The 72089-nt window shown below is 48.7% G+C and overlaps 1 pseudogene; it reads left to right on the forward strand.

The window, feature by feature from the left end:
• The first annotated feature begins 2159 nt into the window (after positions 1–2159).
• LOC142297207 (inactive hydroxysteroid dehydrogenase-like protein 1) lies at positions 2160–24265 on the forward strand (annotated as a pseudogene).
• The last annotated feature ends 47824 nt before the right edge of the window (positions 24266–72089 follow it).

The raw sequence follows: 72089 nt of genomic DNA on the forward strand, positions 1-72089 counted from the left end.
TTTATAGCAGGACAGCAAAGCCCAGCACAGCGTTTGCACGGACCTGCCTTGCAGCTATGGCTATGAACGCCTGGAAATCAGCCCTGAAAAGGGCTGAAATAACCAGTAGTCCCTAATACCTAAAGCGCTGTGTAGATTGCACTGTATCTCTATAGCACATACAGCAGCAGCAGCGGGAGCGGTGACTGTCACTCACACACAGCAGAGAGATAATGGCGGCGATGGGGAAAATGGCCGTGTCTTATAAGGCAAGGACATGTGACATGCACAGCCTATGCCACATGCCCTTGCTTGTCTGGCAAAAATCCACTGTGCAGTGTGTGTCTCTGTGATTTGCTGACAGCCTGGCCTGCCCCAGTGTACGCGCGGTTAGGGAAAAAAAAATGGTGATCGGCATTCTCTCAGCACTCAGCAGCAGCACTGATCTAAACCCGTCCCCCTAGCACACTATACGCTGAATTTTGATAATAGCGTGATTCACAGTGACTCACACTATTACAGTGAAAAGCCAGCTAATAACTAGCTAGGCTTTTTGTTGATCGAACCGTTCTCGAACGTTACTCGAACTGTCGAGCTTTTAGCAAAAAGCTCGAGTTTGTCGAATGTCTCAAACACCCCCCATAAATCACTCGAACATGAAATTGGCAAACCTCGAGCATTAGTAGAGATGAGCGATGTTCAAGGCTCGAGGTTCAATTTCATGTTCGAGTGTGTTCTGCCTCCGCATTCAATTTACCTTTATCATTTGCCATAAACTGATGTTTCATTTACAGAGTTCTACCATGGCTCCTAGAGTTATACTTTGGCTCCCTCTTGTGACCAAACTTAGTAGAACAGCTCTGTAATAAATGTTTCTTTCTCCTCCTCCTTGCAATGCATTTTGGGAGAAGGTCTCATTTCCTGCAGGCTCATAAGCAAAGCCAGTCTCCATTTTACATCCCCTTGTGTAAGCATTGCTGGTAAGCACTCCCATGTTTATTGCAATCTTAAACTCAGGACTTTTGCTGTGTTTAGTTAGCTGCCTCTCTAAGTTAGGATTAAGCTGTTTGTAATCCATATGTATATTGTGCAGGTATCTGCATCTGTTATGCATAAATGTACCCTGTCATATTTGCATGTACTGATTTGTACACATATCTGTTGTTCCAGTTTCACCATCAATCAGTCAATCTGAATATATTTACCTACGTTTAATAAATGCACAGACTTCAAGCAACAGTCTAATTATTGAACTACAGTGAATAAGATTTATCTGCCTGTCAAACTGCATACGCTCAGGCTACATGTAGGGAGGACAGAACAGTGAAACAGCGGCTATGCAGTTAGTGGGATTCAAGACAAAGGCTACACAGAGACTCAGTACAGCTATAGCAATCTCCGCACAGCCAAGCAGCACCCTTAAAGGCAACATGTCCTACAAATCCTCACACAAAACGAGATCCGTAGCTTCTATCTCCTCAAAGACGTCTATCAGCAGCGCTGTCGCCATTGCCTGCGTAAAAGCTGAAGCCGCCAAAATGAGAGCAACCTTCGCTGACAAAGAGGTTCAGCTGAAAGTAGAGAAAGCCGAACAAGAGGGAAGGGCACAAATTGAGAAAGCACGCCTAGACGCCACTCTAGAAAAACTAGCAGCAGAAAAGGAAGCTGCAGCTGCTCTAGCTGAAGCAGAGTGCCTAGATGCCACGCAAAATCCCGATCTGCAAAAACAAGACAGCATACTGAGCCTGAAGTTCATACCACAAGATGCATCACAACGCACATCTCAGTATGTCAACAAACTTCCTGACTCAAACTGTGACGCCGAACCAGTATCAACACGAGAGCATATCTCAGATGAAACAAACAGGATTCAACATGAGGCACGACCCCAAGACAGATATAAACTATCTCCAGTATACCCCGCTGATAATCGGGTCATAACAGACTTTGCTAAGTTCTTTACGTGACGGGATCTGGTCACTAAGGGGCTCTTAAAATTTAATGACCAAGCTGAAGGATACAGGGCCTGGAAAGCTTCCTTCCAAAATATCACTACAGACTTGGGGTTGCTAAACAGGGAAGAAATAGACCTCTTAGTCAAATATCTGGGAGAAGAGTCAGGCAAACACGCAGCAAGGAACAGAGGCATTAATATAAATCATCCTGAGGTTGGCCTCAAAATGATCTGGAACAGACTGGATGAGTGTTACGGCTCAGCAGAAGCAATAGAAAAAGCCTTATTCAAAAGAATCGACGACTTCCCCAAAATATCTAACAAAGGTCTCCAGAAACTCAGAGAACTAAGCGACCTGCTAATGGAAGTCCAAGTTGCTAAATGTGAAGAGAACCTACAGGAACTTGCGTTCCTCGACACAGCCAGAGGTGTTAACCCTATAGTCCAAAAATTGCCCTACAATCTACAGGAGAGGTGGCTCACACATGGTTCCACGTACAAATACAAACACGGTGTTCCATTCCCGCTCTTCTCTGTTTTTGTAGCATTTGTACACCAGCAAACAAAGATCAGGAATGATCCCAGCTTAGACTTTACGGAACCGAACAATTGTAACAAAGGTAGATGATGCACAAAAAAAGAACATGCTTGAATGGATCTCAAGTGCTCCAACAAGTGGCCTCTCCTCCACCTCAACTTCAACATCCAAAAAACAACAGTCCTCAGAGTTGTTAACCCAATCGCACTTGCTTTCTCCCAGCTCTCAAGTCTCCACCCGCCCTGCAGAGTATGGTGTAACAGAGATGGCTGAGTCTGCAGAGCTGTTCAGTCACACTATAGGCTGGGAATCAGAGGTCTGCTCCCAAGCTACAGTGAGTACAGACCAGGAAATTGTCTGCAGTGATGCCCAGAAGCTTTGTGAGTCAGATTCAGGCCCTGATGACCACGTTTCTGAGCATAATGTAGACCCTCATTCCCAAACTGTAACACCTGTTGGTGGAGACAATGAGGAACATACTGATGACGATGAGACGCAGATACCTGATTGGGATGACAACTTCACTATTCAGTCAGGGCAGGAAGAGGTTAGGTCTGAGGGCAAGGGGAGTGCAAACACAATGCTTGATGATAAAGTTCTAGATCCCACTTACTGTCAACCCTTAGTCAGGCACTCGAGTAGGTCACCAGAGGCTGTGGAGGAGGATGCGACTGACGACGAAGTTACCTTGCGCCTTCGTGGACAGAGTCGGAGTACTGGAAGCACGTCAACAACTGCATCCTCAGCCACAACTCTGCCTCTGAGCACAAGTCGGGGTGGCTCTGCAGGTCACATGGGCTCTAAGCCTTGCCTAGCCTGGTCCTTTTTTGACATCACAAAGGCTCTCCCAAATCATGTGATCTGTAAGATTTGTCGCCAATCTATAAGTAGAGGCCAAAACTTCACTAGTTTGAAAACTTCTTCCATGAATCGTCACATGAATAACATGCATAAGTCCCTTGTTGCCTCCCTCCAGGGGCTGATGTCCACACCAGGTGGGGTGGAGTCAGGCGGTTGGCCCCACCCACTGAGGAGTTCACAGTCCTGGAAGCGGGAAAAGGAAGTCAGTCAGTCAGTCAGTAGGAGTCAGGGGAAGAGTGAAGTAGTAGTGGAGGAGCAGACTGACCGTGTCCGGGTACATGTCCCGGGCACTAGAGCAAGGTTGGCAGACGGTGGTGGCCGTCTGCAGGAGAGGCAGATCAACACGGAACCATATGACCGGGGACGGGCGGTGGCCCGCCGGTAATGAACCGGGGAGCGAAGTGAAGCCAGCACAAACCGGCAGGGCCTGCGGACCCCGACCAGGCTTGGAGTCGCCGTTACCGTTAAATAGGTCAAATCCGTCAGTGACCGGAACCCCAGGGGTTTCCTAACAGCCAGGACCCGATTGAAGGCAACCGTCTAAACAGCAAAAGGGAAATACAGCTACCGCCACAGCTAGAGTTCCCAGGGCCAGAGCCTGCGGGCAAAAGGGCTCCTCCGGCACAAATACACGCTGGGGAGCGGGTTACCGGTGGGAAGCCATCGGGACCGAACATACACAAAAGGTGCAGGGAAAGGCAGCCATCACCAACCGTCCGGGAGAAACCACAGCAGCCGGCTGCGGGACCCTTCCATCCAGCCGTTTGGTTTACCAGAGACTTTGCATCTATTTGTGGCTGAGTGAGTACTACCGTGCCATCCGGCACCGCGCTGTGCAGTCCAAGCGACCCTGCACCTGGTCAACCCTGCCTCCCCGTCACCTCACTGGGCCTCGGGACCACCAACCCCCTACCCACGGAGGGGAGAGAAACATCCCAGCTGCTCCCTGCCATCGCTCCCGGGATCCCCGTCAATAGCAGCGGTGGTGCTCGACCTCACCACAACCCGTGGGTGGCGTCACGGACCAAATCCCCAAACCAAACTACCCCCTTTCACTCACGGGCGAGGAGCGCCGCTCGAGTCCACGGATCCGGCCCACCGCTCGAGCCACCGAGCAGCAGCAGCGCCGGACCCGAGCGTGGTGAGCGTAGCGCCCCGCCGCCCGCGACACATATTGTACTTGACAGGTTCACAAACTTCTTCCTGTACCACTGCTTGATGAAGTTGTCTTCCAGAAACTGGCAGGAGGTCTGGGAGTTGAGCTTCACTCCATCCTCAACCCAAAAAGGTCCCACAAGTTCATCCTTGATGTGATGATACCATCCTGTACCAATACCTCATCTCGACCTTGCTGGCGCCTGAGTCGGAGTGCAGCTCTCTTCCCTTTACTGATCCAGCCTCTGGCTCATCCATCTGGCCCATCAAGAGTCACTCTCATTTCATCAGTCCATAAAACCTTTGAAAAATCAGTTTTAAGATATTTCTTGGCCCAGTCTTGACATTTTATCTTATGTTTCTTCTTCAAAGGTGGTCGTTTTTCAGCCTTCCTTACCTTGGCCATGTCCTTGAGTATGGCACATCTTGTGCTTTTTGATACTCTAGTAATGTTGCAGCTCTGAAATTTGGCCAAACTGGTGGCAAATGGTTTCTTGGCGGCTTCACGATTGATTTTCCTCAATTCTTGGGCAGTTATTTTGCTCCTTTTTTGCCCAACATGCTTCTTGCGACCCTGTTGGGTATTTTCCATGAAACACTTGATTGTTCGGTGATCACGCTTCAAAGGTTTGGCAATGTCAAGACTGCTGCAACCCTCTACAAGACATCTCACAATCGTGGACTTTTCAGAGCCCGTCAAATCTCTCTTCTGACCCATTTTGCCAAATGAAAGACAGTTGCCCAATAATTAAGCACACCTTATATAGGGTGTTGATGTTGTTGCGCCCCTGACCTGGTCAGGCACCACTGAGTACTGCTCCCATGCTGGGTGAGTGCAAACAGGTAATCCAAAAGGCTGAAAGAGGGTGTGTACGCACAGACACATAGCAACCAGGTCTCACACATCATTGCGGGGACCCCTTGGCAAACCCAGGAGGGGGCATGCCTCCACATCCAATCAAGGGGTGCGGTAGAGAGGCTGGGAGCAAGGGTGGCAGTGGCAGTCAGGAAAGGGAGCTGGAGGTAGCCAGTCTGAAGTGGAGATGCAAGAGAGCGGACACACTAGTCAGACCCTGCACGTGTAGTGGCCATTGGCGGGGGAGAACGATCACCAGAAGTTGGACAGAAAGACGCTGAGAAAGTCAACTGGTCATGTACGGAGACTTCTGGCTAGGCACGCACGGGGAACAGGTCCCTAGAGTCAGAGATCCATTTAGTGGTCTGCTAAACCTGCTGGTGGGGTGGACAACAAGTCCCCCACCAACCAAAACAGAGTCCGAGCATCAGCAGCAACGAGGGGGTCCATAAGGAGGATCGAGCCTGGAGCCATCTTCCTTGGTCCACGCTGCCAGCAAACAGGCCAGAAAGGGGAGAAAAGGCAGTTGCGACTTCCCTGGATGAATCCCACGGTACTTTAAGTCAGAGGTTGTCCGAAACAAGAAGTGCTAAGAAGGCGAGCTAATGGTCACCCTGATTCCAGCCTGAAAGATACCTGGTTCCACCTGGTTCATCTCAGTATCGCCCGGGTTGCCTCACTATACCACCAGAAAGTGAGTAAACAAATTGAAAGACATTTCTGACTGTAACTGAGTTATTCTGCGACCTGTGGTTCTACACACACCCGAGCCCCTGGGGCCAGCCTCACTCACGGGAAGCCACACCATCCAGACTGCAGACACCATCAGCCCCAGAAGCTCATTAAACCTGCAGTGGCGGTCACCCATAACCCTGACCGCAAAACCGTGAGTGGCGTCACGACTCCTATACATACTGACATACCTGTCGCCAGCAGAAATACCAAGTGAAGACCCCCGTGGCATCCCTGAAGGTGAAGTGGCATCCCTGGGGCGGATGCTACTGGTGGGCGACTCAATGTCATTACACCACACCCCTCCTTATTACAGAGATGCACATCACCTGATTTACTTAATTGGTAGTTGACTCTCAAGCCTATACAGCTTGGAGTAGGACAACATGTATAAAAAGTATCATTTGATCAAAATACTCATTTGCCTAATAATTCTGCACACAGTGTAATACAGTGATTGCTTATATCTTTAATTCATTGATAGTCTTGTGGCTATACACATATTGCTATACATTTGCTTCTAGCCATATTATTCTTCTTTGGCTGCTAGGTAGCATTGTTTTTAATGCCTTATTTATGTCATAAGAGTTATGTGATTGCTTTTATATGTTTTTAACTATTTGCACATGGTTTGTAATTTCCTGAATAGTGTTCTGCATTTTTTTTTAACATACAGGCCTTATTTTTCTCCATTATACTGGGTTGTTTGAGCTATTTGTGCACATTTCCCTTTTTTCTCTTATTTGAATTGGATGGCTTGTTACCGACGCCTGGTGAGAAATTCATGTCAATAACACCGGTAGAAATACATTTGCTTAGAAAATTAGTGAAGCGGAAGCATTCAATACTTATTTCATCCGCTGTACATTGCATGATTTATCCTTTATAATATTTTAGTAATAGCTAATTCGGGTTCCGTCCCCAATGGTGCTGCCTGGTGATCCGTGACCTTCCTCCTAGCACTATGTTCACTTCTCTGTTGCTCCCGGTAGTATGGAACTAGTCGGGTCCCGCTCCCCAGCATGGCTAACTGTGGGAGCTTGCTCTCAGGGTTCACGCTTGGGATTTCCTGGACCGTTTTTGTGGAAAGTCCCATCCCCCTCGTTGCGCTAGTACCCCGATTTTGGAGCGGGTGGAGAGCGGATCTTGAAGGCTCCGTTCTCATCGAGTAAATTGTCAGGTTACCTTAAGCTACTCCCTGACCTAGGGTCACGTACCCCGTCGTGCCCTGGTCCCAGCCCGGTGATGGTGCAAGGCCGCCGGCTGTCGTCCTCTACAGTACCGTGCCCCTTGCCACGATCCCCTGCAACTGGGGGTCCAGCTCCTTCTAGGCCCAGACCATCGTCTACTACCTAGATGTTCCAAGAAGCCCGGCTCCTAACCTCCTCTCTCCTTCACTTCCAACACTTCACTCTCCTGCTCCTACTACTCCACTACTCCTGACACTCCTGACACTGCTGAACTCCCCTTAACCAACCCCCCAAGTGGGCGACGCTATTCCACTCAGGCCGTCCACTGGTGTGTCTGGTGGGTGTGGTGCAGAGTGTAGCTAGGATTTTAATTAGCTGATGTAGGCAACATCATGTAGTTGGGGACCCATGACCAAGAAGGATGTGGATATTGCACAGGAGGGCAGATTGTACAATACCCTGTGACGACCTGATAGTCCAGGGGCGTCACATTCCCCCTTGGTTAAACGTAGCTCGTCCTCGAGCTACAGGACATCAGAGGTTTTATTTTTATTTTTTTTCAGAACTGCAAAAGTGATAAAAGGAACATTTTTATTTACAAGATATGTCCCACATTAGGGAGGCTGGGTACTTGAACGTTACTTAACTTTAGAGTTCGTTATCTCAACAGTTGAACGCTACCAGTTTGGTTAGTAGCGGGGAATCAACCTGCTCCATTGCAGCCTCTTCCTGTGACAGTCCAGCCCCATATCCCGTTAACCCGCCACCCAAACAACCTGACCCGCTGCATACCTATTGTGGGTCCGTGACCAGGTTAAGGTCCCGGGTGTTGTAAAAGACGACGCTGGTGGGCACAGGAGGTGCAACTATTTACAAGAACACAAGTCTGTGTTGGTCACAACCTTTCCTATGACCATGTTCCATGTTTACTACTACAAAATATTAGTGCATAAATAAAACGAAGTCTATGCACCGGGGTACACACTATAAAAATCTTCTCGTTAATCAGATAACTTTTCTATTTTCATTTAAACCTTGTTGTTTAAACACTTATCTTCTAACATTTTCTCTATATGAAAAATAACAAACTTTAGAATATAATAAAAAGGAAACACAGATACCTAACACGCTATAATAACATTCACATATTACTGGTACCATTAGCATTCTTCCCTGTACCTTCGTGGGGGCTGACTGAAGTTAGCCTGGGTCGACCTTCTCAGTTCTAGGCCCTCATCCCCCTCTTGTGACATGGCCAGATCGCCTACAGGTTCCTTGCCCTCAATGCTAGGTGTAGCTGGTAGGACTCTACGTGTGCGTGGCAAGGGTACAGATGCTATTCTAGATGTTGAAGTGGGTGCAGTGTCAGTAAGCCTTTCCTGTTCTGGTTCTTCCACAGGTTGTGGGAATGTTAACACAGGGACTATTCTCCATTCTGCATAGGCCAATCTTCCGGAAAGTCCCCTAGAATAGTACGGATCATTCTCTTCCTTCCTTCCGCCACTTGAGGTTGGGGTTGAGGCTTATCTGCTACTCGTAAGGGCTCTGGACATCTTTTTAGATGGTTTTGGGAGACAGTAGCTGTGGTCCTTCCCTGGTCATTGCTGATCAGGCAGGTCTTCTGGTTGTCGAAGTTGGATGGTTGTACCACATATGGCTCCTTTTCCCATTGATCATCCAATTTGTGTAGATTTCTCTTCCTTTTCAGCACGATCTCGCCTGGTGAGAAAGGGGTTGCTTTCGCCTGCTTGTTAAAGTTCCTCTCTTGCCGTTCTCTGGTTTGATTCAGACTGTCTTCAACGCACTTCTGAATCTGTCTGTACTGGATCTGGCGACGTGAGTCCCAATCCGCTCCAGGCAAGTAAGTTTCAGGCAACTCAACCTCCATCTATAAGTCTACTGGAAGTCTTCCAGGTCTGGCTCTCATCAGGTAGGCCGGGGTACATTTGGTGGATCTCACCGGAATGTTGTTATAAATGTGCACCAGATCTAATAGCTTTTCAGGCCACTGGTTCCGCTCTTCAAGGGGAAGAGTTTTCAGCAGATTGATCACCAGATGGTTCATCTTTTTGCACATCCCATTCGTTTGTGCATGATAGGGTGTAGTGCGTATCTTCTTGCACCCGTACAGATTACAGAACTCCTGGAAGATTTCGGCCTCAAACGCTGGACCTTGATCAGTAAGGACTCGATCGGAATACCCATGCGGCCTACAGAAGTGCGCTTAAAATGCCTTGGCCGCTGTGCTGGCAGTTAAATCTTTAACGAGTACCACCACCAAGAACCGAGAGTAGTGGTCGACCATCGTAAGCGTATACGTATATCCATTCCTGCTGGGGGTCAACTTGACATGATCCAGGGCCACAATCTCGAAGGGATGTTTCGTAACTATAGGCTGGAGTGGTACTCTCTGACTGGTGCCATCCTGCCTTCTCAAGGCACAGGGACCGCAATTCCTACACCAGGCCTCTATGGAGTCTCTCATCCCAATCCAATAGAAGCGACTTCTCAGCAACATCTCCAGCTTCTTCTATCCAAAGTGCCCAGCTCCATCATGGTCTGCTTCTAGCACCACCGAAACATACGCCTGAGGTATCATGATCTGGCAGATTCTTTCATGGGTCTTGGGGTTGGTTAAGCTTCTGCAAAAGTTGCCTTGGTGGAGATAAAGCCGACTTCGGTCCTGCCACAGTTTTCTGGCTTCTTCTGGGGCGCCTGGTTCAAGGCGGGCACCAGGTCTGGCCAGCAGTGCCTTAACTAATCTTATCGCAGGGTCCCCATCCTGGCCTTCCTGCCAACCGTGATGGGGAAATGGATCACAGGTCATTTCTTGTTGATGGGCATATGGCTGAGGCCGCTCCCCAGGAGTGGGCTGATGGAATGCAGGCAATTCAATCTCTTCCAGGTCATCTTCGTCTCTTCCACCATCAAACAGATGGGGCATCCTGGACAGCCCATCAGCGTTAGTGTTCTTATGGCCAGCCCGGTATTTTATGATAAAATCATAATTTGCTAACCTTGCAACCCATCGCTGTTCCAAGGCTCCCAGCTTCGCCATATCCAGGTGACTCAACTGGTTATTGTCAGTGTACATGGTAAACTTCGCAGCAGCAAGGTAGTGCTTAAACCTTTCCATCACAGCCCAAACAAGTGCCAGGAACTCCAGCTTGAAAGAACTATAGTTCTCCGGATTCCTCTCCGTGGGCCTTAGCTTCTGGCTAGCATAGGCTATCACCTTCTCCTTGCCCTTCTGCACCTGTGACAGGACGGCTCCAAGCCCCACATTACTAGCATCCGTATACAGTATAAATGGGAGTCCGTAGTCGGGATATGCCAGAATTTCATCCCCTGTCAGGACAGACTTCATCTGCTCAAAAGATTCCTCTTGTTCTTTGCTCCATTGGATCGGAGTGCTCAAGGACTTGCCATGCACAGTTTGTCGCACCAGAAGGTCTTGCAAGGGGGCCGCCATGTGCGTGTACCCCTTGACAAACCTCCGATAGTACCCCATAAGGCCCAGGAACTGCCGCACCTATCTGAAGGTTTTGGGCCTTGGCCAGTTCTGGATAGCTGTCATTTTCTCTGGATCCAAGGCCACACCTTCAGCACTGACAACATGCCCCAGGACTACAGATGCCCGCTGCCGTCCGGTCAGGGCGTACATATCAAGGACGTTACATATCTTCCTCTTGAATCCCTGTAGCGCATCTGTGTGGCGCCAGGCAGATAGGGCAGGGTTATCGGCACTATGGGCGCAACCGCCACAGGTCCCGGTGCCGCCGCTCCTGTGGCCGGAGCAGCATCTTCCGCACCGGCGTTACCCTGGTCCGGTGGAGGCAGCGCCGCCACACTTCTATCGTCTGGTGCAGACATTCTCGCACTCCCCCTTGGTTTTCACTCAGCACACTCTTCGATGCTGTGGCCCTCTGGGAACTTCCGGTTTTGGGCTCACTCTCAGAACGAAGGGCGGGGCTTCGTCTTCATGCGCTTTTGTTGAGAAGACAGCGTTTTGGCGCCAAAAGATGGCGGAAGATGGCGAAATTGGCGGGAAACGGGATTTTGACTCGCGGTTCGACTTCTAAGGCACACGTCACCCAGGTAAGTAGGTGCTGCTCGTATACTGTTCGTGATGGCAGGAATTTGAGGTGTGCCGCCCCCGTGTCAGCAGCCAGGATGCTCGGATCCGGACCTGTGGTGGCTCGAGGGGTGTCCGAACCCGGGGGTCGTACGGCCACTCAAATGAAGGGGGTATTTACAGGGGATTTTGTTAAAGTTTGTGACGCCACCCGTGGTATATGGTAATGTAGAGTACCACCGCTGCAGTTGGGAGTACCCGGGGTGATGTAGTGTGGCAGCCAGGTGTTGGAACCCTCCACGGGTAGGGGGAATGCCTCAGGACTCGGTTATGGTGTTCGTGGAGTGCCAATTTATTGCGAAAGGGGTCACTTTCGTATTCACTCAGTCCAGTAAGCTGACACCGACAACTGGATAAACCAAAGTTCTGAATACCGCTGCCGCTGAGGGAAGCTAGTTCGGGTCCCGTCCCCAATGGTGCTGCCTGGTGATCCGTGAACTTCCTCCTGGCACTAAGTTCACTTCTCTGTTGGTCCCGGTAGTATGGAACTAGTCGGGTCACGCTCCCCAGTATGGCTAACTGTGGGAGCTTGCTCTCAGGGTTCACGCTTGGGATTTCCTGGGCTGTTTTAGTGGAAAGTCCCATCCCCCTCGTTATGCTAGTACCCCGATTTTGGAGCGGGTGGAGAGCGGATCTTGAAGGCTCTGTTCTCGTCGGGTAAATTGTCAGGTTGCCTGAAGATACTCTGACCTAGGGTCCACGTACCCTGTTGTGCCCTGGTCCCAGCCCGCTGATGGTGCAAGGCCGCCGGCTGTCCTCCTCGACAGTTCCGTGCCCTTGCCCGAACCCCTGCGACCGGGGGTCCAGCTCCTACTAGGCCCAGACCACCGTCTGCTACCTAGATGTTCCAAGGAGCCCGGCTCCTGCCTCCTCGCTCCTTCACTTCCAACACTTCACTCTCCTACTCCCACGATCCCCTGCGACCGGGGGTCCAGCTCCTTTTAGGCCCAGACCACTGTCTGCTACTTAGATGTTCCAAGGTGCCTACCTCCTGCCTCCTTTCTCCTTCACTTCCAACACTTCACTCTCCTACTCCTACTACTCCACTACTCCTGACACTCCTGACACTCCTGACCTTCCTTTAACCAACCCCCCAAGTGGGCGACCCTATTCCACTCAGGCCATCCACTGGTGTGTCTGGTTGGTGTGGTGCAGAGTGTACCTAGGATTTTAATTAGCTGATGTAAGCAACACCATGTAGTTGGGGACCCATAACCAAGAAGGATGTGGATATTGCATGGGAGGACAGATTGTACAATACCCTGTGACGACCTGATAGTCCAGAGGCATCACATAAGTCTCCTTGTACTGGCATATCAGTCATGTCATTTTCCTTACCCCTTAGACCTCAGTCTGAAGCTTCTGCTCCAGCCAAATTTGATCTCTTGCTTTGCACTGAGGATGTGCAACACCCGAAACATGTGTCTGCAAATAAAGATTCTGGTTAGGCTTTTATCCCAAGTGATGTCAAAAGGTTATACTGACTTTTAGGATTGATGTTGCCAGTTGGTTGCCCTTCAGTTCCATTCTTCTTCCTCTCTGATGAGGCAATTTGTATAGATACTCATAAGTCACCCATAAACAGAATCACCTTGTAATAAAGGATTCCTTAAATAGTATTGATTTTTTAGTCCCTAACTGATTCTAGTCACTAAAAATCTCACTGTAGAGAAAGAGAAATGTGAGAAGGATGCAGTCTGGCTTTGTAAGCAGAGGGGGGTTGGCTAAATAGTTTTCTTTGTATTTTTCTTCTAGGTTCCACCAATTGCATTGGTAAAGCATATGCAGAAGAGATGGCATGAACATCCTACTGATCTGCAGCAACAGAGCTCAGGTACACAGTGTTTCCGAGGCCCTCAGCGGAACTTACGGAGGTAATACTAATTTTATTGATGCTGATTTCAGCCTGGGTCATGAGGTGTATCCTTTCATCAGGGAAATGTTGAGGAATTTGGATGTTGGTATTTTAGTGAATAATGCTGGAGTTTTCAACGAGTATCCAGAAAGGGTTGTTGAAATTCCTGAAGATAAAATTTGTGAAATCATTCATTTCAACATAGCTGCGGCTGTAATGATGGCTCACATGGTGCTTCCGGGAATGGTACAGAAGCGAGGAGCCATCGTCAATGTGATATCGGGCATCTGGTGGCAAAAGGGACTCCCAGACAGCGGCCTCTAAGGTTAGTGTTGTCCAATGTATCCAGACCTCCCAACCGTCCCGGATTCTGCGGGACTGCCACGATTTTAGAGGTCTGTCCGGCACTCCCGCGGCTCACAGCTGATGTCCCGGCTCCTCCCCTCAGTGCAGTGAATAAATTAAATTATCATCGGCTCTGGATTATCGGGGGCAGCCGGGACTTGAACCTGTGAACACTCATTGTTCCATAGGCAGCAGCTTTACCACTGAGCCACTGCCCGTATTGTAGGGATGGAGGGATAGAGGGAGGGATGGATGGATGAAAGGAGGGAGGGAGGGATGGATGGAGGGATGGATGGAGGGAGGGGTGGAGGGAGGGGTGGAGGGAGGGGTGGAGGGGGGGATGGATGGATGATAGATTAGATAGATGGATGGATGGAGGATAGACTAGATGGATGGGTGGAGGATAGATTAGATAGATGGATAGAAGAGAGAGGATAGAAGGATAGATGATGAAGTATAGAGGATAGATTAGATAGAAGGATAGAAGATAGAGGATGAAGGATAGAGGATAGATTCGATAGAAGGATAGAAGAAAGAGGATAGAGGATATATGATAGACTAGATAGAAGGATAGAGGATGAAGGATAGATGATAGATTAGATAGAAGGGGGAGATAGAGGATAGATTAGATAGAAGAATAGAAGATAGAGGATGAAGGATAGAGGACAGATTAGATAGAAGGATAGAGGATGAAGGATAGAGGATAGATTCGATAGAAGGATAGGAGATAGAGGATAGAGGATAGATTATATAGAAGGATAGAGGATAGATTAGATAGGGTAGAGGATAGATTAGATAGAAGGATAGAAGATAGATTAGATAGAAGGATAAAGGATGAAGGATAGAGGATAGATTAGATAGAAGATAGAAGATAGATTAGATAGAAGGATAGAGGATAGATTGGATAGATTAGATAGAAGGATAGAGGATGAAGGATAGAGGATAGATTAGATAGAAGGATAGAGAATAGAGGATAGATTAGATAGAAGGATAGAGGATAGAGGATAGATTAAATAGAAGGATAGAGGATAGATTAGATAGAAGGATAGAGGATGAAGGATAGAGGATAGATTAGATAGGATAGAGGATAGATTAGATAGAAGGATAGAGGATAGAGGATAGATTAGAAGGATAGAGGATAGATTAGATAGAAGGATAGATGTTAGATAGAGGATAGATAAATAGAGGATAGATGGATAGAGGCTAGATAGAGGATGAAGGATAGAGGATAGATTAGATAGAAGGATAGAGGATAGATAGATAGAGGATAGATGGATAGAGGATAGATAGAGGATAGAGGATAGATAGATGATAGATAGAGGATAGATAGATTGAGGATAGATGGATAGAGGGATAGCTAGATAAATACTGCATCTCTTTGTAGGTGAAGGAAAGAGTCAGATTCATTTCTTCCCATAAAACTATTATAAAGAAATGAGGAAAAAAAATACAAATAAATTATTATTTTTTCATCACCTTGGATTCAAACCAGCAACGTTCAAAACTTGTGTCCAGCAGCCTCCTAGCTGCTCAAGCTGTTGAGCCACTAGGATTGATGATGTCAGAGGGAGGATTTTACATAAATGAACCTACAATGCAGCCTCTTACACAGCAGATTACACAGGACACAGCTCCATTGGACACAGCAGGGTCTCTATCTGCTGTGTTCTAGAGAGAGAGGAAAAGAGGATTTTTTTTTCTTCTAATAAAATTGCTAAAAATAATAAAAGAAATGGAATAATGTAATTTTATTGCACTTTTTTATAAAATAATAAACGTCACAAATCAGCAAATAACATGGACATATTTGGTGTCCCTGTAATCGTAACGACCCGAACAACGCAGCAATCAGATTATTTATGGGGATCGGTAAATGGCGGAAAAAAAAGGCGCAATTTATTATTTTCTTTAGAAAAACCCATAAAAAATGTAATAAAAATGTACCACTGAGGCCGTGTTCACACGAAGCGTAAATGTTTTTCTCTGCAGATGTCCGCACCATGAGTGCAATAACAATCTCCTCTGATTATTGTGTTTTGCGGTGTTTTTTATGCATTGTCCCTTTATTTGATACGTATTGTGCAGATATGAATCCTGAAGCTTATAAAGAAAAAAACACCAAATCCGCACAGTTTAGCGGTGTCTTTAGAGGCACCAGGAGCGGAGATTTCATGACGTCTCATCCATTTGCTTGGACATTTAGTCCGTGTTCACATGTAGTGTAAATGCTGCATTTTTTTCCTGCTGTTTTTTTGCACATTTATTCCGCTGTGTTTAATTGTCCAAGTAAAGTGGATTCCACATAAAGACGCCGGTGAACGCTGCGGTTTTGATGCTTTTTTTTTCTCTGGAGGTTTCAATGTGGAGCTGAAAAAAACCCAGGAAAAAGCTTCTCAGTACAATAAAAACACTAAAAAACGCAGATTCAGATCTGAACCAAAAACACATTAATCAATGGAGAAAAGGCAGAAAAAATGCAGCAGAAATGGAAAAACCAGAGAAGATTGTTATTGTGTAGTTTGGTGCAGACAGCGGCAGCCACAAAAAACACCGTATTTATGCAGCGTGTGAACACGGCCTTATAGGCACAAATAAGCAACATGTCATATAGTGACACATAGAAATATAAGAACATTCTGGCTGCTATGACTATTAACGAACAGTCCAGGGCATCTGCTGAATGACCCTGACTGCCAAATGGGTGTGGCTAGGGGTGTGGTTAGGGGCGTGGTCAAAATTTGCCGCGGCACACTGCGTGCATCGCATAGTTTCTCCCTCTTTCCTTTCTTCAAAAGTTGGGAGGTATGTGTATCTCTACAGTATAATGGCCGTCACTTTAGCGCCTGCTGACAGTCCTGTGCCTGCCATGATAGTCCTCATGTGAAGCTGCGCCTGTGGCTGGGTTCATAAGAAAACATCATTTTAAGCACGGACTGCAATACAGTAGTAAATAGAAGTGATCAGCAAGAAAAGGTTCATGTCCCCTGATGGGACTAAATAAAGCAATCACAACAAATAAAAAAATATAAAAAAGAGTTTAAAAATCTAACAAATACATCTTTTGATTAAAAAAAAGCATATTTGGTATTACTGTGCCCATAAGAGTCTGATCTAAATAAATGTAAATAAATGTAAATGTTGTAAAAAAAATATTTTAAATTTTTTTAGGGCATTGTTTGATAAAATTAGTGGTGATTATTTTTCACTGTAACTAGGGCACCCATAGTGTGCTATAGCTGGTGTGACGCCCTGGACCCCCAGGGGTCACAGGTCACTACACACACCACATACACCCCCACCCCAGTAAGGTACCATCAGTCAACAAAGACCTGATTGCCTCCCTCAGAGTCAGACAGGCACACCAGGTGGGCGGAGTCAGGTGGATAGACTCGCCCCCCGAGGAGTCTGCTGGCCTGAGGCAGGAAATACAAGCAGATGGAGATTAAGTTTGGAGAGAGGAGTACAGTTCTGCGTGGGGCCTGGGTTGGAGCCTAGGACCCCCGATCAGTCAGGCAGGCAGACGGTAGTGGCCACCTGCAGGAAGCTGGGAATATGACCGGTGGAACCGTAAGCGACCGGGACAGGGTAGTGGCCCGCCGGAAGCGAACCGGGAAGCCAACTAGATACTGGAGCACCAGGCAGGGTACTCAGACCCCGAACTAGGCTATAAGCCACCACCATAGTGAAATCAACTGATTGCGGTCTGGACCTCAAGGATTCATTCCCACCTAAGTCCCGATTGAAGGCAACAGCCCAACCCGTCCAGATAGTGCCACCGCCAAAGGCTAGAGATCCAAAGGGCCAGCGTCTGCCCAGGCACAGGAGTCAAGATTCACATACAGGTGCAGGAGAAAGGCGGACATTACCAACCTAACAGGAAGAGCTGCAGCCAGCTGCGGGCCCCGTTCATCACCCCGTTTGGTTTACCAGCGCCTCCAGTGTCTTGTACCAGAGTGAGTACACCAGTGCCCTCAGGCACCGCACCGCGCTGCACCGCAACACTGCGCCCTGCACCCCGACCCTCGCCAACCGGGCCCCGAGACCAACATCCCCTACCCGCAGAGGGGTCAACACCTAGCTGCGCCACTACACCGCTCCCGGGAGTCCCTGGAACTTCACCGCAGTGGTGGTGTTCACAATCACCACAACCCGTGGGTGGCATCACGAACTATCATCCCAAAACCAAATACCCACATCCCCCGCGGGTAGCGCCAATGCCCCTTGCAGAGCGACGTGATCCCCGGGTCCGTGAGAGGCTCGAGCCACCACCCGTAGAATGCGAGCACAGATCCGAGCGGCTCGGTGGCCGCAGCCGAGGCCGCGGGGCGGTACACATCGACTCTTCTGGCGTCACGAACAGGATAGAACCAGTCTACTTACCGGAAGAAGTGCGCCTTGTGGTTCCCGTCAGCGGCGTCCCGCTGAAAAATCTGAAGATCCGCCATCTTGGGCGTGAAAGTTTCCCGCTCGAGTCGTCTTCCCTGAGCAGTGAAGGCGCGAAAGTGAAGCCCCGCCCCCAAAGAGAGAAGTGCTGTAGAAAAACCAGGGGGGGGGGGGCAGGCGAAGAGCTGGCCTCATGTGATCACGGGGATAAGAAGCAGGGACGCCAGGACTCTGCATCCATCTTGTTCCTGGAACCCGAGCACTCTGCAAGATGTCCAACCCGTCCGGCAACCCTGAAATCCCGCAGCCCGCGCCAGGAACAGCAGCGTGGGTGGAAGCCCGGACAGCGCAGATGTGCTGCCGTCTACAGGCCCAAGTCCGGTTCTTCATGGAAAGGTGGGTGGCCGAAATGGAGGAAGTAGCTGTGGCCGTGCGGAAACGCGAGGTTGAGGCAGTGTTAGAGGAGCGGGTAAGCGACCCACGTCCCTGTGTCCCTGAAGGACCAGCCGCTGCGGCTGAGGGGCTCGGCCTGCTCCCGCTCATCTTGCTGCTTCCCCTGCTGCCTGTATCGGCTGCCACCGCCCCGGCAACCGGCCCGCTGCCCCCGACACCGGCCGCGGAGATCATCCCATCCGCCCATGAGGACGAGCCTGCAGACGCCGCCCGTGGACGGCCCTTCGTACCACACGCACCGATCCCGTTGCCGTGGAAGATTCCCCGGGAGGTGCCGCCGCCGGTCCCGGAAGTGACCGCGCTCAAGGTGGTCCCGGCCCCGGCAGTCCGCCCGGCCAGGGAAAAGATGGACACTGACCGGAAGGAGGCCCAGAAGGTAACGCTGGCCGCTCCCAAGTTCCAGGCCTCGGCTGAGGCAGCGGGAGGTTGTCGCTGTGAGGCAGCAAGACAGGCCGCGACACAGTGGGGCTCCCCAACACCGATGGTGCCGGTCGTGGCCAGCACCGGGGAGCGCCGACTGGGCCCGACCCCCGTACAGAGGGAGCATGCAGATGCTCCATACTGGGAGCAGCAGCTGAACCAGACGGGCCGGGAGATTGAGGCCCGTGAGAAGCAGAAGGCCGCAGTACTGGCCCGCACCATCCGGGAAAAGGAAAATCTCCGGAATGCAACCAACCGGGTGCGGGGCCAGACCTATGAGGGCCAGGTCCGGCAGTTTTGCCCCCGACGTGGATGGGGGTTTATTTTCGAACCAGGCCTGGAGGCCGAAATCTTCTTCTCCCGGCGGGACGTCTACCATCATCTTCCCCTGGGTCACCCGGATCGTGACCTGAAGGCCGGTGAGCTTGTCACCTACACACGCCACTGTGGGGAGAGGGGTTGGTTCACCCTTGATGTAAGGAGGAGGGCGAGCCGCAGAATTCCTTGGCGGCCCCAGTCCCCTCCCCACCATACAGCCCTGATGTGGAGCTGGAGGAGTACGAGGAAGGTGACCTCAAGTAATGCAGCGGACTCCCGTTGTCAAAATTGACAGTCCCCGTTAGGACCAACAGTGTTTTTGTGGTAGCCCGTTGGTTACTGAAGTGCCCGTCCCTGTTGGGACTGATGTTGTCCCCTTTTTTCCCCAAGACAAGGCTGAGAACTAGCAAGCCACCCAATAACTATTGGGCTTGTAAATATTGCCCAACTGCCCTTCCCGCATCTGCCAGTCTCCGGAGAGGCTGGTTGGAGGAGGGATCCGCAGCAGAGCAGGCTGGGGTCCGGTCACCATCAGAACCGGTGACCATCCTCAGGGTCAGGGGTCCCCTTGGACGTGGGGCCTCTAAGTGACTGCCGGGTGCGAAGCACCATACCCGTTCCTGCTTGGGTAGCCTGGCCAGGTTCCAGTTTCTGGACTGGGGAAAAAGGGTGCTGCCCATTTCTTAGGGGCAGCATCAAGGTGCAGGTTGCTTGGGTGGGAAAGCGGAAGGACATGGACCCGTTCCTGGTTATTAATAAAAATGTTCCCATTTGCAACAGTTTAAGTAATGTGCCTCCCGTAAGGGAAGAAATGAAAAAAATGCTTGTTTGAATGATTTTCAATTGTTTATATCTTTTACAGAAAAAATAAATAAAAAACGGTGATGGACGGGCAGCCCGCAGACGGTATGCATTAAACCAAGGGGGAATGTGAGACCCTGGACCCCCAGGGGTCACAGGTCACTACACACACCACCTACACCCCCACCCCAGTAAGGTACCATCAGTCAACAAAGACCTGATTGCCTCCCTCAGAGTCAGACAGGCACACCAGGTGGGCAGAGTCAGGCGGATAGACACGCCCCCCGAGGAGTCTGCTGGCCTGAGGCAGGAAATACAAGCAGATGGAGATTAAGTTTGGAGAGAGGAGTACAGTTCTGCATGGGGCCTGGGTTGGAGCCTAGGACCCCCGATCAGTCAGGCAGGCAGACGGTAGTGGCCACCTGCAGGAGACCGGGAATACGACCGGTGGAACCGTAAGGGACAGGGACAGGGCAGTGGCCCGCCGGAACTGAACCGGGGCGCCAACTGAATACCGGAGCACCAGGCCGGGTACTCAGACCCTGAACTAGGCTATAAGCCACCACCATAGTCAAATCAACTGATTGCGGTGTGGACCTCAGGGGTTCATTCCCACCTAAGTCCCGACTGAAGGCAACAGTCCAACCCGTCCGGATAGTGCCACCGCCAAAGGCTAGAGATCCAAAGGGCCAGCGTCTGCGGGCAAACGAGCTCCTATGACAGTTATACGCCGGGGAACGGACTACCAGTGCTCAGGCACAGGAGTCAAGATTCACATACAGGTGCAGGAGCAAGGCGGACATTACCAACCTAAAAGGAAAAGCTGCAGCCGTCTGTGAGCCCCGTTCATCACCCCGTTTGGTTTACCAGCGCCTCCAGTGTCTTGTATCAGAGTGAGTACACCAGTGCCCTCAGGCACCGCACCGCGCTGCACCGCAACACTGCGCCCTGCACCCCGGCCCTCGCCAACTGGGCCCCGGGACCAACATCCCCTACTCACGGAGGGGTCAACACCTAGCTGCGCCACTACACCGCTCCCAGGAGTCCCCGTAACTTCACCGCAGCGGTGGTGTCCACAATCACCACAACCCGTGGGTGGCGTCACGAACTATCATCCCAAAACCAAATACCCGCATCCCCCGCGCGTAGCGCCAACCCCCCTTGCAGAGCGACATGACCCCTGGGTCCGTGAGAGGCTCGAGCTACCACCCGTAGAACGCGAGCACGGATCCGAGCGGCTCGGCGGCCGCAGCCAAGGCCGCGGGGCGAAACACTTGTTTTAGGGAAATCCACCCCCTCTGACAGTCAGAGATCTGATCTGGAAATGGTAAAGCAGCAACATCATTTCTCAGTGCAGACCTAGAACCTTCTCCGCCCACAGCCAAAAGGCAGTGGTTGGTCATATGCAGAAAATTTGGCATTTAAGCTGTTTTTCTCTTAATGCATCTAAAATAAAAATAAATACATTTGTGACTGCTGTGTTTACATATCTCCATGGTAACAGACTACAAACAACTTATTTGTAGTCTGCCCTGCTCAATATGCAGCAGCTCTTCTCCACGACAAGTGTCAAGTAGATCAGCGCGCCACATAGGGCCATACACTTGTCAGATTGTACTAGCCCCTAACCATTGTTTAATTCTATCCTGGTGCACATAACTGTTTCATGACTGTGGTGCCATTTTTGATATTGAATCCTTTACGTCTTAGGCTAGGGCCCCACTTTGCGTTTCCACCTGCGTTTTTGGTGCTTTTTAGGTCCGTTTTGAGAAGCTTTTTCATGCCAAAAGGCATGCGTTTTGATTTTCCAGCAAAGTCTATGGAAAATGGGGATTTCTAGACCCCACTTTGCGTTTTAAAACGCTGCATTTAATTTGCATATTTTGTGGCAAAAACCATGCGTTCAAAGAAGCAACATGTCAATTCTACGTTGCCATTTTGGGTGCGTTTTGCTAACATTGATGTCTATGAGAAATTGCAAAAACCAAGATTCCAGCAAATTCCTTCATTTTACCTGCTTTTCCAGTACAGAAAACATGTGTTTTGGACTTCAAAATAAAGATTTCATATGTCCCTTTACAAACACACATAGTCCGACAATTAAAAATAAGATTTTTAATAAATTATTGGAATTTTTCCATTAAATATCATATTACCGCTATAATTTCATTAAATGAATCTATTTTCATTATTTTTCAAAAATATATAGATTTGTTTATTTTTTTCCAATTTTTTCATTGAGTTTGACTATTTAAACTTTATTTAGCAGTGTCATGATGTTCAAAAAGCAGGTAAAAAGCGCTGAAAACGCATCTAAAACACGGTAAATACGCATGCGTTTTCAGCGCTAAATTTCTGAAAAAGGCAACTTTGGTCAAATCAATTAAGCCCAACACGTGCGTTTAGAACTGCAAGTAGGAGAACGCAAAGTGGGGCCCTAGCCTAAATGTTGTGCTTTCCTCCATCCAGGCATATGTGGAAACCTTCAGCCGACAGCTGGCTTCTGAGGTCTGTCCAGTGGAATATTTATGCAGTGCTTAACTCCTTTTTGTGTGGGAGGCAGACATGCATCTTCTTATGGACACTTACCAATGTTTGCTCCATCTCCTGAAGTTTATACTCCCCATGCTGTGAGAACATTGGGGTTCTCCACTAGGACCACAGGATACTGGGCTCACTCATTACAGGTAGGGTGTGATTATACATAGCTAGAATACCAGTACATACTGTTTTTCTTACATTTACAGTATTGTAAGAAGTGTTATTTCACTTTTCTGAAAACAATATGTTTAAAAAACAAAGATATTATATAGTTATACTGAAAACCCCGGCCTAAAGAGTGGAAACAGTAGAATGTGATGCCTTTACTTTTGGAAATAAATATAATTACTATAGAAAGCCAAATATATGTAGACATCTTTGGCACATGTGCAGTAAAGAAAAAAAAAAATGACAATGCTCAGAGCAACACGATTTTTGCAGCACAATTTTTAGGCAATTTTATAATTGAGCAACTACAGTGCTGTTATGCAATCCGTGAGTTTAATAAACCTGAATATTTAAGAAAGTAATTGTGACGCCATGGCCTATCAGGTCGTCACAGGGTATTGTGCAATCTGCCCTTCTCTACAACATCCACCTCTTCCTTGGTTACGGGTCCGCAACTATGGTGTTGCCAAAACCAGCTAATCAAAATCCTAGGAACACTCTGCACCACACCCACCAGACACACCAGTGGACGGACTGAGTGCAATAGGGTCGCCCACTTGGGGGGTTGGTAAGGGGAGGTCAGGAGTGTCATGAGTAGGCCAGTGTAGTGTTGGAGGTGAAGGAGAGAGGAGGTCAGAAGCTGGGCTCCTTGGAAGTAACTAGGTAGCAGACGGTGGTCTGGGCCTAGTAGGAGCTGGAACCTCAGTCGTAGGAGATCGTGACAAGGTGCACGGAACTGTTGAGGAGGACAGCCAGCGGCCTTGTACCATCACCGGGCTGGTACCAGGGCACGATGGAGTACGTGGACTCAAGGTCAGGGAGTAGCTTCAGGCAACCTGACAATTCACCCGACGAGAACGGAGCCTTCAAGATCCGCTCTCCACCCGCTCTAAAATTGGGGTACTAGCGCAATGAGGGGGATAGGACTTTCCACCCAAACGGTCCAGGAAATCCCAAGCGTGAACCCTGAGAGCAAGCTCCCACAGGTAGCCACACTGGGGAGCGGGACCCGATTAGTTTTACGCTACCGGGGCCAACTAAGAAGTAGACTAAGTACCAAGGGAAAGGCCACAGATCATCAGGCAACATCATCGGGGATGGCACCCAAACGAGCTCCCCTCGGCGGCAGCGGTGTCCAGAACTTTGGTTTACCAAGTTGTCGGTGTCAGCTTTATGGACTGAGTGAGTGCTCGATTGACCCTTTCACCCTCAACGGCACTCCCAGAATCCCTTCACTGAGGCCCAAGGCATCCCCCTACCCGTTGAGGGGTTAAAACACCTAGCTGCCCACTCCATCGCCCCCGGGTACTCCCAGCTGCAGCGGTGGTACTCACACATCATGGGTGGCGTCACGAACTTCAAATACACCATCCCCTGTAAATACCCCCTTTATTTGAGTGGCCGCACGACCCCCAGGTCCGGACGCCCCTCGAGCCACTGCGGATCCAGATCCGAGCAGCCCGTCTGCTGACGTGGGGGCGGCACATAATATTCTGTATTTTCTTAAGAGAATTTCTCTGTGTGCAGAATTATCACGCAACTAAAAGAGAAACTGTTAGTCCTCCCTCCCACTCGCAATAAAACATCAGATTGCAATAGTGTTAAACAATTGGACATAGTCTATTTGCTATTTTTTTCTCATGCCGCCTCATTTGGCAGCGAGTCGCTCATCACACGCACCCATATACATGTATGGGTGCATGTGAAACATTGCACTGCACTCGGATATCATCCGAGTGCAGTGCGATATACGCATAGACAGGCCAAGGAGGAGATGGACAAATTCCGCTCTCTTTCTTCTCCACAGCTGTGATCTCATTGCTAGAACGCAGCAGAGTCTGAGCCGAGGGTCATTAGCATATCACATCTGATGATCTTGCATATGAAGTTATACCCAAATGGAGCTGAGGCCTGAGGCTTGACTCACACGAGCATATGGCATCCGATGCGATAGCATCGGATGCGATATGCTAATGACCCCCGACTCGGGCTCTGCTGCAAGCATGAGCCGAGTGTCATGCGACTGTGACCTGATCCTGCAATTGGGTCACAGCTGCAAAGCTGAGGGCAGGTGCTGCGGAGGAGAGGGAGGGGTTAATCCCCCCATCTTTTCCATTGTCAGCCTGTGCGTATATCGCACTGCACTGGGATAACATCTGAGTGCAGTCCGATGTTTCTCTCGCATCCATTCACTTGAATGGGTGCGAGTGATACGGCTGTAGCAGAAAATCGCACATGCTGCTACTTTTCTCACATCCAGATTCTGGATGCGAGAAAAGCTGACCAACTGCTCTCCATGACGAGCATTGGTCAGAGTGCAATGTGAGATTTTTTCGCATTGCACTCATCCGATTTTCACACTCGTGTGAGCTCAACCTAAGAGTGATAATAATAATCAAAATATACAAAACTACATTTCTGCCGTCAAAAATATCAGTCACCAATATAGCCGCACATCTTTTCAATATCTGTCATAAGCTCCATTCATGGAGTCTGTAGGTTTCATCATCTGTTGACAATCAACTTTTTGGGCCTCACCAACCACAGACACTGATCAGAGAGGTGACTGTTTTCCTTCACCTTAGATCTCCTAGTTAACCCCTTCACCACCAATTTTTTTTCATTTTCGTTTTTTCAGTCCCCTTCTTCCAAGAGCCATAATGTTTTTATTTTTCCATCAATATAGCCATATGAGGCTTGTTTTTTGTGGGACGAGTTGTACTTTTGAATGACACCATTCATTCTGCCCCATATTGTACTGGAAAACGGGAAAAAAAACATGTGCCGTGAAATTGCAAAAAAAAGTGCAATTTCATGATTGGTTTTTGGACGTTTTAGTTACCATGTTCAAAACTAACCTGGTACCTTATTCTCCAGGTCAGTACAAGTTCGTACATACCAAACATGTATAATTTTACCTTTATGTAAGTTGTAAAGAAAAAATGAGCCGAGATTGGCTGCCGCTCCTATGCTATGGAGCCTTGTTCTGAGCCTCGTTCTGAGCCTGCATAGCCTTTGATCTATGTAATTGTAGTTTTTTTCTATTTATTTATTGTCCTATAAGCTCCACAGGGTGCAATTATATTATGTCTGTCGCTCTGTCTGTCTATTTCTAGATATGATTTACCTCTATAGATCTGAGAGAAAAAAAAGAGTCTCTCTTCTCCAATGATTAATATAAAAGCTCTTTGTTGGCATATCAATTCAAAGGAATATACATATTAAAACAATTTAAAAAGAAATAATATGGGAATGTGTAGGATGCAAAAAACAGACCCAGGACATTTTCTGATTCAAGCCGTAACATTGGTTATATAAATAACATTTAAATAATGCATGGTAGTGTGTACAGGGTCAATAGGTGTATTGCAAATATAAAAATGGCTATTTTTGAGTACATACATTATGCTATACTATAACATACTGTTGATTCAGACAAACAAAGTGTTCATTGCTACAAAAACCTTGTGTATCCTTAGGGGTACTTCTCACATAGCGAGATCGCTGCTGAGTCATGGTTTTTGTGATGCACCAGTGACCTCATTAGCGATCTCGCTGTGTGTGACACTGAGCAGCAATCTGGCCCCTGCTGTGAAATCGCTGCTCGTTACACACAGTGCTGGTTCAATTTTTGGATGTTGCTCTTCCGCTGTGAAGCACACATCGCTGTGTTTGACAGCGAGAGAGCAACGATCTGAATGTGCAGGGAGCCAGCGTCTGGAAGCTGCGGACACTGGTAACCATGGTACACATCGGGTAACTAAGAGAAGCGCTTAGCTTGGTTACCCGATATTTTCCTTGGTTACCAGCGTCCGCCGCTCTCAGGCTGCCAGTGCCGGTTCCCTGCACACGTAGCCAGAGTGCACATCGGGTAAATAAGCAAAGCGGTTTGCTTATTCACCCGATGTGTACTCTGGCTACGAGTGCAGGGAGCCAGCGCTAAGCGGTGTGCGCTGGTAACCAAGGTAAATATCGGGTAACCAAGCAAAGTATTTTGCTTAGTTACCCGATATTTACCTTAGTTACAAAGCGCCGCATCGCTTCCACGCGTCGCTGGGGGCTGGGGGCTGGTCGCTGGTGAGATCTGCCTGATTGACAGCTCACCAGCGACCATGCAGCGATGCACCAGCGATCCTGACCAGTACGTCGTTTAGTGAGACAGTACCCTTAATGTTTTTGTGTGTTTGCTTTATGTACACAAGACAAAACAATGACTGATCTTGGGGAGAGCAGCCAGAAAAAACACGGCCGGCAGCCAGCGAAGCGCTCAACACAGTGAAATCCTAAGTGCATTGCCCCCTGGGAAATATGCAAATCAAAACGGTCCGTGGAGCCACTGTTAGAAGTCTCAACACGGAAAATAGCCAGATATGCCTCCGAGAAGGACCTAGCCAAGGAGTGGCTCTTTTTCAGAGACCACCATAACCACCATATTAAGTGGCCCTTTTAGTCAAAGTCCAGCTCTTGACGAGTTTAAAGATATGACCAGGGATATACCAAGGCCAGGTATCCATCCACCTAGGATTTTACTGTAGACCAATTCACAAAAAAAGGGATCAGAAACAGTCTGTAAAATAAATAATCTTTATTGTAATATATATATTAAAATTAAAAGGTGAGGTGCAATAATAGAAAAGGTACCAGAGCAGCAAAAAGCTATATAAATGCCGATTACAAGGAAGCCTACAGAAAAAAAAACAAAATACAAGTACATAAGTAAATCCCACATAGATATATATATATATATATAAGCATAATAGCATATGAATCACTGTAATAAGGGGTGAAACACTGTGGCAGGCATAAGCTAGTCCAAACGGCACTTACTTACTGCTGGAATGGTGCCAAGTCCCATCCAAAGTGCGTTTCAGCGATAGTCTTCATCAGGGGGGCCTTGGCCAGAATCCTACTCCACACTGATGAGGGGCAATACTCCAAAACAGCTGTCTGTTGATGGATACCTGGCCTTGGTATATCACTGGTCATATCTTTAAACTCATCAAGAGCTGGATATTGACTAAAAGGGCCACTTAATATGGTGGTTTTGGTGGTCTCCTAAAAAAAGCCACTCCTTGGCTAGGTCCTTCTCGGAGGGATATCTGGCTATTTTCCGTGTCGAAACTACTAACAGAGGCTCCACGGAACCTTTTTGATATTCATATTTCCCAGGGGGCAGTGCACCTAGTATTTCACTGTGTTGAGCGCCTTCGCTGGCTGCCGGCAGTGTTTTCTCTGGCTGGTCTCCGCGAGATCAGTGATTGTTTTGTCTTGCTGGTCTACTAGGCATTGCTCCCACCTGGCAAAAATCCTACTCCACACTGATGAGGGGCAATACCCCAAAACAGCTGTCTGTAGATGGATACCTGGCCTTGGTATATCCCTGGTCATATTTTTTAAACTTGTCAAGCGCTGGATATTGATTAAAAGGGCCACTTAATATGCTGGTTATGGTGGTCTCCTAAAAAGAGCCACTCCTTGGCTAGGTCCTTCTCGGAGGGATATCTGGCCATTTTCCGTGTCGAAACTCCTAACAGAGGCTCCATGGACCTTTTTGATTTGCTTTATATACACAGACAGACAATATATCCATTGTACAGAAACTTTGTAATTTACCTAGCTCAAATATCTGATGTGTATTCTTAGGAGATTTGAATTGTGTGGATTTATTGCCCCATTATCTGATGTGTGTTCTAGCTCTGATTCATCTACGCCCAAAGATTGGCCATTGGAAGGCATGTATCAATAAGACTACAACACATTAACTCTAAGGCTTGTAATTTTTATGCAAGCCTCTATTTAAGATCAGATGAAATATAGCAAAGACAGAAGCTCATGTACCCGCACCGAGATGTCCAGTCAGAGTTGGAATTTCCAGGAGTTCTGTCTATGTCATGCTTCTCTGACTTCCAGACAGATGATGTTCAAAAGCTTCTTGGTGATGTAAGTATTTCACTGTACTTAACTTTTGTATGTTGAATATACAAAAGTGTTCGCAATATCATACTTTTCCTTTAAGTTTGTATTTCATATTAACCTTTATAATAACATTACTTAATTGCCTTCTTTAAAGCCGTATCTGAACCATAGTGTAGCGCCCCTGAGACTGGGTGCTACAGGGTATTGTATTTTATATATGTATTCTTATGTATCTTATAATATCCATCCAGACAGGCAGAAGTTAACTTGGTTAGTTTCGTTTTTGCTCAAACAGCCTCACACACACTGGCAGGAAGGAGTTAAAAAGCTTTTGGCTATGTTCACACTAGAAAAATGATTTTTCTTAAGAAATTTCTTAAGAAATTTCACAAGAGTGAAGGATTAGTGCACCTGCGTTAAAAAACGCACCAAAAACGCACCTGCGTTTTTGCCGCGTTTTTGGTGCGTTTTTGGTGCGTTTTTACCGCTGGTTGCTCCCTGTGTTATTGTGCCAATTATCTATGGCAAATAACGCAGTTAGCTGCAGAAAAGAAGTGACATGCTCATTCTTTTTCTTAAGAAAATCTACTGAAAGAAGGAAAAAACGCAGTGTGCGCACAGCTAATTTTTTTTGCCATAGGTTTGGCTGGGGAATGTCTGCAGAAGGTTACAAGAATATCTCAAGAAATTTCTGATGCAAAAACGGACCAAAAACGCAGGTAAAAAACGCAGTGTGTGAACACAGCCTTTCAGCACGTAGTTGAGCCTGCATGACTCATCTCCTAATGCGCAGGTGCTTCACACAGGCCAGTTCCCATGACAACCTGATGGGAGGGGGGACCTGAATGTGAAGTGCAGAGCAGACTGAGGTTTTAGTCAGAACGCCTTGGGACAGCAGAGAGAGTGGAAGTACACATTTGCAGCTCCCCATGAGGGCTCTCCCTCTCAGGGAGGCAGACAGAGGAACCACCAAGTCCAGAGCGGTTCATACACACTTTCCTTAACTGGGTCTGGGCGAGTGGATGGCTGAGGACCCCTAAGCTGAGAGAGCAGACAGCACCAGTTAGGAGGCTCCTGGTCCATTAGCTGGCAGAGCCCTGGAATGGGAGAGGTGGCTAGCCGGGATGAAGTACAGAGCCCTGCAGCTTCGGGTGGCAGAGTAATGGGTCCCAAGAGTTCCAGTCAGAGGAGGGGACCACCACATGAGCGCACAGGGGTAGAAGGCCCACAGGCTGCTCTGTAGGACTTAACCTCTGCCCTGCCTGGGAATGAATGGAGTCATTGCAGAATATGAAAGAACTGTGAGTCAACAAGATCTGAAACCTGCAACCGAGTGACTCTGACTCTGTTTTTTGTCGCCTTGTGATCTGGCGATTCCCAGTTCCCCATTCTCCCTTCCGGGGGCTGCTCCACCTGTGGGGAGCGATATCATCCTGGCTGCACCCCAACATCTTCCCCGGCGAGGTACCCTGCAGCAGCGGCCTTATCCCTGGCTGCACTCCACAGGTGGCGTAGTCAACATCATCCGTTCCACTCCTGGAGGAGGAAAGGTCGGAGGAAGGGTCCGCAGCAGAGGAGGCCGGGACCCCAGTCACCACCATAACCGGTGACTACCTCTCCAGGACAATCCTTGCAAGCCCCCCCTTTTACTGTGTACCACAGGGCCACGGGACCGGGTCAGGCCACGACTTCTACAAACCACTGGCCTGGCGACGGGTAAACAAGGTACGGAGGTAAGCTCCTATCTTGAGCTCCGTGGGGTGTCACAGTAGTACTAAATAATTTGGCAAAACATTTGGCGTAGTCGGCAGGATACGCAGAAGGCTTTGAAGTTATTTTTGATACAATGTGATATTGCATAAAACATGCATCTTTTTAAGAAAAAAGTGGTTGTGAGTGAATGCATTGAGATTTCAGGTTGGGAACAGACGCCCTATGATATTTTGCAACCAAGTGGTCACACAGTGTTGGTTTGAGTGAACCATAAGACAAATGTTTGAAAAATGTTGAACCTGTTGATGTGGTTGAATGCTTGCAGAAAGTACAAGTGGAAAAAAGTAAAAAACTGGGCGCTGATGTGACACCCTGGGCAAGCCAGGGGTCACAGGTCATCACACCACCACACCCTACATCCCAGTTAGGAACACCAAAGCTACTCAAATCCTTGTTGCCTTCCTCCAGGGGCTGACGTTCACACCAGGGGGTGGGCCAGGCGGTTGGCTCCGCCCACCGAGGAGTACACAGCCCTGGAGGCGGGAGGAACCAGGCAGTGCAGTTCAGGGAAGTGAAATAGAAGGAAGTGGTAAAGGAGCTAAGTGGAAGTGAAGTAGGAGTGGAGCAAAGAAGAAAAGGAACAAAAGGGAGCGTAGAAAGGCCTGAAGTGAGTCCAGCTAAGTGCAGAACAGGTCAGCAAGGTCAGCAACAGCGGTGATCGTCTGGAGGGGGACTGCTCGGAGGTTGCTGGAAGGACCGCGGTCGAGTAGTGGCCCGGCGGTCTGGAGCAGTATACGAAGGACAGTCAGCACCAGGGCAGGGGCCTCTCGGACCCCGGCAAGGCTAGGAGTCGCCATAATTTGCCGAATCCGTCAGTGAAGGGGACGTCGATCCCCCAACAACCAAGTCCCGACTGAAGGCAAAAGTCCAACCATTAAGGAGGAACACCGCCACCGCCAGGGCACCAGTTCCTCAGGGCCAGCGTCTGCGGGCAAAGTAGGGCTCCTCCGGCCCATATCCAAGCCGGGGTGCGGGTTACCGGTGGGAACCCATCGCTATCAACTTAGAAACATCGGGTGCAGGTCAGAGGGACATCACCGTTACCTGCTGGGAGAGCAAGTGCAGACGTCCGTGGGAACCGTCTTTCCAGCCGTGTGGTTTACCGTAAAACTGTGTCAACGTCTCAGGCTGAGTGAGTACCACAGTGCCGCAAGGCACAGCGCTGCCCCCGCGTCCCTGCGCCCACCAGGCCCTGCACCTCCCTCACCATCACTGGGCCCCGGGATCACCAACCCCTACCCACGGAGGGGCAACACAACACCTGGCTGCTCCGCATCACCACTCCCGGGATCCCCATATTGAGCAGTGGTGGTGCTACAAATCACCACAACCGTGGGTGGCGTCACGGACAATAAACAACCCCCACACCCAAAAACAACCCCCTCTCACTCACGGGCGAGGAGCGCCGCTAGAGTCCCCGGGATCCGGCCCACCGCTTGAGCCACCGAGCAGCAGCAGGGCGCAGCAGCCGCGGCAGCCGGACCCGAGCAGCAGTGGGAGAGCGCGGCGTCCCCTCCTCCGCCCGCGACAACTTGGCATCACGAACAGGATCTTACCGCTCTGCCGTTGGGTAGAGGTGCGCCTTGTGACCGTCGGAGGTATCTGGCTGAAAATTTCCAGAAGTCGCCATCTTTGGCGCGAAAAGTTCCCGCTCGAGCGTCTTCTCGAGTAGCAGAGGCGCGAAGGCCAAAACTCCGCCCCAATAGAGGAGTGGCCAAAAAGAAGCTAAGGGGGACGCGATGGCGGCTGGCGGCATGTAACCGCAGCTATAAAAGCAGAGACGCCAGGACTCTGCAGCAATATCGGGTTCCTGGAAGACACGATTGCCGAGATGTCCGCTCCAGTCAATAACAGCGAGACCCCCGCGCCCGGCACGGCGACGTGGTTGAGGGACCGGACCGTCCCGCTGAGTAATCGTCTGCAGGCCCATATGCAACTCCTCCTGGAGGAGTGGGAGATCGACATGGCGGATGTGGTGGCTGCTATGTGGAGACGCGAGGCAGAAGAGGATTTGGAGGAGCGGGTAAGCGACCCACGCCCCTGTATTCCTGAGGGATCGGCCATTGGAGCTGAGGGGCCCGGCCGGCTTCCGCTCACCCTGCCTCTCTCCCTGCTACCCGTGATGGCTACTGCCGCTCCGCCATTAGGCCCACTACCTACCCAATTGGTAGCGATACCCTGCCCAGCCGCTCCGGCGGACCAGCCGGCTGCAGACGTCCGGGATGTCCCTGAAGTACACCAGGGGGAACCGCTAGGACCACGGTCCCATAACAGCATGGTGCCAGAAGTCCCGGCAGTGACTGTGCCAGACTCTGAGCCTGGAACCGTGGCCTGGATGAAGGCCCGGGTGATTCAATTCCACCAGCGTCAGCAGGATCAGATCTTCCGGATGATGGAGCAGTGGACCAACGAGGTGGAGGAGCTGATTACAACTGCCCCGATGTACGGAGGGGAAATTGATGTAGCAGAGTCGACTGGTGACCCACGTCCCTATGTCCTACCAGGACCGGCCGCTGCGGCTGAGGGGCCCGGCCTAGTCTCGGCCTATGCATCACCCTTGCCGTTACTTATGGGGCGCCTTAGTGTAAGCTCGCCTAATCTGCTGCTCCGTGCTACCGCGGAAGGGTCTGAAATGCTGGATGCTGGGGGCCAGGAAGCTGCGACAGCTGGCGGCAACCCGCCTGACGCAGGAACACGAGATGACGACTCCGGCCCTAGTCCCGGGTCTGCTGCTGAGTTTGAAGAGGCAAGTGAACGTTCCCGCTATGTAGGAGACCCCATGGTTGTCCATACCCCGTGTACCGGTGGAAATGGGTACCAGGTGCCCCTGTCACCGCAGGCATGTCAGTGCATGTTTGATGTGCTGGTGGCAGAGGATGGGTCCGCCTCAGCAGAAAAGTATGAGTAAGGGCAGCGGAGCACCGTTGTCCAGTCCCCGTTGGGACCACCTTTGTGTTTGTTGAAAGTGATGAAAAATGATGATTACCGAGTACTTCACCTGATTCTTTGTGATTGAACCAGCTGGAACCGGCACCGTTGTCCCCGTGGGGACCGTTTAAAAGGTTTGCATGGGAACTATCCATGGACAAGCCCGTGAAATTGCAGGGCAACCACAAACGTTAAGTGGCTTGTAAATATGTTGTTTTACCGTAACGTTTTCCGCAGTTGCCGCCTCCAGAGAGGCAGGTTGGAGGGAGGGCCCTCAGCAGAGCAGGCTGGGGCCCAGCCACCAAAGGAACCGGTGGCTACCCTCTGGAGGGGAAGGACAGATCCCGCTCGGGTAACTTGTGCTGGACTGTGGGTCAAGGGGTGCTGCCTGGGCTTTAGGGGCAGCATCAGGGCCAGGTTGCTTGGGTGGGAGAGAGCAGAAACCGTACCAGTAAAACCGTTTAGTAACGTTTACGAAATGTGCCTCCCGTTGTGGGATGATGTTATGCTTTACATGTTATCTTTTTACATTTACAGAAAATAAAACCGGTGTTGGACGGGCAGCCCGCGGACGGTCTGCATTTTGCTAAGGGGGAATGTGACGCCCTGGGCAAGCCAGGGGTCACAGGTCATCACACCACCACACCCTACATCCCAGTTAGGAACACCAAAGCTACTCAAATCCTTGTTGCCTTCCTCCAGGGGCTGACGTTCACACCAGGGGGTGGGCCAGGCGGTTGGCTCCGCCCACCGAGGAGTACACAGCCCTGGAGGCGGGAGGAACCAGGCAGTGCAGTTCAGGGAAGTGAAGTAGAAGGAAGTGGTAAAGGAGCTAAGTGAAAGGGAAGTAGGAGTGGAGCAAAGAAGAAAAGGAACAAAAGGGAGCGTAGAAAGGCCTGAAGTGAGTCCAGCTAAGTGCAGGACAGGTCAGCAAGGTCAGCAACAGCGGTGATCGTCTGGAGGGGGACTGCTCGGAGGTTGCTGGAAGGACCGCGGTCGAGTAGTGGCCCGGCGGTCTGGAGCAGTATACGAAGGACAGTCAGCACCAGGGCAGGGGCCTCTCGGACCCCGGCAAGGCTAGGAGTCGCCATAATTTGCCGAATCCGTCAGTGAAGGGGACGTCGATCCCCCAACAACCAAGTCCCGACTGAAGGCAAAAGTCCAACCATTAAGGAGGAACACTGCCACCGCCAGGGCACCAGTTCCTCAGGGCCAGCGTCTGCGGGCAAAGTAGGGCTCCTCCGGCCCATATCCAAGCCGGGGAGCGGGTTACCGGTGGGAACCCATCGCTACCAACTTAGAAACATCGGGTGCAGGTCAGAGGGACATCACCGTTACCTGCTGGGAGAGCAAGTGCAGCCGTCCGTGGGAACCGTCTTTCCAGCCGTGTGGTTTACCGTAAAACTGTGTCAACGTCTCAGGCTGAGTGAGTACCACAGTGCCGCAAGGCACAGCGCTGCCCCCGCGTCCCTGCGCCCACCAGGCCCTGCACCTCCCTCACCATCACTGGGCCCCGGGATCACCAACCCCTACCCACGGAGGGGCAACACAACACCTGGCTGCTCCGCATCACCACTCCCGGGATCCCCATATTGAGCAGCGGTGGTGCTACAAATCACCACAACCGTGGGTGGCGTCACGGACAATAAACAACCCCCACACCCAAAAACAACCCCCTTTCACTCACGGGCGAGGAGCGCCGCTAGAGTCCCCGGGATCCGGCCCACCGCTTGAGCCACCGAGCAGCAGCAGGCCGCAGCAGCCGCGGCAGCCGGACCTGAGCACAGTGGGATAGCGCGGCGTCCCCTCCTCCGCCCGCGACACTGATGGTAGGCGTGGATGGATCCTGTCGTCTGCATATAGACAACAGCATGTAAAAACATTAAAATTAATACATCTAGTTATCAAATATTTTATAGTAGGACATATAAGTTCACAGTTCTGTTTATGTTGGAGGGCATAGTTTATTAATAAAGTTTTTATAAGGAATACATATTAAAATGTCCATATTGAATATACATAAGTGCTGAGCATGGAAGGATATATATTCTTCTGGAAGCTTCTAGAAGATTATGTCATATGGAACTATGTTCAACTAAAACACCCTATATGGACTGGACAGTTGGTATATAACACACGATGGAGGGGGCTACTGGCTCGCTCCTGCACGTTGTCAGCTGCCCAGAAGGCTCCGAGGCTGCAAGATGAACACATGCTGTCCAGCCTAGGGGGATATCACCCCTTGCTTTGCCATTCAGAACCCAAGGAGAGATGGATGAAGATTTCCCATTGATCAGTATGGACTAAATGAACTCTTTTTACGTAAGCTAACAAAGTATATTATTTTTCCTTTCTGTAACTGAACCTTGGCAACCATTTTTAAATAGATAAAATACATTTATTTTTTACATTTTTGAAGTCCTTTCTTTCATGCGCTTTTACGTATTTGAAGAAAAATATATTTAAGAGTATATTTTTAACACAGCATTAATAAAAAATACGTATGTTAACAAAAGTTGAGGAATTGGAAAGACAATTGTGTGAGTCCCAGACTGGATTGGTTACAGCAGGGGTCTCAAACACGCGGCCCTTCAGGTGGCTTCTTGCGGCCCGCTGGCCCGTGGACCCGGTAAAGATGGCGACCGGTGCAAGAGGCCGCAGCCTCCAGCTATCTATTTCAGTTTACTGTCCCGGCAAAGGCAAAACTGTAAAGTTCTCGCTGCAGAACACAATAACAGCCGCCTGCCAATCAGAGGCAAGCACCTGCTCCATATGACCTCAGATGCTTACCTGTGATTGGCCAGTGGCTGTTGTGCAGTGAGAACTGCTCTGCACGCGCCGGCAGAAAGTTCAGCAGTGACAGGCAGGAGCTGTGATCATTATCGGGTCCACATGTCTGCGTGCTGCTGAGCCGACGGAGGATAGGTGAGCAGAATGTTTGTGTGTGTGTGTGTGTGTGTGTGTTTATGTGTGTTTCTGCTGCTGGCTGAGGCTGCACAGGGAGTGTGTGTTAGCTGAGGCTGCACAGGGTGTGTGTGTGTTTCTGCTGCTGGCTGAGGCTGCACAGGGAGTGTGTGTGTGTTAACTGAGGCTGCACAGGGTGTGTGTGTGTGCCTGTTAGCTGAGGCTGCACAGGGGGTGTGTGTGTGTGTCTGTTAGCTGAGGCTGCACAGGGTGTGTGTGTCTGTTAGCTGAGGCTGCACAGGGTGTGTGTGTGTGTGTGTGTCTGTTAGCTGAGGCTGCACAGGGTGTGTGTGTGTGTCTGTTAGCTGAGGCTGCACAGGGTTTGTGTGTGTGTGTGTGTGTGTGTCAGCTGAGGCTGCACAGGGTGTGTGTGTGTGTGTGTGTGTGTGTGTCAGCTGAGGCTGCACAGGGTGTGTGTGTGTGTGTGTCAGCTGAGGCTGCACAGGGTGTGTGTGTGTGTGTGTGTGTCAGCTGAGGCTGCACAGGGGGTGTGTGTGTGTGTGTGTGTCAGCTGAGGCTGCACAGGGGGTGTGTGTGTGTGTGTGTGTGTGTGTGTGTGTGTGTGATTACTACAAGAAGACATGCATGGGGCACATTAATACAAGAAAGGGACCTGCATGAAGCACATTACTATAGGAAGGGGACCTGCATGGGGGCACATTATTATAAGAAGGGGACCTGCACGGGGCACATTGCTACAAGGGGGCAAGGATGCGCACATTTTTACAAAATGGGTAACAGGATGGGGCACACTACTACAAGATGTTGGCCAAAATTACTATGCGGCGCTTATTGTAAATAAAACTGTATTACTTACAAAAAAAATGTGTGCGTTATATATATATATATATATATATATATATATATATATATATATATATTAGTACCACTACCAATGTCACTTTGTCCTGAAAAGAATGTGGCCCCTCAAATTATTTTTTTTCTGTGTGCGGCCCATACACCCAGCTGAGGTTGAGACCCCTGGGTTACAGCACAGTGTCAATTGGTTGTCAGTAGACAAATGAAATGGATATCAGGATGATGCAGAAAAGGCTGCTGTATGTATAGAGCAGTATGAATACAGAAAGAACAGAGGGAAGAAGAATAAAAAGAAAGTAGCTTTGGCCATAGCCAGAGCAGGGACAGAGGGGAACTCAGATGAGTGGAATGGTGACATACAGAACTCAACTGATTCTGAAAACGTCACCAACACAGAACAGAAGGATGAACATGTCAGTGAAGAGAAGGAAATTGATCCTCCTCTTAACCCAGTAAAAGTTCATCCTATACATCGGAGATGAGTTGTAGAAACAGCTACAGGAAAACAGAACAGGAATATGGTAGAGGAGGATTGCAGTCAGCTTCATGATTGTTTTTCACAAAGGCCAAATTAACTTTTGATAGCTTGGGCAGTCAGATTGTGGGAGATGGGAGATCATGGAGTGCATCTGGATGGTGTGGATGGCCCAGAGTTTGTTCAACTCAGTCATGAGCCTGTAGTGAAGGGGGGGTATAGCCAGAGAGGGAGGGGCCTTGCACTTTTGGTGTAGTGCTTTGTGTGGCCTCCAGAGGGCAGTAGCTATAGGCATTTCGTTCCTTGATAATTCAGCAACCTCATGTGGTGTGTAGTATGTTGGATGTTGTGGCTATGCCATTGAAGCATAAATACCCATCTGAAGCGGACTGGCTGCCCAATGAAAAACCATGGTTTACATTGAAAGATTGTGCTCGGAGATTGAAGGAGGAGGCTATGAAAAATGCTATTTCAGCAAGTACATATGACGATTACATGCAAGTTGTTGTAAGTGTATCTATTAGAAATCGTATCATTAGAAATGCCCCTCCAGCTTATAAATGTGTCATGATGGCGATAATGGTAAATCAGATTGGGAAAACCAACTCCAATATATTGGAAGAACCTAAGCAAGAGAGTCTTTAAATTTGCCAGGTGAAAGACACTCAAACAAGCCGTAGTTATAAATGTATAAAACATTTTATTTAAATAATGCTGTAGATGTGTCAAATAACTAATCAAAGTGAAATAGAAAAGGACCAGAGGGAATAAGTGCTGAAGGGGAACACCCCACGTGTCCCGGAAGAAAATAGGGGAGAATAAGTTTCCAACGGATCCAAAACACCCTCCCAGAGTAATAAATAACCACCCGGTAGATGATAGCCCAAAGGTGTAAGATAACCTAGTGAGCCAAGTAAATAAAAGTATAGCCCGAAGGGCAATGCACCTACCAGGATAATGGACCACAGAAATCCGGGGTAACACGTGGGGACCGACGTCCCAACACGTGTTTCGCTTGATGTGCTTCGTTGGGGGACAGGTAAAATTAGTGAGATGTATGGGCCTTATAAAGGAAGGAACCCCATTAAGACGCCCCCTCATCATTGCAAACAGGTAAGTGGCACGCCAGGTCACGCAGCGGTGAAGCGTCAGCAGCGGAGGCCGGATGGAAGAAAACTTCCTGTGACGTCACAAACACTTCCGGTCTCCGCTGCCAAGGACGCCACCGCGGTCGCGCCATAGGGCGGATACCTCCAGCTAACGCGTCACACGGCTAAGGGGCGGACACCTCCAACAAGCGCATCACACAGCCAGGGGTCGAACACCTCCGACTAGCGTGTCACACGGCCAACTCTAAGCCAGGTCCCACCACGGTCAACCAGGGAAAACTATACAACACGAGATGTCAAAGGCCGAGGCGTATAGGAAGCAAGGACAGAGGAGAGTGGAAGACACAGATAATCATAGCTGAGATCATTGTACAGGCATGTAAAGAGCTCATAGATACAATTTTATATATAAAAAGACACAATAAAGACTATGCACCGTTAAATAACCATCATAAATAAGCTACAATGCATGCTTGTTAACAAATCCGATGAAGTGGACATCATGTTCAAAGCTTGCTTGTTAGGGGGGCTTCCATCTCCTTCAGTCATATGTCTCCGGATATGCAAGAATGGAGGGGGGAAGGCCGCAAGGATGAGGGCTGGAAGTAACAGGGGATGGATCAATATAAGCTAAGGAACCAAAAAAGACCACTGTTAAAATTAAGAACCAGAGATCACTGAATAGACCACAAAAAACAACCCAAAGTACTAATAAGTGCAGTAGCCCATATGCAGTAACCAGCTGCTAGATGGGCAACTGCACCAAATATATATATTTGTATGTAAAATATAGGTAGCCCTCCTATATACTAGGGGGACCAACCATAAGAAAACCACGTCCTGCACGGGGAGAACCTGAGTGATTACAAAAACGGAGCAAAAGTAAGCCGTTCATTTAATCCATGCGGGGACATGGTCCCAAGAGTGAAAATCCACCGACACTCAACTTGTGCCAGGCACTTTTTCAAATCTCCCCCACGGATCCCAAGATGTACTCTGTCGATCCCAGGCACCTTCAGGGATGTTGGGTCACAGTTGTGGACCTCCCTGAAGTGGCGGGGGATCATCTTGAGGGTTTCTGGGTTGATCCTTTCCTTGGCTGCCAAAATATTGCGTACATGCTCCCTTGTACGAATACGGAGTTCCCGGGAGGTCAATCCGATATATATTTTGTCGCAACCACATGTGGCGTAATAAATCACGCCAGATGTGTTGCAAGAAATATACTCTCGGATTGAAAATTCTCTAAGGCCATCAGCGGAGAAGAAAGTAGTGGCCCTAACAATATTTTTGCATCCACGGCAACAACCACAGGGATAGCAACCGACTCGCTGGGGACCGCAGCCAAAGAGGGGGGGTGCCTTCACAACATGGTGACTGTGCACTAATATGTCTTTGAGGCTCTTACCCCCCTTTGCTGTCATCATAGGATGGTCGGGCAAGTATCCCTCCAAAGCAGGTTCCGTTTGAAGGATTGCCCAGTGTTTACTTAACACTCCCCTTATCTGTTCCCACTGTCTACAGTAGGACTGGTCCCGAGGGGGCTTAGGGTTAGGGTCTTTCCCTCTTTCACCGTCTCGGATGAAACTATTAAAACCAAATGGGAGGAAGCCGCGGCTGGCTGCTCCAGGACTTTCATGCAGCTCCTGATAGTGTACAATGGAGAAAGAGGGCACACATAAGTTGGGCGCACATCAAGAAATAATATAATAAATTCTGTTATATGTTAAATATCTTTATTGGGTCAAAAAGTGAAAAAACACTTAAAAACCATTAGAAAGGACAGAAAATGACAAACAAGGCCTCAAAATCTCATCATATGGCTCCAGGATCATATACCAATTGGTACCACTATCAGAAATAAATATCTTGAAAATTCAAGCAATATCACAGACATATATTAGTACTCCTCAAATTGGTTAACAAAGTATACAGGCAGCATGCAGTAGTTGTATGCACAAATATATGAGGGACACTGAGCAGATTGAGTTACCAATGGGGATAGAGGACAGAATTACAAAACATTGCAAACACTGCAAAGAGTAGATATCCACTCATATAGAATCAAGGTTCTTCATTAGTACTACAAACATAGTTTGGTTCAATATCAATGTACATTAAGAGTGGCTATGATTATGTCGCGCCCTGGACAAGCCAGGGGCCACAGAGAACAACACCAACACACCCCACACTCCCACCAGGCACATCAAAGTCAGACACAAAACCCTTGTTGCCTTCCTCCAGGGGCTGATGTCCACACCAGGGGGTGGAGCCAGGCGGTTGGTCTCCGCCCACCAAGGAGTTCACAGTCCTGGAGGCGGGAAAACAGTCAGTCTAGTTTGGAGGAGAGGAGAGATAGAGTGTGGAAGCGAAAGTGAGCAGTAGTGAAGTGGCAGTAGAGCAGACTGAAGTTGGTCCGGGTGTGTGGCCCGGACAGAGCAGCAAGGTTGGCAGACGGTGGTGACCGTCTGCAGGAGTGGCCTATCGGAGCTTACCGCAAGGACCGTGGATGGGCGGTGGCCCGGCGGTACCGGACCGGTACACAAAGAGAAGTCAGCACCATCTGGCAGGGGCTTACGGACCCCGGCAAGGCTAGGAGTCGCCGTGAATTTGCAAAATCTGCTAGCGAAGGGGACCTCCTGGGTTCCCCAGCAGCCAAGTCCCGACAGAAGGCAACAGTCCGACAAGGAGAGGGAGACACCGCCACGGCAACCATTTCCCAGGGCCAGAGCCTGCGGGCAAAAGGGGCTCCTCCGGCCCATATCCAAGCTGGGGAGCGGGTTACCGGTGGGAACCCATTGGAACCGTTTACAGTACATAGGTGCAGGGAAAGGCAATCACCATCAACCTGCCGGGAGAAACAACACCGCAGCCGTCTGTGGGACCCGTCCATCCAGCCGTGTGTTTTACCGAGAACTGTGTCCTCATCATTGGCTGAGTGAGTACCACCGTGCCGTGCGGCACAGCGCTGCCCCCACGACCCTGACCTCACCAGGCCCCGCAACCCGCCTGCCATCCATCCCTACCCATCACCGGGCCCCGGGACAATCAACCCCCTACCCACGGAGGGGAGAACTACCATCAAAGCTGCTCCCTGTCACCGCTCCCGGGATCCCCGTCTAGAGCAGCGGTGGTGTCACTAATATCACCACAACCATGGGTGTCGTCACGGACAATATCCAAATCCCCACAATCAACCCCCCTTTCACTCACGGGCGAGGAACGCCGCTCAAGTCCCCGGGATCCGGCCCACCGCTCGAGCCACCACCGAGCAGCAGTAGCCGTGCCGGACCCGAGCAGTGGGTGAGCGCAGCGTCCCCTCCTCCGCCCGCGACAACTTGGCGTCACGAACAGGATCCTACCATTCTACCAACTGGTGGAAGTGCGCCTTGTGTGACCGCCGGAGGTGTCCGGCCAAAAATTTTGAGAAGCCGCCATCTTGGGCACGAAGAATTCCCGCTCGAGCGTCTCCTCGAGTAGTGGAGGCGCGAAGGCCGAAACCCCACCCCTGTAGAGGAGGAGCCGAAAAGAGGCTAAGGGGGACGAAATGGCGGCTGGTTGCATGTGAGCGTGGCTATAAAAGTGGGGACGCCAGGACCCTGCGGCCATTTTGCTGTTCCTGGAAGAGGCCGCCAGCAAGATGGACATGTCGTCCCGTAGCACCGTAGCCCCCGCGCCTGGAACCGCGGCGTGGATGGAGATCCGGACCACGCAGCTCCATCAGAGGCTGCAGGTCAAGATGCAGCTCCTCTTGGAGGAGTGGGTGACAGACATGACGGAGGTCATAGCGACCGTGTGGAGACGCGAGGAGGAAGTTGCGGAAGGGAGGGTGAGTGACCCACACCCCGGTACCCCAAGTGGGTCGGTCATCGTGGCTGCGGGACCCGGTCTGAACCCGCTCGCCCTGCTACCTCCCTCGCTACCCGTCCCGGCTGCCGTGACCCCGCCACTAGGCCCGCTACCCCCGCAACCGGTAGCGATACCCCGCATGTCCACCCAGGCGGACCGACCTGTAGCCGGAGCCCGGAGCCGACCGGAAGTGCTACCCTGGAAAGTCCAGAAGCCTGAGCCGGAGGCCTCCCCCGAAAGACTCCCCGAGCCGGAGCCGACAGACCGCTCCGTGCCGAAGGCCCAGCGGAGGAAAGCCCATGTGCCCATCCCCCACATCTCGGCTGAGGTTGCGCCGGGTTGCTGCGGCAAGTCAGCGCCCCAGGCCAAGTCACCGCGGGACCTTCCGGCCAGATCACCAGCGGTGGGCAGTGTCCAGAAGGTCTCGCGGCAGCACCATACTGGGATAGGGAGCCGACACCGCTGGGCCCGGAGATCGCAGAACGGGAGAAGAAGAAGGCAGAGATAGTGGCCCGTACGATCTGGGAAAAGGAGAGCCTGAGGCAAGCGACCTTCCGCGTCCGGGGCCCCCTGTATGAAGGGCAGGTGAGGTGGTTTGATGTCCGCCGGGGCTATGGCTTTGTATATGAACCGGGCCTGGAGGCCGAAGTCTTCATAGCCCGGCGGGACGTTAACGCCCACCTGCCAGAAGAGCACCCAGGCCGCAACCTGATGCCAGGGGACCTGGTACAATACACCCAGCACTGCGGGGAGAGGGGGTGGTTTGCGCTGGATGCGAAATTGAGGGGCAGCCAAGAGGCCCGTGTGTGCACCGCGCCCCCTCCCCTAAGTGATGCCGAGGACTCAGAGTGATGGCAGCGGAATACCATTGTCGTTGTCCCCGTTGGGACCACCAGTGTGTTAAGAGTTTCTTTGAAAATGATAAGTGAATGATACCGTGAAAGATTCATCTGATTTGCAACTGATTGAACCGGTCGTTGCCGGCAACTGGTCCCTGTTGGGACCCCCCTTTACAATTATGCATAAGGAACTCCTTATGAACAGGCCCGAGAACTAGCAGGGCAACCTCAAACTTGTGGCTTGTAAATAAAAATGTTTTGTTGGCTTTTACCGTGACCGCCTCCGGAGAGGCAGATTGGGCCCGCAGTGGAGCAGGCTGGGACCCAGCCACCACCGGAACCGGTGGCGATCCTCTGGAGGAGTTCAGGGGTCCCCATGGACGCGGGTCCCCTGAAAAGGACAGAACCTGCTCGGGCAACTTGTGCAGGACTGGGGTCAAGGGGTGCTGCCTGTTTGCTTAGGGGCAGCATCAGGGCCAGGTTGCTTGGGTGGGAGAGAGCGGAAGCCGTACCGTTACGCAACGTTTAAGTAAGAGTACCTCCTGATGTGGGAAGATGTTATTTTAATTGTAATCTCTGTTTTACCGTTTTTCTATTCTTCAGTTGTGAAAATAAAACCGGTGATGGACGGGCAGCTCGCGGACGGTCTGCATTTAACTAAGGGGGAATGTGGCGCCCTGGACAAGCCAGGGGCCACAGAGAACAACACCAACACACCCCACACTCCCACCAGGCACATCAAAGTCAGACACAAAACCCTTGTTGCCTTCCTCCAGGGGCTGATGTCCACACCAGGGGGTGGAGCCAGGCGGTTGGTCTCCGCCCACCAAGGAGTTCACAGTCCTGGAGGCGGGAAAACAGTCAGTCTAGTTTGGAGGAGAGGAGAGATAGAGTGTGGAAGCGAAAGTGAGCAGTAGTGAAGTGGCAGTAGAGCAGACTGAAGTTGGTCCGGGTGTGTGGCCCAGACGGAGCAGCAAGGTTGGCAGACGGTGGTGACCGTCTGCAGGAGTGGCCTATCGGAGTTTACCGCAAGGACCGTGGACGGGCGGTGGCCCGGCGGTACCGGACCGGTACACAAAGAGAAGTCAGCACCATCTGGCAGGGGCTTACGGACCCCGGCAAGGCTAGGAGTCACCGTGAATTTGCTAAATCCGTTAGTGAAGGGGACCTCCTGGGTTCCCCAGCAGCCAAGTCCCGATAGAAGGCAACAGTCCGACCAGGAGAGGGAGAAACCGCCACGGCAACCGTTTCCCAGGGCCAGAGCCTGCGGGCAAAAGGGGCTCCTCCGGCCCATATCCAAGCCGGGGACACACCTGCACCTCACCAGGCCCCGCAACCCGCCTGCCATCCATCCCTACCCATCACCGGGCCCCGGGACAACCAACCCCCTACCCACGGAGGGGAGAACTACCATCAAAGCTGCTCCCTGTCACCGCTCCCGGGATCCCTGTCTAGAGCAGCGGTGGTGTCACCAATATCACCACAACCGTGGGTGGCGTCACGGACAATATCCAAATCCTCACAATCAACCCCCTTTTCACTCACGGGCGAGGAACGCCGCTCAAGTCCCCGGGATCCGGCCCACCGCTCGAGCCACCACCGAGCAGCAGTAGCCGTGCCGGACCCGATCAGTGGGTGAGCCCTCCTCCGCCCGCGACAATTATATGGCAAATAATAGTTAAACCCCAAAATGATAAACGGTAGGCACAGTGCCAGAGTGACCAGAAGCATGGAAAAAAATTTAGACTGACAATACCAGATAATACAAACTAATAGTGTCTCAGTAGCAAGATAGAGAATATAACAATGTGTACAGACAGAGTTGTATCATAAACCCAGCTATAGGAGGAATCATGCTATAATGAGCAGCCAGTCAGAATTGTGGATCATGCACACTGCTGTAAAAATGATCCTGCAGAGGCAGAGAGTCAGATCAAAAAAAAAAAAAAAAAGATGCAAAGACTGGGATTCACTCAGGGTAAAAAGACGTCAGAGTGACATAGTTACCAACCAGGCCTGGTATGGTCAAAAAACCTGCATGCTGGAGTAGAGGAGTATATGGAGCAGGATGAGGCCATGGAGAAAAGCCCCACGCGTTACGCTGGCAAGCAGCTTCGTCAGGGGAAGTAGCAAGTGTGACCCAAGAGCATGTATATATATATCCATACACAATTAAATAATTACCTGCCAATTAAGATTTCAGATGTATCAGTAACCATTGCGGCGCTGGTAGCTGCAATACTTACAAAGAAGTGTTTGCCTTGTAAGAAAGTCAGGGCTGCTCATAACAAAGATGGAGCGGAATTTGAGCTGAAGCGTTCACCGAGCAGGATCAAAACGTGACGCGATAGTGCGGTCACATGGGCAGAAGTATCAAGAAACTTTGAGCACAAGCGGGGAGCATGAATAAAAGAGTACAAGGACATTCAAAGAAAAGAACAGCGTGCAGCACGACGTACATCAGTACAGGGGTAACGCGCAGATGTATTACATGCTACACACTAGAAGTAAGAGCAACAACCAGAAATTAAGTCGCATATGATGTAATTTAATTATGTAACATATTGGGAGCGCAGTAAAAAAGAAGAATCTTATTACAGCTGTTAATAATAAGTATGCAGACGCCAATATAATATATAAGATACGTTTTGGAGTATAGATCACGAACCTGCCTGATAGCCACTCTAATCAAAATTAAGACATATAAATATAGATGACTACCAATATTGTTTTGTCAGTAGGGGCAAGAAAAATAATAAGTGCAATGCAGGAAATTCTTGACAGGAGTACATTAATGAATGTTTATAAGGTGTATGAACATAAGGTACAAAACCGTGGATGTAAGCAGGGTACCAAGCCTGAATTTTCCTAAGATGAACTCCCCTGGTCAACCATATAGAGGTGCAGAACACCTATACCTATATAGAGATAAGAAATGTAAAAAAAAATAAATATATATAATATTCAAGTCTTAATAAAGTTCCAAAGCACAACGACTAAATATGAGCAGATGGGCTTCGAATGAAGGTCACCGCTACAGTTAAGGCATACCAAATTTCAGGTTGCATGAAAAGAGATGGCATCATTCAAATGGCAAAAAGGAAATGATTATTGTATCCACCCAGCAAAAGGATACCGATCATATAATGGTACAGATAGCAGATAAAAATTGAGTGTGCTCCTTTTGGAGAAATGTCCAATATAAAAGAGGTTGTTGGATCATAGCTCAATACATAGTTATCATGTACATCAAATACCAGAATGTATAAAGTTTGCCATTGATGAAAGACATGTGGGAGGACCTACATTACAGGAAAAAAAAAAAAAAAAAGAAAAAAAGAGGTATCACATACTGTAGAGATTCCTGAGTAGAGGTCTGTATACATATATGAATATCAACAGAGATGGAATCCAAGGGGAGAAAGGAGGTAACATTCTCCAAAACATCATCAGTGTCATGGCTACCTAAGGAAAATGGTATATACATCCTGGAGTCATAGGCAAACTACAAAAGATCAATGTATAGAAATAATAGCATCAAAGGATAAGGGCCCCCAAGAACCAAAAAGGGGGATATAATAAGTCCAGATGGGTAACATTAAATGATGATCCATATAGAACAGAGAGTCGCAGAGACAGATGGAAGAATACAGGTGAGTAAGCACACAGTTGTTCGTCAGCAGGCTATTAATGATCCACTGTAAAAAGAAGAAGTTAACGGTAACCATATTAGATACAAATTAAGGGGTAAACGTTAACCATCACCCAAGAAACCAGTATAAAGTAATTCCTCATTAAGTCCATGAGGAGTAAGGGAGTCGAGGTGGAAAATCCATTTGGATTCTGCACGTAAAAGTGCTTTCTGTAAAGAACCTCCCCGGCCAGTTTCGTAAAGCCTCTCTAAACCAAATACCCGTAGATTCCTGCTGGAACCGGAATGATATTGTAAAAAGTGGGAAGCCAAAGTGGTAAGAGTCTTACCCTTCTTAAGATCAGTTGCTGCCAAGTTGATGGTAGAGACATGTTTTTGAGTCCGCTTTATGAGTTCCTGGGATGTCTGACCCACGTACACCTTAGGACAGTCACACATAATGGCATAAATCACATTGGTGGTTTTACAATTAATATAAGAATGTAAAATGTGCTTCTTGGCATCAAATGGATTCGTAAAAACATCCCTAGTGGGGTGCATGTGAGGACAAATACTACAGGCACCACAGGGAAATGAACCCTTCATATTTATTCCCCTATTCAACTTAATAGTGGGTCTCTTGAAATGACTGTTGGTGAGTATATCTCTGAGTCGTGGTGCGCGTCTCGCTGTGAGGAGAGGGACATCACTCACCAGAGAAGATACTTGGGAATCAGACGTGAGGATGGTCCAATGTCTAGACAAGATCCGTCGTATCTGTGTCCACTGGTTATTGTAGTTGGTGATAACACGAAGTGGTTGGTCTTCCTTAGTGGTGTGATTATTGATTAGGGTCTGTTGGGTTTCGTTCTTGGCCCTTCGATACGCCTTGGAGATGATACTGCGGGGGTAGCCACGTTTCCTAAAACGAGTTGTAAGATCATTAGCTTGTGTACAGAAATCCTCCGCCGTAGTGCAGTTCCTCCGTGCCCTTAAGAATTGACCAGTGGGTACGCCTTTTCTGGTATGAGGAGGATGAAAGCTATCAAACCTGAGCAGGCTGTTGGTGGAAGTCGGCTTGCGGCATAAATCGGTCTGCAGATGGTCATCCTTAATTTTCACCGAAAGATCCAGAAAAGTGGCTGTGGAGGATGACATGACATACGTGAGAAGGATATTATGACAGTTACTGTTCAGGGATCGTAAAAATTCATGGCAAAGATCCTCAGGACCCGTCCAAATGAATATCACGTCATCGATATATCTTCTCTAATGGGTGACAAATTGCTTATACAGTAAGGAGGGGTATACCGTGGTAGCTTCCCACCACCCTAAAAATAAATTAGCATAAGAAGGTGCGAATCGCGCACCCATGGCCACACCAGACATTTGTCGGTAAAATTGACGGTCAAATACAAAATAGTTGTGGTCGAGGGCAAAGGAGCAAAGATCTAACAGGAACGAATCATGCATCCCGTCAGAATGGGATTGTTCATTCAAAAAATGTGTTAATGCTCGAATGCCATCAGGGTGCGCGATATTGGAATACAGTGACTCTACATCACAGGTCACCATAAAGGCTCCAGCTGGTATTGTGACGGATGTACAAAATTTAATGAAATCTGTAGAGTCCTGCAAATATGATGGTAATTTCAAGACCATGGTTTGGAAAAAGAAGTCCAAGTAGGTTCCCACCTTCTCACACAAACTCCCTATACTCGAAACTATCGGACGACCCGGGGGCATGTTGATATGCTTATGCCCCTTGGGCAACATATAAAATGTGGGAGTCACCGGTTGTTCCACCCACATAAATTGTTTCTCCCTTATGGTGATGATGCCCAAGGTGCAAGCCCTATCCAGGAGCACTTTAAGTTTTTTGGAGAAAGCCAGGGTCGGGTCAAAGGGAATCCTCAGGTAAAACCTGTTGTTATCCAGTTGCCTCTTTGCCTCATCCAGCTACATGTTCACCGGCCAGAGAACCACATTACCCCCCTTGTCAGCTTCCTTAATAATGATGTTGGTGTTACTGCGAAGCTGTTGTACAGCCTTTCTTTCAAGGGGGTTGAGGTTCTGGCCAGTGCACGGATCTGAAGGTAGCCTCGAGATATCCGATTTGACCACATCAAAAAACGTCTTGATGGCGGGAGCTAAGGAAAGAGGTGGAATAGCCGTGGACTTACATTTTAGAGGAAATGGTTTCCTGCTCGTGGGATTCTCATTTTCTCGGAGAAGGTTCAATAAATCATAGAACACCTGTCGATCTGTTTCCGGAAGATGGTTGATGATGTCAGCTTTTTTTATACATCGTTTTGAAAACTAGAGTCCTACAAAAAAGGTACAGGTCCTTAATCAAGGTAAATTTGTCAAGAATATGCATGGGTGCAAAAGTTAGACCTCTCTGCAGGACAGAGATCTCACAAGGAGTTAAATTATGGTCAGACAAGTTAATGATTTGTAAGGAGTCATCCGAAATGACATTACCTGTATCAGAGATGGTAGGTGTGTCCGTGTCTGTGGTAGAGAGAGTGGTGTTCAAAAGCGTCTGTGACTCTTGTTGGACCAGTAGGTATTCTGTGGCCTGGGTTTTGGATTTCTCCTTCTCAGGTTTCTTGTGCTTCCTGCCCCTTCTGATCCGGTGTCTGCATCTCTGCCTGTGCTCGATAAAAAATCATCAGTTGTTACCGGATTATTTGTGGAATTATCATGAGATAAGGTGTTCTTTGAGTTGGAGGATACCCCCCCATCTGGAGTTGCCATGATGTCTACATTTAAAGGCGATCTTCTTATCAAAATCGCTCCGGTCCCTATTGAGCTTATGTTTCTTCCTTTGTATGACCTCTTTCTCATATTTGTCCAAGGAATCCTTCATATGTGTCAAAAAAGGTTGCACCTGTGTAGCTTTGTCAAATTTATTAAGGTTGCTCTCCTTATCTCTAATCTCTGTTTTAGTATTAGCAAACAGTTGGCGGTCATGTTCAAGGAGCATGTTATTTATAATGTGGGAGCATTTGAGAAGGCCCTGTTCCCATGTGTTCTTGAACGGGGCCGTGGGTTCCCAGGCTGGAAAAATTTGAACCCTCAATCCTCGAGGACAAATATTAGCACCCAAATATTCTTCAAGACTCCGAATATTCCAATAAAGTCTGATCCCTTTTTTATGTAAAGCAAAAAGTTCCTGAGAGCAGGTGGAAAATTCCGAATCGGATACAAGACTGGTGCTGGTGGAAAGTGGATTATCATTCACTTGTGCACGCCAAGATGCCTCTCTGGCCTCCCAGGCCATGGTGGCACAACAATCAAAGAACGAAACTGGCAAAAGGAAATAATAATAATAATAATAATCCCATATGCAGGCTAAGTACAATATTAAATTACCAATATAGATAACGTTTCGATAGCCACATAAGGGAAAATAGAGGGCGTGCTATCCCAGAACCTGGATGACCAGGGAAAGCGACACTATAATAAAGAAGAGGGATGCACAGCCTAGAGTAAACAAGAGAGTGCTGCCCTATGTGTGAAAAACAGAATGTGTACAATGGAGAAAGAGGGCACACATAAGTTGGGCGCACATCAAGAAATAATATAATAAATTCTGTTATATGTTAAATATCTTTATTGGGTCAAAAAGTGAAAAACACACAATTAAAAGCCATTAAAAGGACAGAAAATGACAAACAAGGCCTCAAAATCTCATCATATGGCTCCAGGATCATATACCAATTGTTACCACTATCAGAAATAAATATCTTGAAAATTCAAGCAATATCACAGAAATATATTAGTACTCCTCAAATTGGTTAACAAAGTATACAGGCAGCATGCAGTAGTTGTATGCACAAATGTATGAGGGACACTGAGCAGATTGAGTTACCAATGGGGATAGAGGACAGAATTACAAAACATTGCAAACACTGCAAAGAGTAGATATCCACTCATATAGAATCAAGGTTCTTCATTAGTACTACAAACATAGTTTGGTTCAATATCAATGTACATTAAGAGTGGCTATGATTATATGGCAAATAATAGTTAAACCCCAAAATGATAAACAGTAGGCACAGTGCCAGAGTGACCAGAAGCATGCAAAAAAATTTAGACTGACAATACCAGATAATACAAACTAATAGTGTCTCAGTAGCAAGATAGAGAATATAACAATGTGTACAGACAGAGTTGTATCATAAACCTAGCTATAGGAGGAATCATGCTATAATGAGCAGCCAGTCAGAATTGTGGATCATGCACACTGCTGTAAAAATGATCCTGCAGAGGCAGTGAGTCAGATCAAAAAAAAAAAAAAAGGTGCAAAGACTGGGATTCACTCAGGGTAAAAAGACGTCAGAGTGACATAGTTACCAACCAGGCCTGGTATGGTCAAAAAACCTGCATGCTGGAGTAGAGGAGTATATGGAGCAGGATGAGGCCATGGAGAAAAGCCCCATGCGTTACGCTGGCAAGCAGCTTCGTCAGGGGAAGTAGCAAGTGTGACCCAAGAGCATGTATATATATATCCATACACAATTAAATAATTACCTGCCAATTAAGATCTCAGATGTGTCAGTAACCATTGCGGCGCTGGTAGCTGCAATACTTACAAGGAAGTGTTTGCCTTGTAAGAAAGTCAGGGCTGCTCATAACAAATATGGAGCGGAATTTGAGCGCAAGCGTTCACCGAGCAGGATCAAAACGTGACACGATAGTGCGGTCGCATGGGCAGAAGTATCAAGAAACTTTGAGCACAAGCGGGGAGCATGAATAAAAGAGTACAAGGACATTCAAAGAAAAGAACAGCGTGCAGCACGACGTACATCAGTACAGGGGTAACGCGCAGATGTATTACATGCTACACACTGATAGAGCTGAATGAAAAATCCATTAGTGAACTGGAGACGGAGATTGGGGAGGCCCAGACCCTCCTGTCCTCGGAACTAACCCCGGATGAACTGTCCAAGTATGATGAGTCACTAGACAAGGAGTTATCGAAATGGGAGAAAGAAATTCTGAATACTAAAACAAAAAAATACCAGTGGGACGTGATGGATTATAAAAACGGCCAAGTGTTTCAGTGGCGGGGTGTGTCACATCCCAGGAAAAAACATCATGCCTCAACGGTGTCAATCTCGGCATCATCTATGTCTTCAGTGCACGAGGAGTCCACATCTGATAAAGTCAGGAATATGAGACCTAACACCAGAGCTACGAATGCTCGGAACAAACAAGGCATAGGACCTGGTGGTGGACGTGGCACTCTTCCTCCAGTTCAGAGGAAGGGGGGAGACTCGCACCTGGAGGTAATCAATGTTTCTAAACATGTGCTCACCCCCTCTCAGATTGAAGTCTTTAAGCTGGGACTGTCGTTTGTGCCTCAGGCTAATTTTAATTTATTTTCAGTGATCAAAGATCTCCATTTATTTTTACGGAAGTTGGTGCTACACAAACTACACCATAAAAAAACTTCAGGCGAGCCAACTTTGTCCACCCTTGAACTAGAAGCCATTGCTACCCTTGAAGAACTGGAGGCGGAGTCCACTCACCATCCATCAGGTAATTTCCCACAACATACTATGCCAAGATCTACCACATTCCCGCCCCTATCTCTATGTCCCCCTATTCAGATCTTTGGGGAGCTGGTGACCAGAGGTATCCGACGACTCTCCCTGAAAGGTGGTGGTAATAATAATCTCACTAGACAGCAACAATCCGCACTCAGGGAGATACAGTCCCTTGATGGTGTGGTTGTTAAACCCGCTTATAAAGGCGGGAATGTGGTTATTTGGCCGGTGGAATTGTACGAGAGGGAAGCATGGCGTCAACTTAGAGATCGGGATGCCTATGAATCTCTCCACCATAATCCCATGCGGGGATATGCCAATGACCCAGAGGTGATACTATTACAGGCATTTGAGGAGGGAATCATTCCTAAAATGATCTATGAGGGCCTCCTTGTGAAGTCACCAGTGGTTCCAACTTTCTATCTCCTCCCCAAGATTCACAAAAACCCGAAGGTGCCCCCGGGACGTCCCATTGTCTCTGGCATGGGCGGGCTGTGCGATGTCACTTGCAAATTTATTGAACACTATCTGCACCCACTCGTGGAGACATTGCCCTCCCATGTCAGAGACACTTCGGACGTCCTTAGGAAGCTGGAGGGTCTGGTCTTGGAGGAGGATGTACTACTGGTGACTATGGATGTTGAGACCCTCTATTCTAGCATTAGTCACCGCGATGGACTTGCAGCCACTCAGTTCTATCTGGATGCAAGTAATCTGGATAGATCCCTGTCCGGTCTGATTATGGAGTTGTTGGAGTTTGTGTTGACGCACAATTTCTTCGTTTTTCGGGACTGGTTCTTCCTCCAGCGGCGCGGCACTGTGATGGGGGCGGCGTGTGCGCCGTCCTACGCAAACCTCTTTCTCGGATTCTGGGAGAGGGAGGTTTTCGGGGACGGCGTGCCGGCTAGCTCCCATGCGCAGTGCTGGCTTTGCTATATAGACGACATATTTGTCGTCTGGGGTGGAGCCGGTTCTGAACTGGAGGATTTTGTGCGTCAACTCAACTCCAATGACCGGAACATCTTCTTGACACATCAGATCGGGCAAAGGGTCATTGATTTTCTTGACATCCGGATTTCTATCGAACTGAGTGGCACTGTGTCTACTACCATCTTCCGTAAGTCCGCCACGGTCAATTCCCTCCTCCATGCCACCTCAGGACACCCTAGGTCAACGGTAAATGCAATTCCAATGGGCCAGTTTCTGCGCTTGCGCAGACTGTGCTCTTCGGATTGCTCCTTTGAAGTCGAATCAGGGGATATGAGGGAGAGATTCATAAACAGGGGCTACAGCAGCAGATCCATAAAACGAGGCTATCAATGGGCCAAATTCTCGAGACGTGACCACCTATTATCTGGTAGGAATATGACAGCGAAACCAACCTGCCCAACAGCCAGGTTTATCTCCACCTACTGTAGATAGTGGGAACAGATAAGGGGAGTGTTAAGTAAACACTGGGCAATCCTTCAAACGGAACCTGCTTTGGAGGGATACTTGCCCGACCGTCCTATGATGACAGCAAAGAGGGGTAAGAGCCTCAAAGACATATTAGTGCACAGTCACCATGTTGTGAAGGCACCCCCCCTCTTTGGCTGCGGTCCCCAGCGAGTCGGTTGCTATCCCTGTGGTTGTTGCCGTGGATGCAAAAATATTGTTAGGGCCACTACTTTCTTCTCCGCTGATGGCCTTAGAGAATGTTCAATCCGAGAGTATATTTCTTGCAACACATCTGGCGTGATTTATTACGCCACATGTGGTTGCGACAAAATATATATCGGATTGACCTCCCGGGAACTCCGTATTCGTACTAGGGAGCATGTACGCGATATTTTGGCAGTCAAGGAAAGCATCAACCCAGAAACCCTCAAGATGATCCCCCACCACTTCAGGGAGGTCCACAACTGTGACCCAACATCCCTGAAGGTGCGTGGGATCGACAGAGTACATCTTGGGATCCGTGGGGGAGATTTGAAAAAGTGCCTGGCACAAGTTGCGTGTCGGTGGATTTTCACTCTTGGGACCATGTCCCCACATGGATTAAATGAACGGCTTACTTTTGCTCCGTTTTTGTAATCACTAAGGTTCTCCCCGTGCAGGACGTGGTTTTCTTATGGTTGGTCCCCCTTGTATATAGGAGGGCTACCTATATTTTATATACACACATATATATTTGGTGCAGTTGCCCATCTAGCAGCTGGTTACTGCATATGGGCTACTGCACTTATTAGTACTTTGGGTTGTTTTTTGTGGTCTATTCAGTGATCTCTGGTTCTTAATTTTAACAGTGGTCTTTTTTTGTTCCTTAGCTTATATTGATCCATCCCCTGTTACTTCCAGCCGTCATCCTTGCGGCCTTCCCCCCTCCATTCCTGCATATCCGGAGACATATGACTGAAGGAGATGGAAGCCCCCCTAACAAGCAAGCTTTGAACATGATGTCCACTTCATCGGATTTGTTAACAAGCATGCATTGTAGCTTATTTATGACGGTTATTTAACTGTGCATAGTCTTTATTGTATCTTTTTATATATAACATTGTATCTATGAGCTCTTTACATGCCTGTACAATGATCTCAGCTACGATTATCTGTGTCTTCCACTCTCCTCTGTCCTTGCTTCCTATACGCCTCGGCCTTTGACATCTCGCGTTGTATAGTTTTCCCTGGTTGACCATGGTGGGACCTCGCGATTTTGCGTGACTTTCGCCGCTCACTTTCTGAGGGGGCGTTAGTCTCTATTACCTGGCTTAGGGTTGGCCGTGTGACACGCTAGTTGGAGGTGTCCGCCCCCTGGCTGTGTGACGCGCTTGTTGGAGGTGTCCGCCCCTTGGCCGTGTGACGCGTTAGCTGGAGGTATCCGCCCTATGGCGCGACCGCGTTGGCGTCCTTGGCAGCGGAGACCGGAAGTGTTTGTCACGTCACAGGAAGTTTTCTTCCATCCGGCCTCCGCTGCTGACGCTTCCCCGCTGCGTGACCTGGCGTGCCACTCACCTGTTTGCAATGATGAGGGGGAGTCTTAATGGGGTTTGGCTTCCTTTATAAGGCCCGTACATCTGACTAATTTTACCTGTCCCCCGACGATGCACATCAAGCGAAACACGTGTTGGGACGTCGGTCCCCACGTGTTACCCCGGATTTCTGTGGTCCATTATCCTGGTAGGTGCATTGCCCTTCGGGCTATACTTGGATTTACTTGCCTCACTAGGTTATCTTACACCTTTGGGCTATCACCTACCGGGTGGTTATTTATTACCCTGGGAGGGTGTTTTGGATCCGTTGGAGACTTGTTCTCCCCTATTTTCTTCCGGAACACGTGGGGTGTTCCCCTTCAGCACTTATTCCCTCTGGTCCTTTTCTATTTCACTTTGATTAGTTATTTGACACATCTACAGCATTATTTAAATAAAATGTTTTATACATTTATAACTACGGCTTGTTTGAGTGTCTCTTTCACCTGGCAAATTTAAAGACTCTCTTGCTTGGGTTCTATCATTATTTGAGTTGTTGCCAATAATATTTATGTGGCTCTTTTATGTTTATATTCCAATATATTGGAGTTGATCCGACAGTTAGGGGATCTGGGAGAATGGGGTCCCAAACAGAGAGGCAATTTTCCCTTTGAAAAACAGTGTGACAATGTGTCAAACGTGGTAAAAATCATAGATACCGTGTTACAAGGAGAGATATGTTTATGGCCCTAATAAAGGATGGTGTTCCCTGGGATAAAATAGACAGGATTAGTACTGACGAGATGTGGAAATTGTATAAAAAGAGAAAATTGTATCAAAGGAGAAGACTCAATAAAAAGGTCAGGGGTTTCACATCATAAAAAGGTTGCAGCAAAAGATTCTGAATCTCCACAGCAGGGGCACAGCAGGACACGGGGAGAAAGGGGGCCCACTTTCTCATCATCACCAGCAAAGCCCACAGCACCGGGATTTGAGGATCTTTATGCTGAATTCAAATGTTTGGTACAGGAAATGAAAGCCCTGCAGAGGAGGCTGTCATCATCTCCCACCAAGATGTCTCCATTTGAAATGGAAGATGGATGGGGGGGAAAGATAAGAGTAATGTTGAGGCCATAGAGGAGATTGAAAAAGCTAAGATTAATGCGGGCGTCAAACGAGCCGATATATCGTGCGATATGTCGGCGGGGTCATGTCGTAAGTGACGCACATCCGGCATCGTTTGTCAGCTACGAGCGACGGTGAACGAGCAAAAATACTCACCTTATCATTGCTCGTTGACACGTCGCTCATTTTCAAAAAGCCGTTTCTTCTTCTCTGCGCCGGTTGTTAATCGTACCCGGGGTAGCACACATCGCTCCGTGTGACACCCCGGGAACGATGAACACAGCTTACCTGCGTCCCGCTGGCAATGCTGAAGGAAGGAGGTGGGCGGGATGTTTAAGTCCCGCTCATCTCCGCCACTCCGCTTCTATTGGCCGGCCGCTGTGTGACGTCGCTGTGACGCCGAACGTCCCTCCCCCTTCAGGAAGTGGATGTTCGCTGCCCACAGCGATGTCGCTCAGCAGGTAAGTGCGTGTGACGGGGGTTTAACGACTTTGTGCGCCACAGGCAACTAATTGCCTGTGACGTACAAACGACGGGGGCGGGCGCGATCGCTCTTGCGATCGCACAATAGTTCGTCTAATGTGACGCCCAAGTAATACTGAGGTCATAGAGGAGATTGAAAAAGCTAAGAGTAATACTGAGGCCATAGAGGAGATTGCCACCAGCAATACAAAATGTACAGAGACAGGTAAAGGGAAAAGTAATATAAAAGCCATTCCTGCTCTCAAACAATATAAAGCCACCCAAATGTTCACAAAGGAGAGACTGGAAACCAGCAGGATGCCAATGTATAGTCTATTGGAAGGGCAATTATTCTGCCTATTCTTCAGTTGGTCACAGATTGCAGACGCACTTTTGTTCCCCCATATATGTATATATACACACACTACAGAGTCCAGGGGAGGTGGGGGCAGCTCTGGAGTGGTGCTGGGGGCTGGTGAACCCTGCAGGAGTCAGCGGCAGATCTCCTGCTCCCGCTCATATAATATGCACTGCCGCTGTCCATCACCGTGGTGCTGAAACCGCACTGCAGCGATGGGCTGGGGCAGCGGCGCATATTATATCTGCTTCCGCCCCCCTTTGATGGCACATACCCCCCCCTGTGTTAGATATGGTCCCCATGCTGCTGCCCATAGTAAAATAAAAAACTTTATTTACCTCCTCCAGCGTGTCTCCCCAATGTCTCCCCGGTCTCTCTGCTGCCGCTGTGATCAGGCATGCAGAGATGATATCACTCTGCTGTGCCGATCACATGACCGGCACCGAGAACCAGGAAGTGCAGGAGTTCAGCAGCCTGGAGGGAAACACGAGGGAGGACAGCGCTGGAGAGGGTGAGGAAAGAGTGTTTTATTTTACTATGGGCAGCAGCATGGGGGCCATATCTAACACAGGGGGAGGTGTGCTATCCATAGGGTGCCATATCTAACAGGGGGAGGTGTGCCATCCATAGGGGGCCATATCTAACACAGGGGGAGGTGTGCCATCCATAGGGGGCCATATCTAACACAGGGGGAGGTGTGCCATCCATACGGGGCCATATCTAACACAGGGGGAGGTGTGCCATCCATAGGGGGCCATATCTAACACAGGGGGAGGTGTGCCATCCATAGGGGGCCATGTCTAAAACAGGGGGAGGTGTGCCATCCATAGGGGGCCATATCTAACACAGCGGGAGGTGTGCCATCCATAGGGGGCTACAGGGCCGCCATCAGGGCATTACTAGTGTGACTCCTGTATTGGGCCCGGTGAAAAGAGGGGGTCCCGGCTGACAGCCCGGGCTCCTCCCCTTTCATTCCTCTGCTTACTTGGCCCCATGGGCAGGGGGCAGGGACATTGCACTGGTAGACATATCGCAGTGCAGCACCTGCAGTTGCACACGGGCCCCAAGCGGGACCGGGCCCCTAGAGCCTGAAAATGTGTTAACCTCTTAGCGACCTATGACGTACTGGGTACGTCATGGCTCTCTGGTACTTAAGGACCCATGATGTACCCTGTACGTCATGGCGAGATTGTGGCCCCGGAGCCCCGGTGGATGTGATCGCTGCAAATATCTTAGATTTGGGGAGGAGGGGTGGTGTCTCCTCCCCAAACCTAAGGAGGCTGTGATTGGCTGACGAACGCTGCTCAGCCAATCACAGCCACTGTAATGTTTCAGCCATTGAAAATGGTTGAAACATTGAAATCCAGCCATCATCAGTGCAGCTGTAGCACTGATCATTGGCTGGAGCTGGGTAACCTCAGTTTCACCCGCCCCCAGCTCTGATTGGAGAGATCGGCCTTGTGACCGATCTCTCCAATCACTGTGGATCTGGGTCCGGAGACCGCTTCCCTCAGCTTCACTCGGTCCATGGAAGCTGATGGGAGCGATCGGTAAGTTATAGACACTGTCTCCTTTCAGTGCTGCTTCCCCTCCATCTGCCACCGCTCTCCCCATCAGCCGCTGCCCCCCTCCCTCATCTGCTGCCCCCTCTCCCACCTTTCACCTTCCCCCACCTGCTATGATCTCCCCACTTGCTGTGATCCCCCACCTGCTGTGAGCCCCCCCACCTGCTGTGACCCCCCCACCTGCTGTGATCCGCCCCACCTGCTGTGATCCCCCACCTGTTGTGATCCCCCCACCTGCTGTGATCCCCCCACCTGCTGTGATCACCCCCCACCTGCTGTGACCCCCACCTGCTGTGATCCCCCACCTGATGTGATCACCCCCCACCAGCTGTAACCCCCCCACCTGCTGTGACCCCCCCACCTGCTGTGATACCCCCTCATATCTATTTATCTATCTATCCATTCCTCTCTCTATAGCTGGGTTTACACACTGCAACATCGCAAAGGACATCGCTGTAACGTCACCGGTTTTGTCACGTAACAGCGACCTCCCTAAGTCTCTGCTAAGTCGCTGGTGAGCTGTCAAACAGGCAAACCTGGCCAACAACACAACAGCGATCCGGACCTGCAGAGCGACCTAGCTGGTTGTTGGGGACGTTGATAAGCAGCCTTTTGAAAGGGAAGTTGCTAACAAAGTCGCTGCAAAATCTTTCACACGCTGAAACTTTCCAGCGATGCATGCTGCACAGCTGGAAACAAAGGACCTAGGAATGGTCTTGAACGATTTGTAGCGATTACAACTTCCCAGCAGGGGCCGGGTCGCTGATAGGTTTCACACACTGCAACATCGCAAACAACATCGCTATTGCGTCACAAAACCGGTGACGTTACAGCGATGTCGTTTGAGATGTTGCAGTGTGTAAACCCAGCTTTACTCTCTATTCCTCAATCTATCTATGATTTTATCTGTCTATTTATCTCCTATCTATCTGTAGAACCCACAGCGCAGGGGTTAAATGTTACTCGTCGCTGGGCTGGTGATGTCGGGTCAGGGATGTCACAGGTGGCCCTGCCCGGCTTCGTGGCCCCAAGGTGTACAATAAAAGGGGATTTGGAAGATGGTGGGGGAATGATGAGGATAATAGTCTTGTGACGCCACCTGTGGCACGTGGCCAGGGATTAGCCGCGGCTGCTGTCGCTGTCCTTCGGGGCGGATGGTGTTGCATCAAGGATGGTTCTGCTCCCCACAGGTGGAGTGAGGCCCCGGGGAGGATGATGAGAAGAGTAGTGGCCGTTGGCGCCGAAGCGCGGGGCGACGGCAATCAAAAGGCTTAATCAGCTGCTGTGGTTCCAGCCGTGATGGGCCCCAGCCAATCCCGGATCCGTTGGAGGTTAGAACCGGTACGGTGGTCGATGGGCCCTTCCTTGTTGCGCCTTTAAAGATGGATTGCCGTGGCCTGAAGCTGCTTGGGGACTCCTGTTTGTGTAGTGTTAGCTCCTGTCCCGTGTGTAGGTGACGCGGGGCCGCTGTGGGGCTTGACTAATCATGACTCCGGACCCTATATGGCACTGTGCTCCGGGATCTCGTGATGGTCAGAGGGACATGCAACCCCCCTATCCTGCATATTCTGGTGATACAACGTGAAGTCTGTTCCACCCTAGTGCTCTGCACCCTGAACCGCACTAGTCCCGCTCCTGTTTTCTCCTGCTGGAGAACTGTTGTGTAAGCTCCTAACTCCCTCTGGTGGCTGCTCCTCCCCCGGTTCCCTGTCACTAGTGGGTGGCCGCCCCCCATGTTTCGTAACTACCTTAAGACCCAACCCTAGCCCGGTCCCCAATGGGGAGGGCAACCTGGTTGTGTGTATGAGTTTGTGTTGTGGAACTGGTACCGACCTCCTCTGAATCCATGATGAGTACTGCACCTTAAGTGAGGTGCAGTACCCTGTGGTGACTGAAGCCACAGGGGCGCCACATATCCATCTATCTATCTATCTAGCCATCTATCTATGATTCTATCTAGCTATCTATCTGCTGAAAGAGCCTTAAAGTGAGTCTGTCAGCAGGTTTTTGCTCCCCCTTCAGAGAGCAGCATAATGTAGAGACAGATACCCTGATTCCAGCGATGTGTCACTTACTGGGCTGTTTGCTTTCATTATGATAAAATCAATGTTTTCGCTGCTGCAGATCTAGCAATTATACAGACCTCATGAATATGCTGGACTACTTTCAGCATGACAAGTAGCCCTGTAATGATAATCTCCTGCTGATTAACCAGTGATGTTATCAAAACTACACTAAGCAGCCCAATAAGTGACAATCGCTGGAATCAGGATCTCTTCCCCTATGTTATGCTGCGCTCAGATTAGGTGTTAAAAACCTGGTGACAGATTCCCTTTGAAGGGGTTGTTAGGTCTAAATCCACAAGTCAGCATTATTACAATTTGGTTTCAGTTAGTTTAAAAAACTGTATGTGACACATTCACTTAAAGAAAAAAAAATAGATATACCAAAAATAAATATATACCAAAGAAGTTAGATTTTTTTAAAAAAAGGACCCTGCCAAAAGAGTCTACCATGTTGTGGTGGCAGGCTTAAAAAAATATTTTGGCCAAAACAAAATCTGATGGCTGTGTGTGTGATACGGTGTTTAATGTGAAGGGTTAATGTGTGATTGGTGAGGTTGTAGTGCAGAAGTGAAGTTTTTCCAAGAGTGGCGGTGAGACTATGGAAGATTCGCAGGGCGGAGGCAGAGATGGGACAGAGCCTCAAGGGGGCCCCGAACTTTTGCCAGTCTGAGGCCCTGAAAGTCCTAGTGGCAGCCCTGGGGGGCCATATCTAACACAGGGGGACGTGTGCCATCCATAGGGGGCCATATCAAACACAGGGAGATGTGTGCCATCCATAGGAGGCCATGGGCAGCACAGGGGGACGTGTGCCATCCATAGGGGGCCATGGGCAGCACAGGGGGATGTGTGCCATCCATAGGAAACCTGTGCTAGCTGTAGGAGACGTGTGCCATCTATAGGAGACCTGTGCCAGCTGTAGGGGATATGTGCCAGCAATAGGGGACGTGTTCCAGCACAGCAGGATGTGTGCCATAAATAGGGGATGTGTTCCATCAATAGGAGACATGTGCCAGCAATAGGGGACGTGTGCCATCAATGGGGGACATGTGGCATCACTGGGGGACATGTGGCATCACTGGGGGACGTGTGCCAGCACAAGGGGGCTATATTCAATATAAGGGGGCCATATCCAGATTAAGGGGGCTAATTTTAGGATGGGGGGCTATGAGGGACATATACCCTATATGATTTGTTAGATGGACACTGGGATTATAAGACGGACCCCATTTACCATTAAAAAAAAATAATTCTCTTTTCCTTCACCAAATTTGGGGGTGCGTCTTATAATCAGGTGCATCTTATAAAGTGAAAACTACGGTACCAATATGGTTCGGTAAATGTTTTTGTCTGTCAAGTTAGATGTGAATATTTTAGCATATGGATAATGGACTGGATAAAATTATGTTTTGTGTATTATTTGAGCTTATATGCTAATCATGTTTGTGCTTCTTTTTAGAATGGAGACCAAAGTTTCACATGATATTAGAGCAATGAGACTAAAACAATAAACAAGTAATCATCCCATTGTGATGAATGGGTATTGATGTTTACCTTATGGTTGTTGTTTTTTTGTATGTGTGTTCTTTATTTTCAATCAGGACCACAATAGGTTTGTAAATGGCACCTTAGCATTTTGGTCTCATAGTCCAAAGGTCAAATTTGACCTTAAACTAAATTCAAGTAATGAGAGAAGGGATAGATCAGGATTATTAATTAAGGTACTTCTAATGAATAGTGTAGAAAGTGACAGGACAATGCAGAAGGGAGATAGAATAGCTCAGTTGCTAGTACAGTCTCTCTACAATGCGGATAGACAGAGAAAGAGCTCCTACAGTTGTGCAGAGAAGATAAATGATTTGGATCTTCACATCCTATCAATGATTGTGCAAACATTTGGGTGAAACAATTGAGTGACAAAGGTATTCCAGAACCTGCTGAAGTCATTGCTCAAGGAGCAGACAATGTGTTGATAGTTATGAAACAAGAAAAGTGGGAATAGATCCCAACTGACAGATGAATAATACAGTTAGGTCCAGAAATATTTGGACAGTGACACAATTTTCGCGAGTTGGGCTCTGCATGCCACCACATTGGATTTGAAATGAAACCTCTACAACAGAATTCAAGTGCAGATTGTAACGTTTAATTTGAAGGTTTCAACAAAAATATCTGATAGAAATTGTAGGAATTGTACACATTTCTTTACAAACACTCCACATTTTAGGAGGTCAAAAGTAATTGGACAAATAAACCAAACCCAAACAAAATATTTTTATTTTCAATATTTTGTTGCGAATCCTTTGGAGGCAATCACTGCCTTAAGTCTGGAACCCATGGACATCACCAAACGCTGGGTTTCCTCCTTCTTAATGCTTTGCCAGGCCTTTACAGCCGCAGCCTTCAGGTCTTGCTTGTTTGTGGGTCTTTCCGTCTTAAGTCTGGATTTGAGCAAGTGAAATGCATGCTCAATTGGGTTAAGATCTGGTGATTGACTTGGCCATTGCAGAATGTTCCACTTTTTTGCACTCATGAACTCCTGGGTAGCTTTGGCTGTATGCTTGGGGTCATTGTCCATCTGTACTATGAAGCGCCGTCCAATCAACTTTGCGGCATTTGGCTGAATCTGGGCTGAAAGTATATCCCGGTACACTTCAGAATTCATCCGGCTACTCTTGTCTGCTGTTATGTCATCAATAAACACAAGTGACCCAGTGCCATTGAAAGCCATGCATGCCCATGCCATCACGTTGCCTCCACCATGTTTTACAGAAGATGTGGTGTGCCTTGGATCATGTGCCGTTCCCTTTCTTCTCCAAACTTTTTTCTTCCCATCATTCTGGTACAGGTTGATCTTTGTCTCATCTGTCCATAGAATACTTTTCCAGAACTGAGCTGGCTTCATGAGGTGTTTTTCAGCAAATTTAACTCTGGCCTGTCTATTTTTGGAATTGATGAATGGTTTGCATCTAGATGTGAACCCTTTGTATTTACTTTCATGGAGTCTTCTCTTTACTGTTGACTTAGAGACAGATACACCTACTTCACTGAGAGTGTTCTGGACTTCAGTTGATGTTGTGAACGGGTTCTTCTTCACCAAAGAAAGTATGCGGCGATCATCCACCACTGTTGTCATCAGTGGACGCCCAGGCCTTTTTGAGTTCCCAAGCTCACCAGTAAATTCCTTTTTTCTCAGAATGTACCCGACTGTTAATTTTGCTACTCCAAGCATGTCTGCTATCTCTCTGATGGATTTTTTCTTTTTTTTCAGCCTCAGGATGTTCTGCTTCACCTCAATTGAGAGTTCCTTAGACCGCATGTTGTCTGGTCACAGCAACAGCATCCAAATGCAAAACCACACACCTGTAATCAACCCCAGACCTTTTAACTACTTCATTGATTACAGGTTAACGAGGGAGACACCTTCAGAGTTAATTGCAGCCCTTAGAGTCCCTTGTCCAATTACTTTTGGTCCCTTTAAAAAGAGGAGGCTATGCATTACAGAGCTATGATTCCTAAACCCTTTCTCCGATTTGGATGCGAAAACTCTCATATTGCAGCTGGGAGTGTGCACTTTCAGCCCATATTATATATATAATTGTATTTCTGAACATGTTTTTGTAAACAGCTAAAATACCAAAACTTGTGTCACTGTCCAAATATTTCTGGACCTAACTGTATGTGTATTTTTGTCCCTTTAAATCAAAATCTGGAAATGTTGCATCATTGGCGCCACCATGTGCATGGTTCTACTTCCATCAGAAGCCAAGCAATCTTCAGACCGAAAACAGAGAGACCAACCATGGAAAATGTGGCCTTATGGAAAACCAAACAGAATTTATGGGTTTACTTGGCTCAGCTAATGAACATGAGCCATTTTTGTAAGGCAAAGACTACCAGTGATGACAATATATTAAAAACTTGTATGGAGGCACTATTGACCCCTTTACATAAATGAAGACACAGAAGAGGATGTGACCCAAAACTTCACCTCCAATCTGTATTGTGCCTGCATTAACTGCACTGGGGAACATTCGCTAACAAAAGAGATGATTACCCTAAGGACTCAAAGTATTACACCAGCTGATTTATCAGATAACTTGTGATAAAAGCAAAATAGGCAGATGTCAACGATTAAAAATACAGAATTAGACAAGGCATGGGGAGATTGCTATTATTTGTGGCTCTCATACAAATGAAAAGCTCAAAGTATGAGAGCAAGAAATAATATGAGATGTAACAATATAGCGAGTGACCTCTTTATCATATACACAAGATGTAAAATTTGAATTATTCAAATTGTCTCTCCAGTGGCGCTAGAGTTTGTCTCCTTTCCTGGAGAGACAATTTGAATAATTCCCAGAGGGGCATTGCAGCTATAAGTCCCCTTACCACTGACAGCTGGACTGGTTTGTCAGGTCTCCATAAGGAGAATAGTCTTCCCCCGTGGCCCCCATTAGCTTCTCATAGGCCAGATCAGTTACCCACACTTTGCACTGATGAGGGGCAATCACCCCGAAACACCGTGCCTGCAAATTGGGATTCTGATCTGGTATATATCCCAGGTCATATGAAAAGGCTTGTTAGACTAAATAGGTCACTTAATATGGTGGTTATGGTGGTCTCCTTAAAAAAAGCCACTCCTTGGCTGGGTCCTTCCCGGAAGGATATCTGGCTTTTTTCTGTGTCGAGACTCCTAACAGAGGCTGCACGGACCTTTTTAGATTTTAAGGCTCTGTGCACACTGGGAAATGAAATTTCCTTGAGAAAATTCCGCATGCTCTCAAAGATTACCGCACCCGCGGTAAAAAACCGCGGGAAACCGCACCCGAAAACCGCATGCGGTTTGCCGCGGTTTGCTGCGGTTTTACCGCGGTATTATTCGCGGTATTGCCGCGGTTTTGCCTCGTGCAGGTTGGGATGTGCTTTATTGCATTCAATGCAATAAAGCACATTGAAAAAAAAAAAAAGCCATTTAATTCTGAGATAGTAGATAGATAGATAGATAAAGAGACAGAAGAATAGATAGAGGGATAGATAGAGGGATAGATAGATGACAGATCGCTGCATTTCCCACGGTCGGCAGTGAGTTCACATTACCGGCCGTGGGAAATGACCGGTAATTACCTCTGCTGTCTGCTGCATTCAGCGCTGTGTCTGTGACAGTCGCGGCTGGATGTCAGCAGTGCAGGACGCCGGAGCCGGAGCTGTGGATTATGCCGGAGCTGTGTGGATTACGCCGGAGTTTTGTTGCGGGAGGGGTTAATAAAATGGTGAACGAGGCTTGTTGGTTTTATTTAAAATAAAGGATTTTTCGGTGTCTGTGTTTTTTTTCACTTTACTTACGGGTTGATCATGTCAGCTGTCACATAGACGCTGCCATGATCAAGCCTGGGGTTAATGGCGGTGATCCCCCATCACCATTAACCCCTTGTTATATTACCCTGACCGCCACTGCTACACGGCGGCAGGAAGAGCCGAGGACACTCCCGGTGCTGCCGCATAATGGATGCGACAGTCCCGGGGCAGCTGCGGCTGATATGCGGGAGGTGGGAGTGAGGCGGGGGACATTAACCCTGCCCCTCTCCCTCCCGAGCCTGAGAATACCGGGCCGCCGCTGTGTGCTTACCTCGGCTGGACGGTAAATATGCAGCGGAGCCCACGTTCTTTTTTTTCTATATTTCCGTTTTCTTTCTATGTGTGTTCTATGTGTCTGTGTCTATGTGTTCTATGTCTGTGATGTGTGTGTGTCTGTGATGTGTGTGTGTGTGATGTGTGTGTGTGTTTACTCTCTGCTCCGCTTCCTCTTCCTGTAATGACATCACTTCCCTGCAAAACCGCAAGCAAGTGATGTACATTACCGGAGGTAAACCGCAAAATACCGCAGGGAATAACGCAGGAAAACACAGTGAACCGCACAGAATTTGCTGCCTGCGTTATTCCCTGCGGGATTTCACGATTACATTGGAGTCAATGGAGTGAAATCCCGCAGCGATGTGCGGAAAAGAAGTGACATGCACTTGTTTTTGCTGCGGGATTCCCGCAGCAAAACATGCAGCTGTCAAATTCCGCCCAGTGCGCACAGGATTTTTTTTCTCCATAGGATTTGCTGGTGATTCACTGCAGAGATGTTATGAACATTTTCTGCAGCGAAACATGCAGCAAATCCGCGAAAAATCCGCGGCAAAATCCGGTAAGTGCGCACATAGCCTAATAGAAATGATCAGATACTATATTGTAGCGCCTCTGAAGCCATCAGGGAGCTACGAGGTACTGCATCCCCACCAGGATGCAGGGCGTACCCCCTAGGGACCCGGAAAACCAATGCTGGTAACACACAAACACTCCAGGTAATCACTGTTTTCCCCAATCATCCCCCATAGATTGGTACAAGGCTAGGGTCGGACCAATGGATGGCTGCCTAGAGGTGGAGACACTCCAGTCCCCTAGACAGCCAGGTGGGAGGGGCAAACAGTGGACAGACAGTGGAGGCAAAAAGAGTTTGACAGTGAAAGTGAGCAGATGGACTGACCGGAGTGAACAGTGACCTGAGGGCCCAGGCGGTTAGTTGCCAGTTGAGTACGGTGGAGTACTCCCGGAACTACTCACCAATGGGGTACAGAATCCTAGGTCAGGCAAAAGCTCTAACAAAACAATCACTGATCTCGGTGAGACCAGCCAGAGAAAACACTGCCAGCAGCCAGCGAGGGCGCTCAAGACAGTGAAATCCTAGGTACATTGCCCCCTGGGAAATATGCAAATCAAAAAGGTCCGTGGAGCCTCTGTTAGGAGTCTCAACACAGAAACCAGCCAGATATCCCTCCGGGAAGGGCTCAGCCAAGGGGTGGCTCTTTTTAGGAGACCACCATAACCACCATTTTAAGTGGCCCTTTTAGTCAATATCCAGCTTTTTGACAAGTTTAAAGATATGACAAGGGAAATACCAAGGCCAGGTATCCATCCACAGACAGCTGTTTCGGGGTATTGCGCCTCATCAGTGTGGAGAAGGATTCTGGCTGGGTGGGAGCAATGCCTAGTAGACCAACAAAACAAAACAATCACTGATCTCGGGGAGACCAGCCAGAGAAAACACTGCCAGCAGCCAGCGAGGGTGCTCAAGACAGTGAAATCCTAGGTACATTGCCCCCTGGGAAATATGCAAATCAAAAAGGTCCGTGGAGCCTCTGTTAGGAGTCTCAACACAGAAACCAGCCAGATATCCCTCCGGGAAGGGCCCAGCCAAGGGGTGACTCTTTTTGGGAGACCACCATAACCACCATTTTAAGTGGCCCTTTTAGTTAATATCCAACTTTTTCACAAGTTTAAAGATATGACAAGGGAAAAACCAAGGCCAGGTATCCATCCACAGACAGCTGTTTCGGGGTATTGCGCCTCATCAGTGTGGAGAAGGATTCTGGATGGGTGGGAGCAATGCCTAGTAGACCAACAAAACAATCACTGATCTCGGGGAGACCAGCCAGAGAAAACACTGCCGGCAGCCAGCGAGGGCGCTCAAGATAGTGAAATCCTAGGTACATTGCCCCCTGGTAAAAATGCAAATCAAAAAGGTCCGTGGAACCTCTGTTAGGAGTCTCAACACAGAAACCAGGCAGATATCCCTCCGGGAAGAGCCAAGCCAAGGGGTGACTCTTTTTAGGAGACCACCATAACCACCATATTAAGTGGCCCTTTTAGTCAATATCCAACTTTTTGACAAGTTTAAAGATATGACAAGGGAAATACCAAGGCCAGGTATCCATCCACAGACAGCTGTTTCGGGGTATTGCCCCTCATCACTGTGGAGTAGGATTCTGGCTGGGTGGGAGCAATAGCTAGTAGACCAACAAAACAAAACAATCACTGATCTCTGGGAGACCAGCCAGAGAAAACACTGCCGGCAGTCAGCGAGGGCGCTCAAGGCGAGGGCGCTCACTGCCCTCGCTGGCTGCCGGCAGTGTTTTCTCTGGCTGGTCTCCCCGAGATCAGTGATTGTTTTGTTTTGTTGGTCTACTAGGCATTGCTCCCACCCAGCCAGAATCCTACTCCACACTGATGAGGGGCAATACCCCGAAACAGCTGTCTGTGGATGGATACCTGGCCTTGGTATTTCCCTTGTCATATCTTTAAACTTGTCAAAAAGTTGGATATTGACTAAAAGGGCCACTTAATATGGTGGTTATGGTGGTCTCCTAAAAAGAGTCACCCCTTGGCTGGGCCCTTCCCGAAGGGATATCTGGCTGGTTTCTGTGTTGAGACTCCTAATAGAGACTCCTAACAGAGACTCCTCGGACCATTTTGATTTGCATATTTCCCAGGGGGCAATGTATCTAGGATTTCACTGTCTTGAGTGCCCTCGCTGGCTGCCGGCAGTGCTTTCTCTGGCTGGTCTCCCCGAGATCAGTGCTTGTTTTGTTGGTCTACTAGGCATTGCTCCCACCCAGTCAGAATCCTACTCCACACTGATGAGGGGCAATACCCCAAAACAGTTGTCTGTGGATGGATACCTGGCCTTGGTATTTCCCTTGTCATATCTTTAAACTTGTCAAAAAGTTGGATATTGACTTAGGGTCGTTTTACACTTGCGTTCTTTTGACGGAAATGGGATCCATCACATATGCCGTACAGTTCATTTATTTACAGTTGAAGCGCGAAACCATGCGGGTTATGTGTTTCATGCAATACCCGCATGTGTCCACATGATGTCGCGCTTCCACTGTAAATAAATGAACTGTACTGTATGTGTAACGGAGGCCGTTTCCGTCAAAACAGCGCAAATGTGAAACGGCCCTAAAAGGGCCACTTAATATGGTGGTTATGGTGGTCTCCTAAAAAGAGTCACCCCTTGGCTGGGCCCTTCCCGGAGGGATATCTGGCTGGTTTCTGTGTTGAGACTCCTAACAGAGACTCCACTGACCTTTTTGATTTGCATATTTCCCAGGGGGCAATTTACCTAGGATTTCACTATCTTGAGCGCCCTTGCTGGCTGCCAGCAGTGTTTTCTCTGGCTGGTCTCTCTGAGATCAGTGATTGTTTTGTTGGTCTACTAGGCATTGCTCCCACCCAGCCAGAATCCTACGCCACACTGATGAGGGGCAATACCCCCGAAACAGCTGTCTGTGGATGGATACCTGGCCTTGGTATTTCCCTTGTCATATCTTTAAACTTGTCAAAAAGTTGGATATTGACTAAAAGGGCCACTTCTTATGGTGGCTATGGTGGTCTCCTAAAAAGAGTCACCCCTTGGCTGGGCCCTTCCCGGAGGGATATCTGGCTGGTTTCTGTGTTGAGACTCCTAACAGAGGCTCCACGGACCTTTTTGATTTGCAGGCAAAAGCTCTAGGCAGACCTGATAAAATCTGCATAGTGAGGGGACCATCAAGGACCTCACTGACCTTGAAGTGCGGGACTCAGTAGAAAAGGGAGAACCAGGGAGAGGACTAGAGACTTTAACCCCACAGGGTTCACGCTACCGTCATATGGACCGCTAAAGCAGACAACTAGGCGGGGACCCCCAGCTGCTCTATGCCACGGGGACCCACCAACCAAAGACAGGTGCAGGGGAAAGAAGCCACCAGGTCACTAAACCGGCACTGGGACTAAGGGGACCTGCGGTTAAGACCAGCCAGCCTCGGGTGACCAGTTACCACCAGAAAGTGAGTAAAGAACCAGTTGCACTGAAACTCTTGTGTGGCCTACCTTCTTTCGACACCCGTCACATCACCTACCCTCTGGGGCCCGGCCATGCTTGTGGAGGGTCTAACATCCAGGCTGCCACTAACACCAGCCCCAGTAGTGAACATTGTGCAGTGATGGCTCCATCCACATAGCCGCAAAACCGCAAGTGGCTTCACGTATAAACTTTATTCAACAATCCCCTGTAAATAGCCCCTTTTCAAAAAGCACCCAGGGCATGGAACCGGGAAACGGCCAACAAAGTGACATTCCCCAGTTATACATTGCCCGGGACCGAGTACCCCATAACCCTGGGTGACACAATATCAGTTGTGCCTCCCTCTTCATCTCTTCCCCCTACCCCACCTGCAACCATAAGCAGGGTCTAACAGGTCATGTGAGTCAATGTAAAACTAACAGGTCTAATAACCTGTAATACATACGTTTTGCAGTCTACTAGAAAAGCAATCCCTCTGTTTAGTGTTTAAGTAGTAGGTCTTAAGGCTGCTTTACATACAACGATATCGCTAGCGATCTCGTTAGCGATGTGACACGCCCAGATCGTTGTTACGATTGCCGAGATCGCACATAGGTCGTTTATTAGCGGTCACACCTACACATCTCACAAACGATGCTACATCGTTCAGCGATATATTGTTTGACCAAGGCGGTCGTGTGGATGTTGTTAATCATTGGCAGGGTGTCAAACGTAGCAATATGTCTGCTGCATTCCAAACAATGAATAATAGTTTGAAACTGAACGACGTGTCAACGATCAACAATTTTCACCCTATTTGCGATCGTTCGGAGTCGCACGTAGGTGTCACTTGCAACGACGCCGCTAACGATGACGGAAGTGCGTCACGAAAACCGTGACCCCCGACGACATATCGTCAGATAAATCGTAGCGTGTAAAGCTGCCTTTAGTAAAAAAAAAAAAAAAATCAATACATTTTGTAAATAATAAAGCACAAAAAAATTACGGACAATTTTTTTCAGATTTAAAAAGGACCTTTTCATGTACGAATAATTAAATAAAGTACACATGATTTGTATTCTTGAATAAAGAAAAACCTAAGCTATAATAAACGGTCACATTGTTTAGCCTGTCTGGTGAACACTGTAAAAAAGATGTTTTTTTTATCACACTGCCACACGAAAAGTGGAATAATCGGCTATTAAAAATGTGTATAGAAGTAAAAATTATATCACTAAAACATCCACTAATTACTAAAAAAATGCTCTATTAGGCTATGTGCGCACTTTGCGTCGTCCTAGTTGCAGTTCTAAACGCATCCTTTTGCAGAAATTGCTTTTGCCAAAGTTGCTTTTGACCACTAAATCGCGGTAA

This window comes from Anomaloglossus baeobatrachus, chromosome 3 (assembly GCF_048569485.1).
Source record: "Anomaloglossus baeobatrachus isolate aAnoBae1 chromosome 3, aAnoBae1.hap1, whole genome shotgun sequence".
Lineage (NCBI taxonomy): Eukaryota > Metazoa > Chordata > Amphibia > Anura > Aromobatidae > Anomaloglossus > Anomaloglossus baeobatrachus.